Below are 72089 nucleotides of genomic sequence, written 5' to 3' on the forward strand. Positions count from 1 at the left end.
AGGCACGCGGCAGAATTCCCGGAGAGAGATTGGGGTTGGAGAAGAAGAGATTGATGAGGGAGAGAGAGTAGCTTGTACTAGAATCTCACTCAACAATATCCAAATCAACAACCAGGATGCCTTGATTACAGAGGGATGGTAACCCTAGGGAGACTAAGCTCAAAGGTAGGTTTGAGTTCAAAACAAGTCTGAGGGGTAAAGGAGGGGTCCAGGCTACTTATATAGGCATACATAGCCAGCAAGGGCGAAAAGGTACGCGAATGGATAACTTAGGCAGTTTGGTGGAGCGTTCCCGTCAAATCCGGTTTGGAATCCGGTCAGACCGGGCCTATGACCGGGTGATCCGGTCCTGGGTCCTGTCGACCGGGCGCCAACCGGGAACTTGCGAGGTTTTCCGGTTTCCTTCCGGTACGATGCAGGGAATCCGGTTGGGCGCCCGGTTGACCGGGCCTGGGACCGGATGGCCCGGTTGTGGGGCCGGTCTGACTGGGTCCTGGGCCGGCCAGCTCCCTTCTCTTCCTTTGAGCGCTTCGAGTGACGTCGAGTTCAGCTTCGTGATCATCTCCATGTCCTGCTGCTTCTCTCCTTCCCTTGACCTTGGCGTGTCCTCCTCTCCGAGGTCTTGATGCGCCTTGTACCTAATGACACATAGCACATTGGCATGAGGTAGCATTCCGTCCAAAGGGGTACCAAGATCAAGGGTGGTGAGGAGCGAGTTCACCTCATCATGTAGAGCTTTAACTCGAGCTCGCGTCATTGGTCCACTTGGGGGACTTGTTGGTCTTGGTGTAGCGTCGTCGGTGAGCGGGGCTACATCAGTAGGTCTGCATTTTTTTATAGTTTTTTGAGATTGCATATCGTTTTAACCATAGGGTTTTCATGTGAGTTGCAAATGTGTTTAACCTAAGTCGCAATTGTGTTGTAACTGGGTTTAAAATATCAGTTTCATGTGTGTCGCAACCAGGGTTTAAAACCCTCAGTTGCATCTAGGTCGCAAGTTGGATCATTTCCATGTCAGCCGCAAATGGTTTTTAACATCGGTTGCAAGTGGCCTGCAACTGGGGTTATACCTCGGTTTGTTTGCAGGTGGGTTTTTGCAAACTGTGTTTTTTTTAATTGCGTTAGTGCGGTAGCTCTGCATTTTTTTTTTAGTTTTTTGAGATTGCATATCGTTTTAACCATAGGGTTTTCATGTGAGTTGCAAATGTGTTTAACCTAAGTCGCAATTGTGTTGTAACTGGGTTTAAAATATCAGTTTCATGTGTGTCGCAACAAGGGTTTAAAACCCTCAGTTGCATCTAGGTCGCAAGTTGGATCATTTCCTTGTCAGCCGCAAATGGGTTTTAACATCGGTTGCAAGTGGCCTGCAACTAGGGTTATACCTTGGTTTTTTTGCAAGTGGGTTTTTGCAAATTGTGTTTTTTTAAATTGCATTAGTGGTGTAGGTCTGCATTTTTTATAGTTTTTTGAGATTGCATATCGTTTTAACCATAGGGTTTTCATGTGAGTTGCAAATGTGTTTAACCTAAGTCGCAATTGTGTTGTAACTGGGTTTAAAATATCAGTTTCATGTGTGTCGCTACTAGGGTTTAAAACCCTCAGTTGCATCTAGGTCGCAAGTTGGATCATTTCAATGTCAGCCGCAAATGGTTTTTAACATCGGTTGCAAGTGGCCTGCAACTGGGGTTATACCTCGGTTTTTTTGCAAGTGGGTTTTTTGCAAACTGTGTTTTTTCAATTGCATTAGTGGGGTAGGTCTGCATTTTTTTATAGTTTTTTGAGATTGCATATCGTTTTAACCATAGGGTTTTCATGTGAGTTGCAAATGTGTTTAAGCTAAGTCGCAATTGTGTTGTAACTGGGTTTAAAATATCAGTTTCATGTGTGTCGCAACTGGGGTTTTAAAACCCTCAGTTGCATCTAGGTCGCAAGTTGGATCATATCAATGTCAGCCGCAACTGGTTTTTAACATCGGTTGCAAGTGGCCTGCAACTGGGGTTATACCTCGTTTTTTTGTAGGTGGGTTTTTTGCAAACTGTGTTTTTGCAATTTCATTAGTGGGGTAGGTCTGCATTTTTTTTAGTTTTTTGAGATTGCATATCGTTTTAACCATAGGGTTTTCATGTGAGTTGCAAATGTGTTTAACCTAAGTCGCAATTGTGTTGTAACTGGGTTTAAAATATCAGTTTCATGTGTGTCGCAACTGGGGTTTTAAAACCCTCAGTTGCATCTAGGTCGCAAGTTGGGTTAAACCTTAGTTGCAAGTTTGGCTCCAAATGTGTTTGTTTTGGTTGCATTGCATATGAGTCATAAGTTGGGTAGCTCTCCATTTTTTTATTTTATCAGTGGTTTGCGTTTTTTGATTTTTGCGATTGCATTTTAATCTTCAGTTGCATGTAAGTCACAAGTGGGGTAGGTTATTTTTTTAAGTGTGAAATAATGTGCAGTTTGCATGAATCGCGAGTGCCCGTGCTATCGTGCACGAGATGTGTTGGGCTCATTCTTTGCATTGTAAGAATTGGTAACATCGTTTATTTTGACAAGAAAGTACATCTTTTTCCGGACAAACACTTGGCCTTTTTGACCTTCCTCCATTTTAGTTGTGATGGGAGGATGAGCGGGAAGGACTGACAAGTTATGGCCAAGTGTGAAGATGAGGAAAATAGAAAAATGGGTAAAATCACATCAACCTTACAAACCTCCAATTTGAAACTTTTAGTGATTTCAAATTGCATGTTTTTCAAATTTTATTTATTTTGCACATTGCATATTTTTTCAAAAAAATCTTAGGTTCCACATGAATTGAAACAAAAATGTATGATTTTATTTAATGACTTTACATTTTTTGTTATAAACAATAAAGATCTCATTAATCAAATATAGGTGTACTCATTTTTCTATTTTCAGCATTTGTGGGCCCAGCATGTCATTGTGGTTTATTATGAAAATCCAAACCAGGGGGGAGCGGTAGCCGTAGCAATTTATCACAAAGACCAGTAGTCTTCAGGGGAGCGGTTCACCGAGGGAGACACCTGTCACTGGAGGCGATTCGTCGCCGCAGAGGCGGCGACCAGGGCGACGACAGCTGCTGCCGTCTCCTCCACCCGTCGGCAAGCTCCGCCGCCAACAACCGCAAGCCTCCCCCGCGCACTCTCGCGCGCGCCTCTCCCGCAGACTCGCCGGCCGCTTCGTCGACAACTTGGGTGCGGATCTGACGCCGGCACGCGCGCCTGCCTCGCCGATTCGCACACGCCTCCGCCGCCCACACGCGCGGCCCTCTGCCGTTGACTCGCGCGTGCCTTCATCCCCATGTGAGATCCTCTATTTGTTCCCCCATTTTTTACCCGAGATTTCCTCTCTGTTATGAAGCACCTAGAGAATCATGCATGTCGATCTAGGGTTTCCGTTTGAGTTGTTCTTCGTGGATGCGATTGAGTCAACATGTAGCCAGATTCGTCTAGATTTTCTAGGGTTCAAGTTGAGATATGCATCTACTATCCTTTTGCCTGTACAGCTATTTTCATTCTGGACGGCAATAGTCATTACAGATTCATTGGTTTTGTCTGACATACATTTTATTCCATTTTTCCGTATGTAATGTTGTGTTATTGTTCTTTCACTTCTCTGAAGTTGATTTGTAGTTCAAGTTAGATTCTGAAAACTTGTCGAAATTGACATGTTTCCTGCATCATACTGATTTAGTGTCCCACAGTTGCTTGCCGACAGTCCTATAATCAAGTCAATTCTACCTATTTTGTGGGCAACAGACCCCATATGTTAAATTTAGCTGGTGCTCACTATAATCTCAATTCATTTCCTAATTTTTTGTGATTCATTGTTCCATGCTTGATTTGTAGTTCAAGTTAGATGAATACGAAGTGCTTGATTTGTTGTTTCTTATAGACCTCTGTTAGGTACTTGTCTACACATTTTTCCATGCTTTTTTACATCACCTTGTTTTGCTACTACACCTGCAAGGCTCTTAGTGTACTAGAATTTTTATAATTCCTTATCCAATAATGAACATATATGATGTTTTTTCTTGAGTTAAGTGTGGATTATTAAATCTGAACTTACACTAGATTTGAACTTACACTAGATTTGTTCACTAGATTTGCTAAAGCTGCAATGTTCTTAGTGTACTTGGACAGTACAATCTTACAATGGATTTGTTTTTGTTTGGACTCATATTTGAGATAGGACATGTAACTCTGCTTAGTATTTCACTGTCTTACTACTAAGCAGTTAGTACTAAGTTCTTTTAGTTGTATGTATACTTCTATTCCACTTGTTCACTATATAGCTGAAAGGCTCTAAGTATACTGCAATTTTCCCCATATGGGTGATTATGCCTTATGTTTAAGCTTAAGACAGTAAGAAACACTTTTTATAATGATTTCTTTTCGAGGTAATAATGCATTCATGATATATAGGGAAAAGAGATAAGATCATATGTAGCTCTGTTGCTATTCAAAACTGGATTCCTTTTTTGCTGTTGCTAACCTTTTTGAACACATTTCATGAAGATTGTCCTTATTTTGTTTTCCAGACTGTTCTCTAGCTTTTTTGAAAATGAGGATACATAACAATGTGTCAGATGACGGAAACTATGAATCCGATGTTGAGCATGAGCTAACGGAAACAGAAAGAGTTAGTCGAAGATATAAAGTTACTTGTAAGTAATTATTCACACAAACAACTAATTTCTTTTCCTGAATTTTAACATTCGTAGTTTATGTAATCATTTCTATTTTGTCTTTTTCAGGTCGAGAGAAGTGTAGATAAAATTGTGAAGAGAAGAACAATACAGAAAAGGAAAAGGAAGGTACATATTTTTTTTCTCACATGTTTTAATATAGTTATCTGCTCTTCAAGCTTCCTTTTTGTATTTCAAGCTACTTGAACTTCATATTCTTATGCCATTTGTAATTTATTTTTTCATAGACAAATAAGATTTGTGGTCAAGGACATCCTGATAGTGGTGATGATGCTAAAGCATATAGCAGATGCAGTGTGCCATACCTTATAACAGTTTTGAAGAGCATCTTGTCTTCTGAGCATAGGAAAAATCTTGTCAAGGGTTTGGGTTTCTCACATTTTCTTGGACTGGATGATTGCAATGTACCCAGGCTTTTTGCACAATGGATAGCAGACAATACAAATACTGCTACTCAAGAAATCCAGATTGGTCTGAAAGCAATTCCCATAGATCCCAAATCGTTTCAAGATGTTCTTGGCATTCCTGCAGGTCTATTACCAGTTGAGACAGATGAAGAGTCAGGAAAGTTAGCATTTCTTGCATTGTATGGATTGTCTGAGGTTCCTACAATTAGATACTTTGGTGATAGAATCATCAAGAATGATGATCTATCAGATGATGATTTCTGTAGATGCTTCATGTCTGTATTGCTTGGAGTATTCATATGTCCAAACTCATCAGCTAGACCAAGCACAAAGTATATGGGTTCTTTAATTGATGTTGACAAGATTAAGGAACGCACCTGGTGTAAGTTTGCACATGATTGGTTGATGCTGTATATCAAGAAGTATCAGAAAGAAAGAGCTAAACATACCAAGTTGTCACTAACACTAGGAGGCTGCATTTATCAACTAACGGTAATTTCTATTTCCTTGGACTACAGTTACTGATTTGTTGTTATATTATCCACAATGAAATTACTTTTCATCATTTTTTGTTCCAATCTAATAACTAATTTTCTTTGTTCGTAAAAAGGTGCGGTATCTTGACTTCCTAGATTTTGGAGGAATCCAGTTACCTTCAACATTACCAAGGATTTCTATTTGGAAAGGGAAGCTAATAAAACATTTCAGTGAGCTAGATAAGGGAACAAACGGAATCTATGGTGTTACTTCTGTAAGTTTTCCTAACACTTTTTCTCATTTCTCTTATGAACAACATTATTATATTTGTTTATATCATATTTTTTGGATACCCATTCGTTTTTTTAAGTGTGTGTTCATGTAATGTATTATGATAGTTCAAATTTTTACCAAATGGTTGCAGATAAAAGATTGGACGCAGACATGTTATGCAGAGTCTACTAAATCCAGCATAGATTATGCAAGTGATCTTCAATGCTTCAAAAATGAGATTGAAAAATTAACTGCGGATTCTATGACCTATGACGTATGAATCTTTTTCTAATTTTCTGTTTAGTAAATTTGACTCATTCTTCATGCATTATCTGATTTTTCAGATGTGCTTTTTTGTCTCATTATTTTTTGTGTCTTCTATTTTTTTTAATAACTAATTCATGTTTCTACTTTCTCCGTAGATGAGAAATGAAATTTACCATTCCTTCCAGAGTCACATGATAGATGCAGACAGACAAACATTTGTCAGGGCCCAAACTCTTGTGCTAGATTGTTTGAAAATTATAACTGGAGAAACAAGCAAAACAGTACCATCACAAACTACTGTAGTTTGGAAACTGAAGCTAGTAACATTGAAGAAGATGAGAATGCAGGTATAATTCTTTGTTTTTAGTTAAACTTATTGTTTCCCTCGTAGGCGACAAACTTTGGTTGTTACCAGTTAATTTTTTTCCTCACATTTTTATGTGATATCAGATCTTATTCATCGAAAGAGAAGAAACATTTCAAAATAACATAATGACCAACAATGTTATAATCGCAATGAGTCTCATATGAATATTTCCCCTACTGGATCTGAGGTAACAATTATTAATCCTGTACTGTTTCTTTTAAATACGCACTTTAATTGTTCTATTTTCCTGTTATTTTTTTGTAATAACATATGATTTTTAATTGCAATGTTACCATAGACTCGAAATAATCTTGCAAACAAAAATGTGAGGGACTCATCGATTTTGAGCTTAAATCACACACCAGAAAGAAGTTTAAGCTTGAACCATGCACCATCTGATGATGATGGTATCAATTCATCTTCACTCAAACCAATGGAACAAGGGAATGAAAGTCAACTTCATCACAATGAAGGTAAATCATGAAGAATGTTTTGCACCTCTTTTCTAATAACATAATGAAACCTGGGAATTAATTTTTTTGACACTATAGTTGTGCATGTTGCTGATTTTTTCCTTTCTTTTTTACAGAGTTATCTAAATGTGCATCAGCTCATGTGGTTACGCATACCACTGTAATAGAGAATGAAGCAATAGGATCAAAACCAGATACTCCGGTTAGCAGGGAAGAATATCTCAAAGAAGCAAGTAAGAAGTATTTCTTCTTGGATCCTTCAATTCCTTCATTCAGATTGGTTGACTGGCATGACAACAATGGCAAATTCATTGATGAAGTAGAACTACGGAGGCCAGTAGATTGCAACTTGATAAGAAGTCAGCATAAGGTTTTTCTCTAATTTTTTCTTCTTTGTTTCTGTGTTGTCTTAGTGTGAAACTGATTGTAAATAACGGATCTCTAATTTTTTGCCTCTGTGTTTCTATCTTTACCTTTTCTGGTTAAGCAGAATGAAGGTCAAAATGAAGGTCAACCAAACGAGGTTTTCAACTGAACATACCTGTCTATTCTTAGGTAGTACCCACATATTTTCTTTTGTTAATTTTGTCATTTTTCTCTCATGTAGGCAAACTTCAGCTATGTTTGTTCCCCTCACAAAAATGAATCGACAACTTACAAGGTTTTTTTAGTTTACTCTAATGTGATAAAGCTTGTTCTCTCAATTTCTATGCTCCTAAATTCATTTCTTTTTTCCGATAATGTGATAATGTTTGTTCTCTTAATTTGTGGCAGCACAATGCAGACACTGAGTTTGAATTTAGTTCTATACAATGTGGTCAACGACAGAAAAGCTACTCACATTTAAATGAGAATTGCAGCAATATACAAGTAGAAGAACATGAGTTCATTGATTTAGATGTGAGAATTTTTATCGTTTTTAAGCACATTTTTTTATCATAGGAATAAATAAGATAACTAATTTTTAATACCATTTTTTTGCTCATTTCCTGTAGCCATCTCAACCTTCTCAGCCTTCCCAACCTATGGCAAAAAATGAAAAGAATGCAAGATTTAATATTGCAGGAAGAAGATTGTTCCAAGACAACTTTGATGAAAGTCCTGTAAATATTGCTTCAAAGATGAAACAACCTGTAAGTTTACTGTCTTTCTTTTCTCATATTTTTTTAATGCCATGTGTTCCATACTGTAGCACACAAGTAGTTCTTTTTTGACAACATATGTGTACTCATGTACTGTGATTTTTCAACCTTAGTGCACATGAATCCTCATTTGCAAAGTAGTTCTGTACTTTTATTCAGTCAATGGTCGGTTGAAACCAGGTTGAAACTTTTATTTCACTCAATGGTCGGTTGAAACCAGGTTGAAACTTGGTTCTTTATGCATAGTCTCAATTAGGTTTTGTGAAACAGGGTATGATTTCTTGTTTTTTTGAATTGCAGTTGCCATGTTTTATTTTATCATATGGAAACTTTTTTAGTTTTGATATACTTCTGCTTTTTTGTGTGTCTCTTGTTATTAATTGTTAATTTTATTTTTTTCATAGATGAAACCTGAAGTAGAATTCGTGTACGAAAAACGTTGCTATGACGAAACAACTCCACCAAACTCTCCAGAAGTGCAGTTCATGGGTGTCAGGATATGTAAACCTGTCATAACATCGCCGGAAGTACAGTTTTTGGGTGAAAGATCAAGTAATCCTTCTGGACAAATATCACAAGTACAGTTACTAGGTGAAAGAAACATCAACAAAAATGGCAATGACATGTCTGTGTTGAGTGATAACCTATACAATGCTGGTTTGAGCCTCGGGAATTCAAGTTTGTCAAGAGGAAAGGAAAATAAGCCTCCAAAGCGAGTTGTTAACCGCAGTTCGTTTCTTTGTTCACCTTTTGAAATTAATAGCACAATATCAAGCAAGTATGGACCTCATGAGATGAAGCTGTATGAAACCATAACAACATTATGTGATGATCCAGAATACCAAGAGTACGTACAACCTTTTTTACAAGCTTACATGTTGTTCTTTTTTGTATTTTCATTACGTGTAACAACTATTATTCTTTTTTACATGTTTTTACTAATTGTTATCTGTTTTGTTTTTATGTAGTAGATGGATTGTAAACATGAACAACTGTAGAGTGTCACTAAAACAGCTTGGTTGTTCTATGAAACAAGAAGGATGGGTCGAAGCATGGGTCATTAACTGCTACTGTAGAAAGCTTTTCAAGGATAACCATCCAAGGAAATCGCAGAAACATTTCTTTTTCCATACAACAGCGGTATGCAATGTTACATAAATTTTTTCATTGTCTCTTATTATGTAATGCATGACTCCCTGTTCATAATTGTAATGCAATTTTTTTATTGTTCATTATCAGGAATATTTCCTTGAAAAATGGCCTAATGAATATATGAAGAAAATTTGGCACAAAAATGTTATCAATGGATTCCAGGGTGCGGACTCAGCTAGGAAATTGCACCTGTCAGAACGGGTATGCAAGTTATATGTATCTTGATTACTCATACTGTTTGTAAACCAAGTATTACATTTGCTATTTTTTAGTGCTATGATGTTATTTTCATAATAAATATGTCCTATTCTAATTTTTTTTGCTTGTTGTTATTCCAATCAGATTCACTTCCCTTCATTGTATCATGGTCATTGGTTTCTATTTGTTGTTGACATGACAATACGAAAATTCTTGTTCATGGATTCACTTTGCGGAGAAACAAGTGACTTGCACAAAGAAGTAGATGATATGATGGTATGCTATATAGAAACCATGAGCTAATATCTTACATTGTAATAAATGATGTTATTCACTAATATTGTTAGTTATTTGTTTGATTAATCTTGCATGCATTTTTCCTTTTTCATGCTTCTCAGATTGGAAACTTCAAGAAAACATGGGCTGAGTGCAATCTAAAGGATATGCATTTCGAAACATTTGGCAAAGCATACCCAAATTTGCCAAAACAGAAAACACCGTAAAATTCTATTCACCTATATTTTTTGAACCTTTTTGTTGCTCTGTGATTTTTCTCGCTGTATGACATGTTCTTGCTAATATTTTTTAAACTATTAAATTAGCAATGATTGTGGAGTTTTCCTCATCAAGTACATGGAACGATATTGCACAAGGAACCCAAAATCATGCTCTTTTCCAGCCAGTGATATTCCAGACTTCCGTGTACAAATTGCAATCGACACTCTTTTCAATGATTATAATTCTGAAGTAGAAGAAATGGATTTCATAAGTACATTTGACTTGGAGGTAACATTTTCACCTCTACATATGAATCAATTTTACTTGTTTCTTTTCTCTTACTTTTGTGTTAATGTTTGTATTCATATAGTCATACAAGAAGCGCACTCTTCACAAGCAATGATGTTGCAACACCTCAGTTACCCAGGGTAAGAAATTAGCGTGTATTTGTAGGAATCACATTTTTATAGAAGATCGATTTGCTTTTGTCTTAAATATTAACCAACTTCTAGGATTAATAGCAGATCAGTATTTTCCAGTTCAATCTATGATGGTCATGGCTTTTCACTGAACACAAGCTGAAGTGATCAAAATCAAGGATGGAGAAGCAGATGTTTCTTTATCATGAACTTTTTTCTGTTTGGTCTATCTGTACTTTTTTAGTGCTTAACTATTTCTACCCTGCTGAAACTTGTATGAAGTGTCGCCATGTTTGTAAAATGTGCACTGCTGTATATTCTATCACTAAAATGTTTTGCACTCTGCTAGACATTCTGTTAGAAAAATGTTTTTGAATTATATTCTGTTTGAAAATACTTTTGAGTTGCTGTTGTAGTTGTTTTATTCTCATGCGTTTTTGCATCTGTTCTTGTTGTCACTTCAATTTTTCAAATATTAACAATTTTTTTGTACAAAAGTGGGAAATTTCGTTTATCTTTTTTTCATGGAACAAAATATGTTTCTTTCTTAATTGTTGTTATTCTTTTTCGAAGACTTATTTGCTGGGGATTCTTTTAAATTTTTTCATTGTTTGGGGTGGGGAGCTCCGCCTATGTCATTACTAAAATGCATAGCCGGTTCCAAGCCCGGGAAAAGGAGGGGGAACCACTATATGATTTTTTTCTTACATGTTATAGGGGAAAATTATGTGTTAATCCATGTTTTTAGGATAATTTTGTTTTTGTGCTTCTTTTTTGAATATCCTAATGGAACCTGTGAATTGAATATGACACTCTATGATGCATGTATCATGTCCATGGCATTTTCACCATGCGTGTTGTGTTTCCACTTGAACTTTTAAATGCGTAATGAAATTTCTTTCTAGGTTCAGCACTGATTTTTCGCTGGCGAGGTGCAGCATTGGCAATGTTTTCTACAGGAGAGAGTGTGACTATCTAGGGGGATAAGCCAAAGACATGTATTTGTTGTTTCCTCTGTACTATGCGTCTTTAGTAGGAATAGATTCTTTCTTGTGCTCAGCTTAGTTTTTTCTATGTCTATGTACTTGCTTTTTGCTACATGATGACCCAGTCTCACTCTATATCCATCCCTTTTTGAAAAATCTCTGCTATAACAATACATAATTTGCTATAGAGTTGTACTGTGACTATTATTCTTTTGCTAATAATTGTGTGTAGCACCATGCTACAATATTCTTCTAGTTTTATTTTTATGTTTTGAGTTGTCAGTAACTAATTGAAACTTAAATACTACTTGCCAGAACCTTAAGAGAGCCAGTTATGGAATGAATTACTCATTTCCAAACAAATAAAATAATTCTTTTGTCTCATGTTTATGCTCCAGCTTAGCGGGACCTCTATCTATTGCTAGTCTTGGTCCTATCTGTATATCACCTTTTGTAAATCAGTTTGAATTTTTTCAGGAATGTATGTAGATGCTGTGAATGAAAGCTACGAGAAGCTAACGATGACTCTGTAAGCTCCCAGGTAAACATAAGCAGAACACATTACGCCTTCTTATTTCCAAATGTGTTTGTGTTCGTATGGAACTGCTATTGCTTCTCCTTTTTTTAGCAAAACATAACCCTATTTTGTTAGTCACTAGATGCAGTAAAATATCATAAATTACAACATTCTGCTTTATGCTATAAATTACAACTTTCTTAAATTACAAATACGGATAGGTTCCTTCCTAGATAAATGGTTTATGCACCAAAATTTTGAAATTCTAACTACATGCTTCACTTCAACAAGCCGTCACAGCACAAGGGGACTCTCTTGCATCTTTGATTTGCCAGTATTCTGTCGCTTCTTAGATGAATTAGGAGCTGCAAAAGATTAATACTGAAATTTAGACACAGTAATATATATTTTTCAGTATATTAAAATTGAATCATTGTACTTCTCTCTCATTTATTTATGACATAGAAAATAAGTGCTAAACCTGAAGTTTTCTTGCTTGTTGTCTTCTTCGGAAAACATGACTTGTCTATGTGTTTCATGTCGCAACCTGCAATATTATGCGCATGTGATCCACAATGGCTACAAGTTATTCTCTGCTTTGAACGGAATTCCTCAACTAAAGTTTTCTGCCGCCCTGTTACTGTAGGTCTTCCTCTTGGTTTAGCTACATCAGGATTCTCAAAGGTTGCACCGAAACCATCATCTACAACATCAGGACGTACGTTCTCTGTCTGATTCCCATTATTCTTTTGTTTGTCTGCTTCTTCCTGAGCTGCACTTATTGCATCTAACTTTGCCTCTATCTGAATAGCTTCTTTTACTACCAAGAGATAACGTTCGTTATCACGCGAACCTTCAGATGCAATATCAACCAGCCTTTTTGTCAACAGAGTAAACATGAGGTGCCGGTTCTTCTCTGTGAGCTCCAAAGGTACATTGTACTGCTTGTCTCTCACTACCTTCCTGTCTTGTGGCTTCCACCTTTCAATGAAGTACTTTGCTGGTAGTTCTGAAATGTTGAGATTTACAAGTACACGAAGTATGTGGCTACAAAGTATACCATCCTTCTGAAATTTGCAGCAAATGCAAGAGAAGTCTTCAGTTGGTAGATTAACCAGTACAACAAACCTCCGAGACCTGAAGTCCTTTTCTGCAAGCATTCTTGTCTTGTAGACTTCATATCTTTCATTTTTAATAATTTCATCAACATGTAGTTTAGCTATAAAACCTAGCTGTCTCTGAAACTTGTAAAATATTTGCCAGTTGTACATTCTGCCAGCCTGATATTCAATTTCACTCTTCACCCAGTAATCAGGTGTAGTAGTTCTTGTGATTGAGTCCTGCTCTCTTTCCTTCTCCTCAATTTCTTTAGTGATCCTCTCGTACTCACCCAAGAAACTTATAACACTGTATGTTGAACCAACGTTGTCCTTGAAAACTGAATTAGTACCCTCACTTCTAGCTGTAGAGTGAAGAAAAGGAAAGAAATCCTTCTTGAAGTATACAGGGACAAATTTCGCTCTGTTTTTCCACATTGCATTGAAGTATTTTGTGTGTCCAACATCATATTTCTGAACCATATCTTGCCAAAGATACTCAAATTCTTCAATGGTTAGCGAATTGCATAAAATATATGACACTTCTGCATGTAAGTTAGCTTTTGTAGCAAATGATCTACCACACTTTTCATCACACTTTTTCCTTATGTGGAAGAAGCAATTTCTGTGAACTGTCTTAGGAAACACTTGAGGAATCGATGTAGCCATAGATACGCACTGCTCTGTTATGATTGTTTTTGGAGATTTGTTACCCATGCAATGAAGGAACTCTTGAAATAACCAAGTGAAACATTCTGCTGTCTCATTCTGTATAATTGCACAAGCAAATAGGCAAGTGTGACCATGTCCGGTTACACCTACGAATGAAGCAAACGGTAGGTTGTATCTGTTGGTCTTGTATGTTGTGTCAAAGCTGACGCAATCTCCATACAACTCATACATCCTCCGTGAGTTTCCATCAGACCAGAAGAGACTTAGAACTTTGTTGCCTTCACCAAGTTTAAAATTGTAGTAGAACCTAGGATCATCTTCTTTTCTTTTACGGAAATAATCAAGGACCTGCGTCATGTCATTTAGCTTGCACTCATTTCTTATTGCTGTTTGCACATTGCTAACATGCTTCTTTGTGTAAGGTATATCACCACCTCTCAGGTAAGAGAGGATTGACATAATTTTCCTTGGTGGAAGCTTCACAGAGGCAAATGCGCGGATGAACAACTGCCCATCTTCGGTCATGCTCTTATGGGATCTCAGGAATTTTGTCTCCTGCGGTGGACTCAGTTCATGGTTATGTTCAAGGTGCAGTGAAATCACCAACCATTTTGCATTCTTTAATGAAACAACCATTTTAACTAGGCAACATGTGTGTTCTATCTTATTCCTCCTTGCTCTTCTTTCTGCGGGAACAACCCCTGTCCTCTCTTGTTTCCTTAATTGTTTTTGTTTCCTTCTTTTTTCTAGAGTTTCTTCATCCACAGGCTTCCCTGCACGGTTGCACACAAATGTCACACGGGTGTGCCCTGTATTTCCACCTTTCCTTCCATGGTAATTTCCTGCCTTGGCAATAGAAAAGCCACATATTGAAGCATACTCATTGAAGAACTTATAAGCTGCATCATCAGAAGGAAATTGCATATCAAGGTGAGGAGCATGATGATCCCAAACTTCTTGACTACTTGATTTAGCTTCTTCATTCTCTAGGAAAGTAACAATATCTTCTTCTGTTAGTTCACCCTATGTTGTTTTTCCTTCATCATTACTGCTGCCAAGATTTTCGCGACTTTCACTTCTTGCATTAGGTAGATCCTCACCAAATATGTCATAATGTGGTGCTGCTTCTTCAATGTCGTCATCTGAATCATGAAGTTCTGGAGCCATGTTGTTTGGTTTTTCTTTTGAATGCTTGTCACAGCTTGTCTGAGAGGAAACATGAACATTATATTCTTGAACAATTGGATCTTCGGGATAAAACCTATCTTGATTCCCACTATCCGATGTGATACTCTGAAAGTTCCAACCACTAGAATTTTCCATACTTTTGTCATGTATGATTGATCGGTTTTCTTCAGACATGCCATTGTTGCTATCTGAATATCTACCAGTGATCATGAATAATTTGTTCTGCATTTTTTTAAAAACATAACATTGCAATGAGATGAACGGAATACAATGAAATTGTTCATACACAACCTCACAAAAACATTTTATATACCTCAGCACCCATTGGACCTTGTATAAAATCATTGTAATAATCTGGTGTCCTTTCATGTCCTAGCAACATTTGAGTGTATGACATGCTTTCATCTTGCGAGAAATTCATCTACACAAGAAGTTACTCAAAGTCAGGTTGTAATAATTTTTTAGATGTTGTTCTTTGCAAAGTTCTTTTTGAGAAGTTACTCACAGTGTATGGTTCTTCATGACTGTTGCAGGAACCTTTCGCGGATTGTTCGCGCACACTAGCATCTGATATTTGCTGCACAAAATAACAATTTTGTCAACGCTAATTCAAAGTATGAATTAATGCTTTTTAAAGGTAATTTTTACCTTCATTGGCAAACAGAGATTCTGCTGATTATTTGAACAAGCTTCACTGATATAAAACTGTTTCATTGCTGTTTGAGTTACATTTCTTCCATGCATAATGAAATTATCAGGTAGAACTTGCTGCATTTATGTCGACACAACAAAAAGAAGAATATTGTTAGGTGGTAAGAGATATCCATTGTTGGGACAGGGATTTTATTTTTCCATGCAGTTTTTTAACAAATGCACTTGTTTGTCGTTTCTCGACCAAATTTTAACATTGGTCATGCAAGAGGAGTAACTTGAGCATTTTCCATGCATAACCCAAATTTCTTTTTCCAGTGTTTGTTATGTGGTTGCAATTCTTTCATGTTCCTACAGTAAGAATCAATGACTTGAATTATCTATGCATCGAAACTAAGGTAACTAAACCTTCTGTACAACTGCTATTGTTTTGTGTCGAGATAATTCTCCTACATCTTTTCCTCCTCCGCTTGACTCTGCCAAATACAACCAACTAAACAACTGATTTCTCTATGTTTACACAAATACTTCATTTGTCTTTCATTATGACCAGTGTGACAAAACATAAAATCTTAGGATAACTAAGCCTGAATTTGTCTCTGTATTTTTTCAATTGCCAACTGTGAGATGCATGCCAAATCCCAGAATGCACTGTATTAGAACATTTGTGCATGACAAATCACAGAATGCACTGTATTAGAACATTACCTGTCCTCTATGTGTTCCTGCTCCTATCAAGTAGTTACCATAGTTCTGCATTATAGCTGAAATAGTTCAGACATTTCCATTTTGTCAGGCTACACATATATATTGCAAGGAAATACGTTTTCAAATAATTAGACTGAAAACAACAGAATCTGAATGTGCTGTTAAAGTTCTGAAGATGTCATACTCTGGTAGGTGCTGTTATGTTCTGCATCTGTTTGTACCGCTGGGAAATCAGTGTAATAATAAGTTCTTTCACTAATCTGGCATGAAGTATTGTTTGATGCATCAAATTGAACTAAGGCAAACATAAGAAGAATATATTCATGTTTTCATTCACCATTTTCGTGCAGGATCAAAGAAGAGAAGACAGCAGAATCGTTTTTGAAGAGTACAAGGATTGCCTGACCTGGGTAAGAACTTGATCCTTCTTCTTGTGTGCTACTCAGATCTGTTAGTTTCGGCCAGAAGCAATTCTGGGGATTGATACGCGTACAGCACGCGTCCGTTGGGAACCCCAAGAGGAAGGTGTGATGCGTACAGCGGCAAATTTTCCCTCAGTAAGAAACCAAGGTTTATCGAACAAGTAGGAGCCAAGAAGCACATTGAAGGTTGATGGCGGCAAGATGTAGTGCGGCACAACACCAGGGATTCCGGCGCCAACGTGGAACCTGCACAACACAACCAAAGTACTTTGCCCCAATGAAACAGTGAGGTTGTCAATCTCACCGGCTTGCTGTAACAAAGGATTAGATGTATAGTGTGGATGATGATTGTTTGCAGAGAACAGTAGAACAAATATTGCAGTAGATTGTATTCGATGTAAAAGAATGGACCGGGGTCCACAGTTCACTAGTGGTGTCTCTCCCATAAGATAAATAGCATGTTGGGTGAACAAATTACAGTTGGGCAATTGACAAATAAAGAGGGCATGACAATGCACATACATGATATGATGAGTATTGTGAGATTTAATTGGGCATTACGACAAAGTACATAGACCGCTATCCAGCATGCATCTATGCCTAAAAAGTCCACCTTCAGGTTATCATCCGAACCCCTTCCAGTATTAAGTTGCAAACAACAGACAATTGCATTAAGTATGGTGCGTAATGTAATCAATAACTACATCCTCGGACATAGCATCAATGTTTTATCCCTAGTGGCAACAGCACATCCACAACCTTAGAACTTTCTGTCACTGTCCCAGATTTAATGGAGGCATGAACCCACTATCGAGCATAAATACTCCCTCTTGGAGTTAAGAGTAAAAACTTGGCCAGAGCCTCTACTAATAACGGAGAGCATGCAAGATCATAAACAACACATAGATAGATTGATAATCAACATAACATAGTATTCTCTATCCATCGGATCCCAATAAACACAACATATAGCATTACAGATAGATGATCTTGATCATGTTAGGCAGCTCACAAGATCCGACAAGAAGCATAATGAGGAGAAGACAACCATCTAGCTACTGCTATGGACCCATAGTCCAGGGGTGAGCTACTCACTCATCACTCCGGAGGCGACCATGGCGGTGAAGAGTCCTCCGGGAGATGATTCCCCTCTCCGGCAGGGTGCCGGAGGCGATCTCCTGAATCCCCCGAGATGGGATTGGCGGCGGCGGCGTCTCTGGAAGGTTTTCCGTATCGTGGCTCTCGGTACTGGGGGTTTCGCGACAAAGACTATATGTAGGCGGAAGGGCAGGTCAGGGGGGCACACGGGGGCCCCACACGCTAGGCCGGCGCGGGCCCCCTGATACGTCTCCGACGTATCGATAATTTCTTATGTTCCATGCCACATTATTGATGATATCTACATGTTTTATGCACACTTTATGTCGTATTCGTGCATTTTCTGGAACTAACCTATTGACGAGATGCCGAAAGGCCAGTTGTTGTTTTCTGCTGTTTTTGGTTCCAGAAAGGTTGTTCGGGCAATATTCTCGGAATTGGACGAAATCAACGCCAAACCTCCTATTTTTCCCGGAAGGCTCCAGAACACCGAAGGAGAGTCGGAGGAGAGCCAGGGGGCCCCACACCATAGGGCCGCGCGGGCCAGACCCAGGCCGCGCCGGCCTAGGGTGAGGCCACCCTGTCAGCCCTCCTGCGCCGCCTCTTCGCCTATAAAACCCCTTTCGACCTAAAAACACAGTACCAATTGACGAAACTCCAGAAAGACTCCAGGGGCGCCGCCACCATCGCGAAACTCCAATTCGGGGGACAGAACTCTCTGTTCCGGCACGCCGCCGGGACGGGGAATTGCCCCCGGAGCCATCTCCACCGCCATCTTCACCGCCATCTTCACCGCCATCGCTGCCTCCATGATGAGGAGGGAGTAATCCACCCCCGAGGCTGAGGGCTCCGCTGTAGCTATGTGGTTCATCTCTCTCCCATGTACCTCAATACAATAATCTCATGAGCTGCTTTACATGATTGAGATTCATATGAGTTTTGTATCACTATTCATCTATGTGCTACTCTAGTGATGTTATTAAAGTAGTTTTATTCCTCCTGCACGGTGTAATGGTGACAGTGTGTGCATCTGTGTTAGTACTTGGCGTATGCTATGATTATGATCTCTTGTAGATTATGAAGTTAACTATTGCTATGATGGTATTGATGTGATCTATTCCTCCTACATAGTGTGAAGGTGACAGTGTGCATGCTATGTTAGTACTTGGTTTAGTCGTGTTGATCTTTCATGCACTCTAAGGTTATTTAAATATGAACATTGAATTGTGGAGCTTGTTAACTCCGGCATTGAGGGTTCGTGTAATCCTACGCAATGGTGTTCATCATCCAACAAGAGTGTAGAGTATGCATTTATCTATTCTGTTATGTGATCAATGTTGAGAGTGTCCACTAGTGAAAGTCTAATCCCTAGGCCTTGTTCCTAAATACTGCTATCGCTGCTTGTTTACTGTTTTACTGCGTTACTACTGCTGCGTTACTACTGCTTGTTTACTGTCCTGGGCAAAGCACTTTTCTGGTGCCGTTGCTACTACTTATTTATACCACCTGTATTTCACTATCTCTTCGCCGAACTAGTGCACCTATTAGGTGTGTTGGGGACACAAGAGACTTCTTGCTTTGTGGTTGCAGGGTTGCATGAGAGGGATATCTTTGACCTCTTCCTCCCTGAGTTCGATAAACCTTGGGTGATTCACTTAAGGGAAACTTGCTGCTGTTCTACAAACCTCTGCTCTTGGAGGCCCAACACTGTCTACAGGAAAAGGAGGGGGCGTAGACATCAAGCTATTTTCTGGCGCCGTTGCCGGGGAGGAAAGGTAAAAGGCACTCATACTTCGGTTCCAGGTAACAGTACTTTTCTGGCGCCATTGTGTTTGTGCTCGAAGCTATTTCCTTTAGATCCTGCAATTGCAACTTTTTGTTTCTTGTTTACACTAGTTAGGCATAATGGAAAACAACAAAAATATGAGAGATCTTTATGAACTTTATCTAGAATTAGGACATGATGTGTTTGAAGAGAGAATTAAAAAACCCATGGAACTTTATATGCATGCTAATGGGAATGTTATTAGTATGAATGCTTTGAACACTATTGTTGCTAATACTATGGAAAATTCTAAGCTTGGGGAAGCTGGTTTTGATGAGCATGATATTTTTAGTCCACCAAGCATTGAGGAGGAAATTTACTTTGATGATACTTTACCTCCTATTTATGATGATTATAATGATAGTAGCCTTTTGGTTCCGCCTGTTATGGAGGATAAATTTGATTATGATTACAATATGCCTCCTATATTTGATGATAGCTACTTTGTTGAATTTGCTCCCGCTATTACTATTAAAATTGATTATGCTTATGTGGAGAGTAATAATTTTATGCATGAGACTCATGATAAGAATGCTTTATGTGATAGTTATATTGTTGAGTTTGCTCATGATGCTACTGAAAGTTATTATGAGAGAGGAAAATATGGTTGTAGAAATTTTCATGTTACTAAAACACCTCTCTGTGTGCTAATTTTTTTGAAGCTACACTTGTTTTATCTTCCTATGCTTGTCACTTTGTTCTTCATGAATTCATTTGTGTACAAGATTCCTTTTCATAGGAAGCATGTTAGGCTTAAATTTGTTTTCAATTTGCCTCTTGATGCTCTCTTTTGCTTCAAATACTATTTTTGCGAGTGCATCATTAAAACTGCTGAGCCCATCTTAATGGCTATAAAGAAAGAACTTCTTGGGAGATAACCCATGTGTTTATTTTGCTACAGTAACTTTATTTTATATTTGTGTCTTGAAAGTTGTTACTACTATAGCAACCTCTCCTTATCTTAGTTTTGTGTTTTGTTGTGCCAAGTAAAGTCGTTGATAGTAAGGTTCATACTAGATTTGGATTACTGCGCAGAAACAGATTTCTTTTCTGTCACGAATCTGGGCAAAATTCTCTGTAGGTAACTCAGAAAATTATGCCAATTTACGTGAGTGATCCTCAGATATGTACGCAACTTTCATTCAATTTGAGAATTTTCATTTGAGCAAGTCTGGTGCCTCAATAAAATTCGTCAATACAAACTGTTCTGTTTTGACAGATTCTGCCTTTTATTTCGCATTGCCAGTTTTGCTATGTTTGATGGATATTTCGATTCCATTGACTTTCAGTAGCTTTGAGCAATGTCCAGAAGTGTTAAGAATGATTGTGTCACCTCTGAACATGTGAATTTTTGATTATGCACTAACCCTCTAATGAGTTTGCTTTGAGTTTGGTGTGGAGGAAGTTTTCAAGGGTCAAGAGAGGAGGATGATACAATATGATCAAGAAGAGTGAAAGCTCTAAGCTTGGGGATGCCCCGGTGGTTCATCCCTGCATATTTCAAGAAGACTCAAGCATCTAAGCTTGGGGATGCCCAAGGCATCCCCTTCTTCATCGACAAATTATCAGGTTCCTCCCTTGAAACTATATTTTTATTCGGCCACATCTTATGTACTTTACTTGGAGCGTCTGTTTGTTTTTGTTTTTGTTTTTGTTTGAATAAATGCTTGTGTGGGAGAGAGACACGCTCCGCTGGTTCGTATGAACACATGTGTTCTTAGCTTTTAACGTTCATGGCGAAGGTTGAAACTGCTTCGTTAATTGTTATATGGTTGGAAACGGAAAATGCTACATGTAGTAATTGGTAGAATGTCTTGGATAATTTGATACTTGGCAATTGTTGTGCTCATGTTTAAGCTCTTGCATCATATACTTTGCACCTATTAATGAAGAAATACATAGAGCATGCTAAAATTTGGTTTGCATATTTGGTCTCTCTAAGGTCTAGATAATTTCTAGTATTGAGTTTGAACAACAAGGAAGACGGTGTAGAGTCTTATAATATTTACAATATGTCTTTTATGTGAGTTTTGCTGCACCGCTTCATCCTTGTGTTTGTTTCAAATAACCTTGCTAGCCTAAACCTTGTATCGAGAGGGAATACTTCTCATGCATCCAAAATCCTTGAGCCAACCACTATGCCATTTGTGTCCACCATACCTACCAACTACATGGTATTTCTCCGCCATTCCAAAGTAAATTGCTTGAGTGCTACCTTTAAACAATTCAAAATTTATCACCTCTGATTTGTGTCAATGTTTTATAGCTCATGAGGAAGTATGTGGTGTTTATCTTTCAATCTTGTTGGGCAACTTTCACCAATGGACTAGTGGCTTCATCCGCTTATCCAATAATTTTACAAAAAGAGCTGGCAATGGGATTCCCAGTCCCAAATTAATTAATAAAAATAGACACTCCTCCGTGGTATGTGATTGATGGACGGCACCCGAAGGATTCGGTTAGCCATGGCTTGAGAAAGCAAAGGTGGGGAGGAGTGTCATCATAATAAAACTAAAATAAAAAGGCACTCCTTCATGGTATGAGATTGTTGGCAGGCACCCGAAGGATTCGGTTAGCCATGGTTTGTGAAAGAAAGGCTGGAAGGAGTGCCACACAAAAATAAAATAAAATGGGAGCCGCTCTTTGAAGGTTTGTCTGGCAAGGGGGTTAGAGTGCCCACTACCATTCGTTGACAACAACAAACACCTCTCAAAATTTTACTTTTATGCTCTCTACATGTTTTCAAAATCAAAGCTCTAGCACAAATATAGCAATCGATGCTTTCCTCTTTGAAGGACCATTCTTTTACTTTTATTGTTGAGTCAGTTCACCTATCTCTCTCCACCTCAAGAAGCAAACACTTGTGTGAACTGTGCATTGATTTCTACATACTTGCATATTGCACTTATTATATTACTTTACATTGACAATATCCATGAGATATACATGTTACAAGTTGAAAGCAACCGCTGAAACTTAATCTTCCTTTGTGTTGCTTCAATACCTTTACTTTGAATTATTGCTTTATGAGTTAACTCTTATGCAAGACTTATTGATGCTTGTCTTGAAGTACTATTCATGAAAAGTCTTTGCTATATGATTCAGTTGTTTACTCATGTCATATACATTGTTTTGATCGCTGCATTCACTACATATGCTTACAAATAGTATGATCAAGGTTATGATGGCATGTCACTCCAGAAATTATCTTTGTTTATCGTTTACCTGCTCGGGACGAGCAGGAACTAAGCTTGGGGATGCTGATACGTCTCCGACGTATCGATAATTTCTTATGTTCCATGCCACATTATTGATGATATCTACATGTTTTATGCACACTTTATGTCATATTCGTGCATTTTCTGGAACTAACCTATTGACGAGATGCCGAAAGGCCAGTTGTTGTTTTCTGCTGTTTTTGGTTCCAGAAAGGCTGTTCGGGCAATATTCTCGGAATTGGACGAAATCAACGCCAAACCTCCTATTTTTCCCGGAAGGCTCCAGAACACAGAAGGAGAGTCGGAGGAGAGCCAGGGGGCCCCACACCATAGGGCCGCGCGGGCCAGACCCTGGCCGCGCCGGCCTAGGGTGAGGCCACCATGTCAACCCTCCTGCGCCGCCTCTTCGCCTATAAAACCCCTTTCGACCTAAAAACGCAGTACCAATTGACGAAACTCCAGAAAGACTCCAGGGGCGCCGCCACCGTCGCGAAACTCCAATTCGGGGGACAGAACTCTCTGTTCCGGCACGCCGCCGGGACGGGGAATTGCCCCCGGAGCCATCTCCACCGCCATCTTCACCGCCATCTTCACCGCCATCGCTGCCTCCATGATGAGGAGGGAGTAATCCACCCCCGAGGCTGAGGGCTCCGCTGTAGCTATGTGGTTCATCTCTCTCCCATGTACCTCAATAGAATAATCTCATGAGCTGCTTTACATGATTGAGATTCATATGAGTTTTGTATCACTATTCATCTATGTGCTACTCTAGTGATGTTATTAAAGTAGTTTTATTCCTCCTGCACGGTGTAATGGTGACAGTGTGTGCATCCGTGTTAGTACTTGGCGTATGCTATGATTATGATCTCTTGTAGATTATGAAGTTAACTATTGCTATGATGGTATTGATGTGATCTATTCCTCCTACATAGTGTGAAGGTGATAGTGTGCATGCTATGTTAGTACTTGGTTTAGTCGTGTTGATCTTTCATGCACTCTAAGGTTATTTAAATATGAACATTGAATTGTGGAGCTTGTTAACTCCGGCATTAAGGGTTCGTGTAATCCTACGCAATGGTGTTCATCATCCAACAAGAGTGTAGAGTATGCATTTATCTATTCTGTTATGTGATCAATGTTGAGAGTGTCCACTAGTGAAAGTCTAATCCCTAGGCCTTGTTCCTAAATACTGCTATCGCTGCTTGTTTACTGTTTTACTGCGTTACTACTGTTGCGTTACTACTGCTTGTTTACTGTCCTGGGCAAAGCACTTTTCTGGTGCCGTTGCTACTAGTTATTTATACCACCTGTATTTCACTATCTCTTCGCCGAACTAGTGCACCTATTAGGTGTGTTGGGGACACAAGAGACTTCTTGCTTTGTGGTTGCAGGGTTGCATGAGAGGGATATCTTTGACCTCTTCCTCCCTGAGTTCGATAAACCTTGGGTGATTCACTTAAGGGAAACTTCCTGCTGTTCTACAAACCTCTGCTCTTGGAGGCCCAACACTGTCTACAGGAAAAGGAGGGGGCGTAGACATCACCCCCCTTGGGCCGCGCCGCCCTAGTGTGGCGGCGCCCCGTGGCCCCACTTCGTCTTCCCTTCGGTCTTCTGGAAGCTTCGTGTGAAAATAGGCCCCTGGGCATTGATTTCGTCCAATTCCGAGAATATTTGCTTACTAGGATTTCTGAAACCAAAAACAGCAGAAAACAGCAACTGGCTCTTCGGCATCTCGTTAATAGGTTAGTGCCGGAAAATGCATAAATATGACATAAAGTATGCATAAAACATGTAAATATCATCAATAATGTGGCATGGAACATAAGAAATTATCGATACGTCGGAGACGTATCAGCATCCCCAAGCTTAGTTTCTGCTCGTCCCGAGCAGGTAAACGATAACAAAGATAATTTCTGGAGTGACATGCCATCATAACCTTGATCATACTATTGTAAGCATATGTAATGAATGCAGCGATCCAAACAATGTAAATGACATGAGTAAACAATTGAATCATAAAGCAAAGACTTTTCATGAATAGTACTTCAAGACAAGCATCAATAAGTCTTGCATAAGAGTTAACTCATAAAGCAATAATTCATAGTAGAGGTATTGAAGCAACACAAAGGAAGATTAAGTTTCAGCGGTTGCTTTCAACTTGTAACATGTGTATCTCATGGATATTGTCAACATAGAGTAATATAACAAGTACAATATGCAAGTATGTAGGAATCAATGCACAGTTCACACAAGTGTTTGCTTCTTGAGATGGAGAGAGATAGGTGAACTGACTCAACAATAAAAGTAAAAGAAAGGTCCTTCAAAGAGAAAAGCATCGATTGCTATATTTGTGCTAGAGCTTTGGTTTTGAAAACAAGAAACAATTTTGTCAACGGTAGTAATAAAACATATGTGTATGTAAATTATATCCTACAAGTTGCAAGCCTCATGCATAGTATACTAATAGTGCCCGCACCTTGTCCTAATTAGCTCGGATTACCTGGATTATCATCGCAATGCACATGTTTTAACCAAGTGTCACAAAGGGGTACCTCTATGCCGCCTGTACAAAGGTCTAAGGAGAAAGCTCGCATCGGATTTCTCGCTATTGATTATTCTCAACTTAGACATCCATACCGGGACAACATAGACAACAGATAATGGACTCCTCTTTTATGCATAAGCATGTAGCAACAATTAATTTTCTCATATGAGATTGAGGATATTTGTCCAAAACTGAAACTTCCACCATGGATCATGGCTTTAGTTAGCGGCCCAATGTTCTTCTCTAACATTATGCATGCTCTAACCATTTTAGTGGTAAATCTCCCTTACTTCAGACAAGACGGACATGCATAGCAACTCACATGATATTCAACAAAGAGTAGTTGATGGCGTCCCCAGGAACATGGTTATCGCACAACAAGCAACTTAATAAGAGATAAAGTGCATAAATACATATTCAATACCACAATAGTTTTTAGGCTATTTGTCCCATGAGCTATATATTGTAAAGGTGAAGAATGGAAATTTTAAAGGTAGCACTCAAGCAATTTACTTTGGAATGGCGGAGAAATACCATGTAGTAGGTAGGTATGGTGGACACAAATGGCATAGTGGTTGGCTCAAGGATTTGGATGCATGAGAAGTATTCCCTCTCGATACAAGGTTTAGGCTAGCAAGGCTATTTGAAACAAACACAAGGATGAACCGGTGCAGCAAAACTCACATAAAATACATATTGTAAACATTATAAGACTCTACACCGTCTTCCTTGTTGTTCAAACTCAATACTAGAAATTATCTAGACCTTAGAGAGACCAATTATGCAAACCAAATTTTAGCAAGCTCTATGTATTTCTTCATTAATGGGTGCAAAGTATATGATGCAAGAGCTTAAACATGAGCACAACAATTGCCAAGTATCACATTATCCAAGACATTATAGCAATTACTACATGTATCATTTTCCAATTCCAACCATATAACAATTTAACGAAGAAGATTCAACCTTCGCCATGAATACTATGAGTAAAGCCTAAGGACATACTTGTCCATATGCAACAGCGGAGCATGTCTCTCTCCCACACAATGAATGCTAGGATCCATTTTATTCAAACAAAACAAAAACAAAAACAAACAGACGCTCCAAGCAAAGCACATAAGATGTGATGGAATAAAAATATAGTTTCACTAGAGGAACCTGATAATGTTGTCGATGAAGAAGGGGATGCCTTGGGCATCACCAAGCTTAGATGCTTGAGTCTTCTTGATATATGCAGGGGTAAACCACCGGGGCATCCCCAAGCTTAGAGCTTTCACTCTCCTTGATCATATTGTATCATCTCCCTCTCTTGATCCTTGAAAACTTCCTCCACACCAAACTCAAAACAACTCATTAGAGGGTTAGTGCACAATTAAAATTTACATGTTCAGAGGTGACACAATCATTCTTAAGACTTCTGGACATTGCACAAAGCTACTGAAAGTCAATGGAATCGAAAAATCCATCAAGCATAGCAAAACAGGCAATGCGAAATAAAAAGCAGAATCTGTCAAAACAGAACAGTTCGTAAAGACGAATTTTATTGAGGCACCATACTTGCTCAAATGAAAATGCTCAAATTGAATGAAAGTTGCGTACATATCTGAGGATCACTCACGTAAATTGGCATAATTTTCTGAGTTACCTGCAGAGAATTAGGCCCAGATTCGTGACAGCAAAGAAATCTGTTTCTGCGCAGTAATCCAAATCTAGTATGAACCTTACTATCAACGACTTTACTTGGCACAACAATGCACAAAACTAAGATAAGGAGAGGTTGCTACAGTAGTAACAACTTCCAAGACTCAAATATAAAATAAAAGTACTGTAGTAAAAACATGGGTTGTCTCCCATAAGCGCTTTTCTTTAACGCCTTTCAGCTAGGCGCAGAAAGTGTATATCAAGTATTATCGAAAGATGGAGCATCTACAGCGGGGTATGGAGTTTTCTCAACTATGCATTGTATCTTATCTATGTAAGTTTCAGAGGCTCCCTTTTCATTACCCTTAGGCTTGCTACTCTCATCAAACAAATCTTCAGGAACAATCCAATTAAAATTCTTTTCTAGTGCCTCGCACATTCCCAAGAGCTTGCAAGGTATTGATGTTTTAATATCCCCCTCATAATTAACTTTATTAGTGTACTTTTGTCTATCTTTTTCCATCTTTTCAAGGGTGCTAGCAAAGTTTGTATAAGAGCCAAGCATATTATATTTAGTAAAGACCTTTCTAGCTTCTCTTGCTACATCACCAAATTATTTAAGAAGGGTTTCTAGGACAAAATCTTTCTCCTCTCCTTCTTCCATATCACTTAGTGTAAGGAACATATGCTGCATTACGGGGTTGAGGTTAACAAATCTAGATTCTAACATGTGTACTAAAGAAGCAACAGCAATTTCATAAGTTGGAGCAAGTTCTACCATGTGTCTATCTTCAAAATCTTCAACCGTACTAATATGAGTGAAAAAATCTTCTATATTATTTTTCCCGAGGATAGACCCTCGGCCTACCGGTACATCCTTAAGAATAAACTTAGGAGGAAACATGATGAAGCAAGTAAAGTAAATGCAAGTAACTAATTTTTTTGTGTTTTTAATATAGCAAACAAAATAACAAATAAAGTAAAACTAGCAACTAATTTTTTTGTATTTTGATTTAGTGCAGCAAACAAAGTAGTAAATAAAATAAAGCAAGACAAAAACAAAGTAAAGAGATTGGGATGTGGAGACTCCCCTTGCAGCGTGTCTTGATCTCCCCGGCAACGCCGCCAGAAAAAAGAGCTTGATACGCGTACATCACACGTCCGTTGGGAACCCCAAGAGGAAGGTGTGATGCGTACAGCGGCAAGTTTTCCCTCAGTAAGAAACCAAGGTTTATCGAACCAGTAGGAGCCAAGAAGCACGTTGAAGGTTGATGGCGGCGAGATGTAGTGCGGCGCAACACCAGAGATTCCGGCGCCAACGTGAAACCTGCACAACACAACCAAAGTACTTTGCCCCAACGAAACAGTGAGGTTGTCAATCTCACCGGCTTGCTGTAACAAAGGATTAGATGTATAGTGTGGATGATGATTGTTTGCAGAGAACAGTAGAACAAGTATTGCGATGATTGTATTCGATGTAAAAGAATGGACCGGGGTCCACAGTTCACTAGTGGTGTCTCTCCCATAAGATAAATAGCATGTTGGGTGAACAAATTACAGTTGGGCAATTGACAAATAGAGAGGGCATGACAATGCACATACATGATATGATGAGTATTGTGAGATTTAATTGGGCATTACGACAAAGTACATAGACCGCTATCCAGCATGCATCTATGCCTAAAAAGTCCACCTTCAGGTTATCATCCGAACCCCTTCCAGTATTAAGTTGCAAACAACAGACAATTGCATTAAGTATGGTGCGTAATGTAATCAATAACTACATCCTCGGACATAGCATCAATGTTTTATCCCTAGTGGCAAAAACACATCCACAACCTTAGAACTTTCTGTCACTGTCCCAGATTTAATGGAGGCATGAACCCACTATCGAGCATAAATACTCCCTCTTGGAGTTAAGAGTAAAAACTTGGCCAGAGCCTCTACTAATAACGGAGAGCATGCAAGATCATAAACAACACATAGATAGATTGATAATCAACATAACATAGTATTCTCTATCCATCGGATCCCAACAAACACAACATATAGCATTACAGATAGATGATCTTGATCATGTTAGGCAGCTCACAAGATCCGACAATGAAGCATAATGAGGAGAAGACAACCATCTAGCTACTGCTATGGACCCATAGTCCAGGGGTGAACTACTCACTCATCACTCCGGAGGCGACCATGGCGGTGAAGAGTCCTCCGGGAGATGATTCCCCTCGCCGGCAGGGTGCCGGAGGCGATCTCCTGAATCCCCCGAGATGGGATTGGCGGCGGCGTCTCTGGAAGGTTTTCCGTATCGTGGCTCTCGGTACTGGGGGTTTCGCGACGAAGACTATATGTAGGTGGAAGGGCAGGTCAGGGGGCCACACGGGGGCCCCACACGCTAGGCCGGCGCAGGCCCCCCTTGGGCCGCGCCGCCCTAGTGTGGCGGCACCCCGTGGCCCCACTTCGTCTTCCCTTCGGTCTTCTGGAAGCTTCGTGTGAAAATAGGCCCCTGGGCGTTGATTTCGTCCAATTCCGAGAATATTTCCTTACTAGGATTTCTGAAACCAAAAACAGCAGAAAACAACAACTGGCTCTTCGGCATCTCGTTAATAGGTTAGTGCCGGAAAATGCATAAATATGACATAAAGTATGCATAAAACATGTAGATATCATCAATAATGTGGCATGGAACATAAGAAATTATCAATACGTCGGAGGCGTATCAGGGATCATCTTTGCTATTCATGTTTCCGTCAGATCTGAGGTGTTCTTTCTTCTCATCAGGTTTTTCACAAAGTAAATGCACTGCTTTGTCGTCAGAGGGAGGAGGATGGATCGGAGTGGTTGAGGGGTAAACTTGGCATACTAGCTCGTTCTCGACATGTACTTTTCTTCAGCGTCAAGAAAGAATCACAGGTAGAAAGCCCAATAGTAGTACAGGCCCAAAGAAACAGCTTCAAGAAAAAGAGACAGGTCAATACAGGCCCAAATGTAGATGAAATTATTTTGTACAGGCCCATCTCGGGCTGGATGTGCAAGTCAATTTTTGACCCAGAATATGTGATGACGTCAGTCGACTGAGATTTAATAAGTCTCAGTCGACTGAGCTCTAGGTGCGCCCAACTACGGTGACCACGAGACGTCAACCGATCCGGCCAGAGCACGTACACCACCTTGCAAGCTGCAAGTCATGGCGGCCGCTCCTTTCACGTCTGTGCCACGCGTGAAATTGGGTTCCCATGGGATGGAGGTCTCGGCGCAGGGCCTCGGCTGCATGGGCTACGGCGAGCGCAAGCCCGACCAGGACATGATCGCGCTACTTCACCACGCGGTCGCCGCCGGCGTCACCTTGCTCGACACCTCGGATGTCTACAGGCCTCACACCAACGAGATCCTCCTGGGCAAGGTCGCTTCTAGACTTCAAACTTCAAACTTCAAACTAGTCCCGTCTTGATTGTGTGTTCGATTCAATGGTTGTGCGCTGATGGTGTTCGATCTAATGCTCGTACGTGACAGGCGTTGCAAGGCGGTGTGAGGGAGAAGGTGGAGCTGGCCACCAAGTTCGGCATCGCGTTATCCGGCTTCAAGTGGGAGGTCCGCGGGGACCCAACGTACGTGCGAGCGGCATGCGAGGGCAGCCTCGCCCGGCTTGGCATCGATTGCATTGATCTCTACTACCAGCACCGCGTAGATACCAGGGTGTCTATCGAGGTCACGGTGAGTCTCATGTTTATAACTGGTTCTCTTCGTGTATTTTGGAGTGGTTTTATGTTTGTTCTGCTAATGGTTATGTACACATAAAAGTGGGGGCTGCAATGACTCAGAGAGAGGGATGGGGGATTGGGGATTGGTGTCTTGTACTCCGAGACTGCTGCCAGGCTCGGCCTTTGTATTCTCGCCCTTGTCCTTCTAAGCTGTTACGGGTGTAAGCCATGCCCAGGGGCGGACCCAGGATGAATTTTTACGGACTGCTGCCAGGGGCGTACCAAATCTTTATAGAAGATAGCAAAGAGTCATATACAAGAAACTAGCCCCATCCGCTAACGGATGTGCCAGAACCCACTCACACACCACTTAAGCCTACTCTCGCGACATCAACTCACTCCCTCCTAGCCGCGCTAGCCTCCAAAGCTTGAACTCATCCTTGATCCTCACCACCAGCTGATGGGCTGTAAGCTGCAGTGCTTGGTTGTTGAATGCCCTTGCGTTCTTTTGCTTCCACAAGAACCAAGCAATGAGGAGAACGAGCGTATCGAAACCCCGCCTATCCTTCGTGGCCACCAACTCCCTTGCGGCACTCCACCAGTCCTCCAGATTACTAACAGGCGTTGGCTCCAAGATGTTGATACCTGCGGCAACCAAACATTCGAACCAAGTCTGCCTCGCATATGGGCATTGCACAAGAATGTGCTCCACCGTATCCTCTGCCTGCAAGCACGTAAAGCATGTCGAAGTTTGATCTTGCAACCCGTGCCGTTGCCTCCGATCTGATGTCCATAGACGATGCTTTAGAGCAAGCCAACCAAAAATCTTGCATTTGAGTGGTGCATACGATCTCCAAATCGGCTTGTACATCGCAAACTCTTGTGTCCCTTGCCAAAGCATCTTGTAGGTACTCTTAGCCGTGTACTGCCCATTGCTCGCGCCCGTCCAACAGAACTTGTCCGGCTCCGAGTGCTCCCGGTCCACTTCCTCGATGGCCTCCCAAAGCTGTATGCATTGCACGGTCCCCTCGATTGTGAGATCCGTGGCCACGTCTGCCAGCCAAGCGTTGTTGAGCAACGCCTCCTGGACCGAACGACGGTTCCTCGTCCTCATCTTTACCAATGCGGTGACCGCCGGCGCCACCTCCTCTGCTGTCCGACCGCTAAGCCATCTATCCTTTCAGAACATCGTGTCTCTGCCGTCCCCCACTTGGACCGTGGTTAAGCTGCTGAAGACCTCGCCTGCTTGGCGATCCCTAGCCATCCGTAGACCCTTCCAAGGCCTTGACGAGTCCGTCCTTTGCAGCCAATCCCAGCATACTCTCAGGGCAAGGCCCTGCATCCTCAAGTTCTTGATCCCCAAGCCTCCGAGATGGAGTGGTTTGCATACGCTGTCCCACGCCACCAGGCACTGCCCGCCGTTGACCTCCTTCTTCCCCGCCCAGAAGAACGCGCGCATGCAATTGGCAGCTTCCTCCAACAGCCATCCCGGAGCTGCCTCCACCAACATGTGATGTACCGGTCTAGCCGTGGTGACCGTCTTGATCAAGACCAATCGACTGGCCCGCGCGATCATGCTTCTCTGCCAGGCCGGGATGATGTGGGCAATGCCGTCGAGGGTCGGCATCCACTGCGCCCTTGTGAGCGGTCTAAGCGCCAATTGTAAGCCCAAATACTTGATCGGGAACTCTGCAAGCTGACACCCAAGAATCTGTTGTACCCTGGCCTTCTCCGCAACGCTCCCCCTAATGACTGTTGCTGTGGTCTTACGGAAGTTCGGCCGCAGCCCAGACGACTCCCCAAACAGGCTCAGAATCTCCTTGATTGCCATGATTTCCTTCCGTACTGGCTTGAAGAACAGGACGACATCATCGGCATAGATCGAAAGACGCTGCAGCGGCAAAATATTAGCCAGACTCTCCAAGATGCCACTGTCCACGGCCTTCGCCACAATCGCCGTAAGAACTTCCATAGCCGCAACGAATAGCATAGGCGATGTGGGATCCCCTTGCCTCAGCCCACGCACATGACGTATCCTATCCCCAGGGACTCCGTTGACCGCCACCCGTGTGTTGGCAGTATATAACAGCAAGGCAATCCATTTGAGGAACAGCACTCCGAAACCTCTGCGTCTGAGCACCTCAAAAAGGAACACCCACGACATCGAGTCAAATGCTCGTGAGAGATCAAGCTTCAGAAGCACTCCTGGAACCTTTCTTTGATTGATCTTTCTGGCAACCTGTCTGAGAAGTACAAAATTGTCGTGAAGGCATCTCCCTTGGACGAACGCCGACTGGTTTGCACTCACAATGTCTCCCAACCTCCTCCGCAAACGATTTGCCACCAATTTCGAGAACAATTTTGAGAAGCTGTGCACCAAACTGATTGGCCTATAGTCCCCGATCTCCTGCGCGCCTTGCTTTTTTGGGATGAGTGTGATGATCGCGCGGTTGAGCCTCGCAAAGCCCCTGCCATCGCCTGTTCCAAGTTTGATCAGACCCGTCATGATATCGGCTTTGAGCATGGGCCAGGCACGCTGATAGAACGCATTGATGAATCCATCCGGCCCCGGCGCTCTATCTGAGGGCATCTCCTTGATGGTATCCCAGACTTCCTCCTCGGAGAACAGGGTTTCCAGCTCCTGTAGGTCGACGGCTGGCAGGTCTAGACTGTCCAAGTTTATGGCATGCTCCCTGTTCTGCATAGTTCCCAGTAGCTGCCTGTAAGCGTCCGTGAAGACCTCCACCTTCCTCTCCTGGCATGTCACCAGCTCCTCACCCACTCTCACCACAGGGATGAAATTCTTGATCCGTCTCCCATTAGCAACAGCATGGAATAGGCGGGTGTTGGCATCTCCTTCCCTCAACCATCTAATCCGGGATCTTTGTCGTGCAATGGTTCTTTCGAAAGAGGCAAGCCCAAGCACTGCATGTTTCAATGTGTTCCGCAGCCATCTCTCCTCGGGCGATAGAGCCCTGCTCTCCTGTGCCACCTCCAACCGAAAAATCACCATGTTGGGGATGGCGATTTTTAGCTTGACGTTCCCAATTTTCCTCTGTCCCCAGGACTGCAGCGTTGCGGAAAAGGGCGTCAAGCCTCCTGAACGGCTCCGTGATCCGGTCATCGCACTTCCAAGCCTCCTTGATTGCCTCATCGATCCCCTCCAAATTCAACCAGAAAAGCTCAAACTTGAACCGTTGTTTTGGCCTAAAAGCAGCACTGAGCGACAGATGCAAAGGCGCATGATCGGATATCGAGGACGACATCGCCTGAAGAAGCGCATCCGGGTTCTGCAGGTCCCAATCAACTGACACCAAGGCACGATCAATCCTAGTCATCGTGGGAATCTCGCGCTCATTACTCCACGTATACACCCTACCATGCATGTACAAGTCCTTGAGCTCCCGTTCCTGCACAAACCTTCTGAATCTTGCCATCATCCTTCTATCAAGATTTTCGTTGTTCTTTTCGGACGCGTACAAGATCATATTGAAGTCTCCTATGATCATCCATGGGCCCGGACATAAGGCCCTCCGCTCCGATATCTCCCTAAGGAAATTGATCTTATCCGCCGTGTCTTGAGGCCCATAAACCGTCGAGATCCACCAACGGTTGTTGTCTCTCGTCTTAACTTCTGCCGTGATGGCGTACGTGTCGAAACTAAAATTCTCCAACTCAATCACCGATGTATCCCATGCTAGGAGGATTCCACCCCTCGTTTGCACCGCGGGGAGATACATATATTCGTCAAAGGACGGTCCCAAGGATTGTAAAACAGTGAAATCATCAATTACATCAAGCTTAGTTTCCTGGAAACAAACTATGTTGACATGCAATGTCGAAACAAACTCCCTAATGGCACTCCTTTTCGCCGGATCATTCGCTCCCCGAATGTTCCAGTTTAGAACTTGAGGGTTTATATCCATAGACAGGACATAAAAACTCCCCTCTGTGCCGCTCCCTACTGCACCAGCATCGCTGCCTTGTCCACCAGCGTTTGATAGCTCGCTGGCATAGACTTACCAAAGATGGCCGCAACCACCCGTAGGTGCTTCTCTCTCAGAGGCACATTAAACATCCTCTTGAACCTCTGCAAATCCCCCTCAGAAACGGACAGATCCGCAGGTGTAATGCCCAGGGCTTTGAGCAAAACAGTTTCCGCCGCAGAGGCCTTCTTAGCCTGCTTGGTCGCTACCCCCACCGAAGTCGCGGCCGATCTCCTAGTGACTCGCTTTGGTGTGAACGGTTCCGCGTCCGCACGCAAAGTGCTCATAGATTCAACTTCCCTTAGCAGCGGTGGCACCAGCATCTTGATGATCGAAGCGCAGAACGCCTTCATGCACGCAAGATCCTCCACATCTGTGACCTGATGTGTATCCTGGACCGCAGCAGGCTCAGGCACAGACAATCCTCCAGTGTTGCGGCCCACCAGATCCTCCTCGATGGGAGAGGCTAGGCTCAGATTGGGCGGGGCCTGCAGCCCAGAATCCCTGTTTGGAATCACTGTCTCCTGCTCCTCTGATCCCGAGGAAGGATGGTACTGTGGTGCATGCACAGATGGCGCAGACTCTCCCTCCAGCTGCGAATCAAAGCTACTCTCTGAGCTGTCCTTTCCCGTGTCCCCCGACAAGGAAACTGCAAAGTAGTCCTCGCTATCACACCTCCCCACCTCGGGATCTCCGCCTTCGAATAAAGAATCCGTTGCGTCCACCCATCTGATCGCTGCGTCCCTATCCTCGACCATGGAGACCGAGACTTCCTTGTCGACCAACAACTCTGCTGCCAGCGTGGACTCAGGGAGCGCATCCGTCTACCCGTTGGGAGGTGCCCCTGTAGGGATTCGTTGCATAGAAAACAAAAATTTCCCTACCGCAAACACACAATCCAAGCCAAGATGCAATCTAGAAGACGGTAGCAACGAGGGGATTATCGAGTCTCACCCTTGAAGAGATTCCAAAGCCTACAAGATGAGGCTCTTGTTGCTGCGGTAGACGTTCACTTGCCGCTTGCAAAAGCGCGTAGAAGATCTTGATCACGGCGCCACGAATGGGCAGCACCTCCGTACTCGGTCACACGTTCGGTTGTTGATGAAGACGACGTCCACCTCCCCGTTCCAGCGGGCAGCGGAAGTAGTAGCTCCTCTTGAATCCGGCAGCACGACGGCGTGGTGTCGGTGGTGGTGGAGAAACCCGGCGGAGCTTCGTTAAGCGTGCGGGAAGTGGAGGAGCGGGGCGGCTAGGGTTTGGGGAGAGGGGGGCGCCGGCCACTTGAGGTGGTGCGGCCACCTTGTGCTTGTTGGGGTGTCCGGCCCCCTCCCCTTGGCCCTCATTATATAGGTGGAAGCCCCAAGTGTTGGACTACAAGTCTCCGAATAAGACCCGGACCCAAAACCTTCCATGTGATAGGGAAACCTACCCAAGGTGGGAATCCCACTTGGGGTGGGATTCCCCCCTTCCATGTGGGGGGGGGGTGGCCGGCCCCCTTAGGGGAGTCCACTTGGGACTCCTCCCCCTCTAGGGTTGGCCGGCCATGGAGGTGGAGTCCCTTTGGGACTCCGCCTTCCATAGTGGTTTCTTCCGGACTTTTCTAGAACCTTCTAGAACCTTCCATAGAACCTTCCGGATCATTTTAAATCTCATAAAATGACTTCCTATATATGAATCTTATTCTCCGGACCATTCCGGAACTCCTCGTGATGTCCGGGATCTCATCCGGGACTCCGAACAAATATTCGAACTCCATTCCATATTCAAGTTCTACCATTTCATCATCCAACTTTAAGTGTGTCACCCTACGGTTCGCGAACTATGCGGACATGGTTGAGTACTCACTCCGACCAATAACCAATAGCGGGATCTGGAGATCCATAATGGCTCCCACATATTCAACGATGACTTTAGTGATCGAATGAACCATTCACATACGATACCAATTCCCTTTGTCACGCGATATTTTACTTGTCCGAGGTTTGATCATCGGTATCACTCTATACCTTGTTCAACCTCGTCTCCTGATAAGTACTCTTTACTCGTACCGTGGTATGTGGTCTCGTATGAACTCATTCATATGCTTGCAAGACATTAGACGACATTCCACCGAGAGGTCCCAGAGTATATCTATCCATCATCAGGATGGACAAATCCCACTGTTGATCCATATGCCTCAACTCATACTTTTCGGATACTTAATCCCACCTTTATAACCACCCATTTACGCAGTGGTGTTTGATGTAATCAAAGTACCTTTCCGGTATAAGTGATTTACATGATCTCATGGTCATAAGGACTAGGTAACTATGTATCGAAAGCTTATAGCAAATAACTTAATGACGTGATCTTATGCTACGCTTAATTGGGTGTGTCCATTACATCATTCATACAATGATATAACCTTGTTATTAATAACATCCAATGCTCATGATTATGAAACTAATCATCCATTAATCAACAAGCTAGTTAAGAGGCATACTAGGGACTCTTTGTTGTTTACATATCACACATGTATCAATGTTTCGGTTAATACAATTATAGCATGGTATATAAACATTTATCATAAACATAAAGATATATAATAACCACTTTTATTATTGCCTCTTGGGCATATCTCCTTCAGTCTCCCACTTGCACTAGAGTCAATAATCTAGATTACATTGTAAGGTACCTAACACCCATGGCATTCTGGTGTTGGTCATGCTTTGCCCTAGAGAGAGCTTTAGTCAACGGATCTGCTACATTCAGATCAGTGTGTACTTTGCAAATCTTTACTTCTCCATCTTCGATGTACTCGCGAATCGAGTGGTAACGCAGCTTGATATGCTTCAGCCTCTTGTGTGACCTTGGTTCTTGTGCATTGGCGATGGCACCCATGTTGTCACAGTATATGACTAGTGGGTCCAATGCACTAGGAACCACACCGAGCTCTACAATGAACCTCTTCATCCATACCGCTTCTGATGAAGCCTCTGAAGCCGCTATGTACTCTGATTCTGTTGAAGACTTTGCCACCGTGCACTGCTTCGAGCTTGCCCAGCTTACTGCAGCACCATTCAATATAAACACGTACCCAGACTGTGACTTAGAGTCATCAGGATCAGTGTTCCAACTTGCATCGGTGTAACCACTTACAACGAGCTCTTGGTCACCTCCATAACAAAGAAACATATCCTTAGTTCTTTTCAAGTACTTCAGGATATTCTTGACCGCTGTCCAGTGTTCTATTCCTGGATCACTTTGATATCTGCTAGTCAAACTAACAGCATGTGCTATATCCGGTCTAGTACATAGCATGGCATACATGATAGATCCTACTGCCGAGGCATAGGGGATATTACTCATCCTTTCTCTTTCTTCTGCCGTAGCCGGTCCTTGAGTCTTACTCAAAACCTTGCCTGGTAACATAGGTAAGAAACCTTTCTTACTTTCGTCCATTCTAAACTTCTTTAGAATCTTGTCCAGGTATGTACTCTGTGATAGCCCTATTAGGCATCTTGATCTATCTCTATAAATCTTGATGCCTAATATATATGATGCTTCACCAAGGTCTTTCATTGAAAAACTATTATTCAAATAACCTTTTACACTGCTTAATAGTTCTATATCATTCCCAATTAATAATATGTCATCTACATATAATATCAGGAATGCTACAGAGCTCCCACTCACTTTCTTGTAAATACAGGCCTCTCCATGACACTGTATAAACCCGAAGTCTTTGATCACCTTATCAAAGCGTCGGTTCCAACTTCTTGATGCTTGCTTCAGTCCATAGATTGAACGCTGAAGTTTGCATACTTTGTCAGCATTTTTAGGATCGACAAAACCTTTGGGTTGTACCATATACAACTCTTCCTCAATGTCTCCATTAAGGAACGCCGTTTTGACATCCATCTGCCAAATCTCATAATCCAAAAATGCAGCTATTGCTAACAAAATCCTCACAGATTTTAGCTTCGCTACAGGTTAGAAAGTCTCATCGTAGTCAACTCCTTGAATTTGTCGGAAACCCTTTGCGACAAGTCGAGCTTTATAGACAATAATATTACCATCAGCATCTGTTTTTCTCTTGAAGATCCATTTATTCTCGACAGCCTTGCGACTATCAGGTAAGTCTACCAAAGTCCACACTTTGTTATCATACATGGATCCCATTTCGGATTTCATGGCTTCTTGCCATTTGTTGGAATCTGGGCTCATCATCGCTTCTTCATACGTCGCAGGGTCCTCATCATTGTTATCCGCAATCATGACATTTAGACAAGGATCATACCAATCAGGAGTGGCACGTTCCCTTGTCGATCTGCGAGGTTCAGTAGTTTCCTCGTTCGGAGTTTCATGATCATTATCATTAGCTTCCTCTGTTGCCGGTGTAGGCGGTACAGGTACAACTTCCGGTACTACGCTACTCTGATCAACGAGTATAGATTCATTAATCTCATCGAGTTCTACTTTTCTTCCAGTCACTTCTTTAGTGAGAAATTCTTTCTCAAGAAAGGTTCCGTTCTTAGCAACAAAGATTTTGCCTTCGGATTTGTGATAGAAAGTGTACCCTATAGTTTCCTTAGGGTATCCTATGAAGACGCATTTCTCCGCTTTGGGTTCTAGCTTGTCCGGTTGTAACTTCTTTACATAGGCTTCGCAACCCCAAACTTTAAGGAACGACAGCTTAGGTTTCTTATTAAACCATAATTCATACGGTGACGTTTCTACGGATTTTGATGGTGCTCTATTTAAAGTGAATGCGGCTGTCTCTAATGCATAACTCCAAAATGATAACGGCAAATCAGTAAGAGACATCATAGAACGAACCATATCTAAGAGAGTTCGATTACGACGTTCGGACACACCGTTTCGTTGTGGTGTTCCCGGCGGTGTCAATTGTGAAAGTATTCCGCATTTCTTTAAATGCATGCCAAACTCATCACTCAGATATTCACCTCCACGATCAGATCGTAGAAATTTAATCTTCTTGTTACGTTGATTTTCTACTTCACTTTGGAATTCCTTAAACTTCTCGAAAGTTTCGGATTTATGTTTCATGAAATAGATATACCCATATCTACTCAGATCATCTGTGAAGGTTAGAACATAACGATAACCACCGCGCGATGCTACACTCATTGGTCCGCACACATCGATATGTATGATTTCCAATAAGTCAGTAGCTCGCTCCATCATACCAGAAAATGGAGTCTTAGTCATTTTTCCCATTAGACATGCTTCGCATCTATCAAGTGACTCAAAGTCAAGTGATTCAAGTAATCCATCGGTATGGAGTTTCTTCATGCGTTTCACTCCAATATGACCAAGACGACAGTGCCACATATAAGTAGAATTATCATTCAATTTAATTCGCTTAGCATCAATGTTATGTATATGCGTATCACTACTATCGAGATCTAACAGAAATAAGCCATTCTTTTCAGGTGCTCGACCATAAAAGATATTATTCATAAAAATAGAACAACCATTATTCTCAGACTTGAATGAATAACCGTCTTGCATTAAACAAGATCCAGATATAATGTTCATGCTCAACGCGGGTACAAAATAACAATTATTTAGGCTTAAAACTAATCCCGAAGGTAGATGTAGAGGAAGTGTGCCGACAGCGATCACATCGACTTTGGATCCGTTTCCAACGCGCATCGTCACTTCATCTTTCAGTAGTCTTCGTTTATTCTTTAGTTCCTGTTTCGAGTTACAAATATGAGCAACCGAACCAGCATCAAATACCCAGGTACTAGAACGAGAACCAGTGAGATAAACATCTATAACATGTATATCAGATATACCTTCTTTCTTCTTCTTGACAAGGCCGCTCTTCAGATCAGCCAGATACTTGGAGCAATTACGCTTCCAGTGTCCCTTCTCCTTGCAGTAATAGCTCTCAGCATCAGGCTTAGGGCCGTTCTTAGGTTTCATAGGAGGCGTGGCAGCTTTCTTGCCACCCTTCTTGAATTTTCCCTTAGACTTGCCCTGTTTCTTGAAACTGGTGGTCTTGTTGACCATCAACACTTGGTGCTCTTTCTTGATCTGAATCTCAGCAGCTTTTAGCATGCCAAAGAGTTCAGGTAACTTCTTGTTCATGTTCTGCATATTGTAGTTCATCACAAAGTTCTTGTAACTTGGTGGCAGTGATTGAAGGACACGATTAATCCCCAGTCTATTAGGAATCACTATTCCCAAGTCACTGAGTTTCTTCGCATGCCCGGTCATGGCGAGCATGTGCTCACTAACGGAGTTGCCTTCTTCCATCATACAGCTGAAGAAATGTTTCGATGCTTCATAGCATTCCACGGCCGCATGAGTCTCAAATATAGCTTTCAGCTCATTCATCAACTCATGAGGATCGTGGTGCTCAAAACGTTTTTGAAGATCGGATTCCAGACTGCATAGGATGGCACACTGAACTTGAGAGTACCGAGTTTTCCGAGTCGCGTAAACAACTTTTACTTCGTCGGTTTCAGTTTCTACAGGAGGGTCACCTAGCGGTGCATCAAGCACAAATTGCAGATTTCCGCCAGAGAGGAAGATCCTCACATGACGGAACCAGTCGGTGAAGTTGCTACCGTTGCTCTTAAGTTTTTCTTTCTCTAGGAACTGGTTAAAATTGATTGGGGACGCCATCTCTACAACATATATTTGCAAAAGTTTAGACTAAGTTTATGACAAATTGAGTTCAAATTTTAATTCAACATAATTAAAAATCTAGGTGAACTCCCACTCAAAACAATATCCCTCGCATTGTCTTAGTGATCACACGAACCAAATCCACCGCACCTAAGTCCGATCATCACGAGACAAGGTGTGATTTCAATGGCGAACACTCAAAGTGTTCATCATATCAACCATATGATTCATGCTCTACCTTTCGGTATCACGTGTTCCGAGACCATGTCTGTACATGCTAGGCTCATCAAGGCCACCTTAGTATCCGCATGTGCAAAACTGTCTTGCACCCGTTGTATGCACTTGTTGATTCTATCACACCCGATCATCACGAGATGCTTCGAAACGACAAGTCTTGGCAACGGTGGTACTAAGGATGAACACTTTATTATCTTAAGATTTTAGTGAGGGATCATCTTATAATGCTACCGTCGCGATCTAAGCAAAATAAGATGCATAAAAGGATTAACATCACATGCAGTTCATATGTGATATGATATGGCCCTTTTGTCTTTGCGCCTTTGATCTTCATCTCCAAAGCATGGACATGATCTCCATCATCTTCGGGCATGATCTCCATCATCGTCGGCGTAGCGTCAAGGTCAATGGCGCCGTCTTCATGATTGTCCTCCATGTAGCAACTATTACAACTACTTTGAAATACTACTCAACATGAAATTTAAAGACAACCATAAGGCTCGTGCCGGTTGCCACAATACAATAATGATCATCTCATACATATTCATCATCACATTATGGCCATATCACATCACCAAACCCTGCAAAAACAAGTTAGACGTCTCTAATTTGGTTTGCATATTTTACGTGGTTTAGGGTTTTCGAGAGAGATCTAATCTACCTACGAACATGAACCACAACGTTGATACTAATGTTGTCAATAAAAGAGTAAATTGAATCTTCACTATAGTAGGAGAGACAGACACCCGCAAAGCCTCTTATGCAATACAAGTTGCATGTCGAACGAGGAACAAGTCTCATGAACGTGGTCATGTAAAGTTAGTCCGAGCCGCTTCATCCCACTATGCCACAAATATGCAAAGTACTCAAACTAAAGATAACAAGAGCATCAACGCCCACAAAACCATTGTGTTCTACTCGTGCAACCATCTATGCATAGACACGGCTCTGATACCACTGTAGGGATTCGTTGCATAGAAAACAAAAAATTTCCTACCGCAAACACACAATCCAAGCCAAGATGCAATCTAGAAGACGGTAGCAACGATGGGATTATCGAGTCTCACCCTTGAAGAGATTCCAAAGCCTACAAGATGAGGCTCTTGTTGCTCCAGTAGACGTTCACTTGCCGCTTGCAAAAGCGCGTAGAAGATCTTGATCACGGCGCCACGAACGGGCAGCACCTCCGTACTCGGTCACACGTTCGGTTGTTGATGAAGACGACGTCCACCTCCCCGTTCCAACGGGCAGCGGAAGTAGTAGCTCCTCTTGAATCCGGCAGCACGACGGCGTGGTGTCGGTGGTGGTGGAGAAACCCGGCGGAGCTTTGTTAAGCGTGCGGGAAGTGGAGGAGCGGGGCGGCTAGGGTTTGGGGAGAGGGGGGCGCCGGCCACTTGAGGTGGTGCGGCCACCTTGTGCTTGTTGGCGTGGCCGGCCCCCTCCCCTTGGCCCTCATTATATAGGTGGAAGCCCCAAGTGTTGGACTACAAGTCTCCGAATAAGACCCGAACCCAAAACCTTCCATGTGATAGGGAAACCTACCCAAGGTGGGAATCCCACTTGGGGTGGGATTCCCCCCTTCCATGTGGGGGGGTGGCCGGCCCCCTTAGGGGAGTCCACTTGGGACTCCTCCCTCTCTAGGGTTGGCCGGCCATGGAGGTGGAGTCCCTTTGGGACTCCGCCTTCCATAGTGGTTTCTTTCGGACTTTTCTAGAACCTTCTAGAACCTTCCATAGAACCTTCTGGATCATTTTAAATCTCATAAAATGACTTCCTATATATGAATCTTATTCTCCGGACCATTCCGGAACTCCTCGTGATGTCCGGGATCTCATCCGGGACTCCGAACAAATATTCGAACTCCATTCTATATTCAAGTTCTACCATTTCATCATCCAACTTTAAGTGTGTCACCCTACGGTTCGCGAACTATGCGGACATGGTTGAGTACTCACTCCGACCAATAACCAATAGCGGGATCTGGAGATCCATAATGGCTCCCACATATTCAACGATGACTTTAGTGATCGAATGAACCATTCACATACGATACCAATTCCCTTTGTCACGCGATATTTTACTTGTCCGAGGTTTGATCATCGGTATCACTCTATACCTTGTTCAACCTCGTCTCCTGACAAGTACTCTTTACTCGTACCGTGGTATGTGGTCTCTTATGAACTCATTCATATGCTTGCAAGACATTAGACGACATTCCACCGAGAGGGCCCAGAGTATATCTATCCGTCATCGGGATGGACAAATCCCACTGTTGATCCATATGCCTCAACTCATACTTTCCGGATACTTAATCCCACCTTTATAACCACCCATTTACGCAGTGGCGTTTGATGTAATCAAAGTACCTTTCCGGTATAAGTGATTTACATGATCTCATGGTCATAAGGACTAGGTAACTATGTATCGAAAGCTTATAGCAAATAACTTAATGACGTGATCTTATGCTACGCTTAATTGGGTGTGTCCATTACATCATTCATACAATGATATAACCTTGTTATTAATAACATCCAATGTTTATGATTATGAAACTAATCATCCATTAATCAACAAGCTAGTTAAGAGGCATACTAGGGACTCTTTGTTGTTTACATATCACACATGTATCAATGTTTCGGTTAATACAATTATAGCATGGTATATAAACATTTATCATAAACATAAAGATATATAATAACCACTTTTATTATTGCCTCTTGGGCATATCTCCTTCAGCTCCACCAATCCCAACGCCCGCAGACCTAAGTTTGTCCTGCTCCTCCTCTACCAGTGTGACCAATGGCTGGAAGCCACTTTTTGTTGCCGCCCGCTCCTTTTGACTGCGCAGAGTGTACGTGATTTGGCATGTACCCATAGGTGGGTCCGTCTTCTCTGAAAAGCACCTTCCCCTTCCAGGCTCTCTGTGGGCGCTGTCGGCCATGTCCTCTTGACCAGTCAACAGGTCATTCAAACTGGTACGCTCCACCGTCTTGTCGTGACTCTCCTGCTCCGGCGTGACGTGTCCCGCCGGCCGTTCCTCCATCGCCAGAATTCTCCAGTCCAGGGACGCCGTAGCCACTTCTTTGTAAGAGCGACGCCCCGCACCACTGCCAGTGCCAGCATCATCACCGCCATGCTCACGACGGTCAGGAACACCCCTTTTCCAGTGAACTCTGCGGCGCGTCCTCCCGCCGTCGCCCAGCCTCTCTTGCGGCAGCGAACCGTCGTGGCCTCCGCCAGACGGGTTCGTCCCCGACCTAGAGGCACGCGGGTCCCAGTCCTCCTCGACACTGTCGACGTGGATGAGCATACGGTAGCGCAGGGTGGCCACCTCCTCCCTCAGGCGTAGCGCCAAAGCCGACGAGCTCTCGTCGACCTCCTCTGGTTCCGGCACCACCAGCGTGCGCACGGACGGGATGACCTCCAAGTTGTCCACCCAAGCGGATAGCCTGAACAACGACATATCAGCACGCGACCTTGTTGCCGGCGATAGCTCCTCCACCGTGCACGACGTTCCCAACAGCTCTTCCGCTGTCTCACGCTCCCAGGCATGCGGCGGCACACCTTCCATGACTATCTGGACCCTTCTTCTCTGATTCACCTTGGTAGCCTGTGCAAGCCGATTCCATGGCCTGACGATCAGCGAAAACCCTCCATGCACAAGCGGCGACCTTGCCAGAACACGCCCACGCAGCTCCGCCGAAGCCAGCACAATGATGAAATCCTCCGGGTGAAAAGGATGTACCGAGCAGCTCTCCACCGTTATCCCCAGCTTCGCCTCCAGCGCCTCGCCGACTTGCGCACACGTCACCGCCGGCCGGTCTCCGCCGACACAGGCAGTCACCGCATGCCGCAACCGGCGCTCCAGGTCATTCATGTTCCTTGAACGGCGAAGCACACACAAGGGCGGCACCGGGGACTCCTCCACCGAGCCGTCCAGTGCGGCAAGCCGCCGCCTTTGGGACCTTGGCTCCTCCGGGCTGTCCGGCCGGAGAAGATTCGGCCAGATTGGCCCCATGCCTGGAGGGGGCGGTGGTGGTGGTGGCGGATCCCGCGCGCCAGGTTGGGAAGGATGAGGGCGAGCCCCTGCCTAGCGCCGCGGATGGCGAGGATCCTGGATCCCGCGCGGAGCCTGCTTTGCGAAGCTTGCCAGCGCCGCCCGCCGGAGCTCATCCTCGGAGGGAGGGCTCCGCGGACGCTTGCAGTCCCGCGCCTCATGACCGTCGATGCCGCACCGAAAGCACAGCGGCTCATTGGAGCACTCCTTTTTGTGATGCCCTGAGCGGAAGCACCGGAAATAGAGGCCGTCCATCTCCGGCGCCACCTTGCGCTTCATGGAAGGCCCCGCGGCGGCGGCGTTGCGCTCCACCCGCCCACGCCAGCGGGTTTTCCTTGAAGGTTTCGGCCGCTCCCACTGCGGCTCCCTCCGCGGCGCCTCCTCCAGCGCGCCACCTCTTGCCGCCGCGGACTCCACTCTTGGGCTCCCCGCATCAGAGGAAGAAGAGGAGAGCCCCATGCCTGAGATCTCCAGGCGCTCGCCACTCCGACGTTGACCGGAGGCCTGGGACTCGGGGCTGGTTGAGATGCGTCTCCAGATCGAAACTGGCTCCTTGCCGCGAGGACCGCCCGCCGCAGGGGACGACGGCCCTGCCATGGTTGCTGAGTGAGAACGGGGAAGGAAAGAAGAGGACCCTTGCCCTGGCCCGGGCGGCGCCGGCGACGGGAGCACCTACCTACCTGGGCGATGGGAGCACCTACCAAATACCGCAAATATTATTTCTAAGTGGGGGTAAATCAGTATTTAGTTTAGCATATTACAAGGTATCTTAAAATTGAGTGGGGGCAGCTGCCCCCCCACCCCCCCCGACTATAGGTTGGTTCCGCCCATGGCCATGCCTTTGTTTTCATATCGTAAACTATAGTTACGTTCCATCTTATTAGATTGGAGAGCTCAAGAACCTAGTGGAAGAAGGAAAGATAAAATACATCGAAGCTTCTGCATCAACAATCAGAAGGGCTCATGCCGTTCATCCTATCACCGCAGTTCAGATGGAGTGATCACTATGGTCTAGAGACGTGGAAGAAAACATAATTCCAACTTGTAGGTATTGTGCAAAAACCACACCATGTTGTTTGTTGAAAAATCTAGAGACTTTATCTCTACAGTGTATTTTTTCTTGACAATTTCAGAGAACTTGGAATTGGGACTGTAGCATACAGCCCACTTGGCAGAGGGTTCTTCTCTGAAGGATCTAAATTGGTCGAGTCGCTATCAGATCAGGACTTCCGTAAGGTGATTTTTCATATCATTGCTATTATTCTGGTAGCTACGAAATTCTTTATTGTTCATTGGTTTCTGGACCTGCCATCATCTAGCTTATTAGGCTTTATATTTTGAGGAAATGTTCATCTTTCTACTGTACAGAAACCTTTTAAATCTATACATAAACGCCACATCAGTTTCTTCATAGAAAACAGAACTGGAATTTCGATGATCAGTTGGATCTTTCACTAAGAGCGTTCTACTATGCAGCATATTCCTAGATTCCAACCAGAGAATCTTGAGAAGAATGCCCTGATATTTGAGCGTGTTAATGCAATGGCAATAAGAAAAGGGTGCACACCATCACAACTTGCATTGGCCTGGCTTCATCATCAGGGGAGCGATGTTTGCCCCATACCTGGCACAACAAAAATCGAGAATTTCAACCAGAATGTGGGAGCGCTATCTGTGAATCTTTTTTTTTTGAGAGAATATGGCACTTTATTGATCAAATAACATCATTACATAGTTCCTCCCGGATGTAATCCGGGATCACACCTACTGAAATATTACACACCAGGGCCTCAGCAGATCGAGCCAGTTTATGTGCCACTACATTCAGTTCACGACGAGCGAATTTAAACATACAAGATTCAAAATCCGACGCTAAAGATTTGATATCAGCTATTACTGTACCAAGAGAAGACCGATCAGGCTGTCTTGAGGCAATACCCTGAATCAGAGAGAGGCAGTCCGAGATGAGAACCGCCCTGGAGACACCTTGTTCCTTGGAGATGGTGAGCGCCCGCCGTACCGCCAGCGCCTCGGCCATCTCCGGCTGGGGCATGCCTTCCAAACCCTCACTAACAGAGAGAATGAAGGTCCCATTGTGATCCCTGAGCACCACACCACAGCCCATTCGACGCTCACCCGGGAATAGAGTAGCGTCGACATTGATGCAGATGACACCCTCAGGCGGAGCAGCCCACCGTGCGCGACTGTGAATCTCACGCCAGGGGAGATGGCCGAACTGGAGTCCTACGTGTCTGCAGGTGATGTCCAAGGTAGGGTTGAAAATGAAAGGGAAACTTTCCGCCTGTTTCCGAAGAAAAATGAAATGGAGGGCCAAATACGGAAAAGGAAGTGACATTTGGAGGAAAAGAAACGGAAAAATCATAAACGGAAACGGAAAAGAAAATGAGGGAGCCCTTTCCGACGAAAAGGGAAACGGCAGAGGAAATTCCGGAAAAATAAATACGGAAAGTTTCCGGAAATATAACCTAGAGAGGCTCATGCATTTAGTAGGCCTACATTTACACATGAAACTGGGCTTAGCCACGTATCAAGTCCACTAATTACTCTAACCGTAATCACTTTGTATAATTGTGTGTGCATGCAGCTGTTAAACTATGCAACTATATATTAAACTATGTGTATTAATTTATGTTGAATTTTCGCTTGTCGAAGTTAAGTGATATATCTTGTCTTATTGTCTTTTTATTTATGTGTGTCGTTTGGTCTACTAATCAAGGTATTATGCCGCATTGTGTTGTGGCAAATATCCGTTTTCATAACGTATCCGCTGTGTATTCGTTCTGTATTCATATTCGATGATTTCCATTTTCATATTCGTTTCCGGGGTTTCTGATTCCATTTTTTATTCCGACAAGATAGAGGAAAACAAAAACGATAAAGCATGTTTCCGTCTGTTTTCGTTTCATTTTCAACCCTAGTCCAAGGTGACCGGTGTCCTCCAATAATGAGTACTTGGGAGGATTCTGAGACCCCACCATTGACATCCTGAAAGTCTGAGTAGCCATTTTCATTTCTTCAATGGGACTACGGGACTACATGAGTCCACGAACCAAAAAGTTCAATGAAAAATGTAACCGTATTGGTGTTTTGTGTGTGCGAATCAAAGTTGGGCATATGCATTCCTGCGCATGCCGGTATGTGAACTGAACTGAGCTGTGATTTATGTATGGTATGCTTTGTTATTGGTGTATGTTCAATTAGTACGTTGAATAAGCTTGTGAGCTGTACTGCTCCATAATAAGCTTTTTTAAACATATTCACTGGGTTCAATCTTAGGTTCAATTTATTAAAATAAAGAAGTAGCAATTGTTCCTCGAAATAGCCATTCGCTCCGCTTTATTAATAAAGTCGCAACGGCCGAACCGATACAAGGTGGAGATGAGAACCTCTTAAAATGCAGTTAAAGGATAAAAAAACACGGAAAACCAAAACTAGCGGCTACATTGAAACGGACCGAGTTGAGTCGGGGCTCCACATCGACGCCTCCAAGAGGATAACGATGCATTACGATGCCTCCATCGAGACCACAAGGTATAGGGTTTTTACCCGGAGCGTACTGCGGGCAGGATACCTTTGTCAAAAAGTCTGCCGAAGCCAGATACGAACTAATTAAATACGACACAAAAGGTGTTCTATTTGATTAGCTGCGTTGGAGATGGCATAATGTCTTTTACTTTTTTTTCAAGGATACGTCATGGATAGACGAATCGGTTTCATAGAAGGAGTGGCCAAGAAGCCAAAGTACAACACACCTCTGGCACAAATGCCACGGGTGCACCCACACTAACCCCAAAGGCTAGCACACACAACTAAACAACTACTCGCGACATCTCCACTTCTCTACCGGTACAAGCGTGCCTCTAAACAACCTAGCCGCTCGCCAAAGCTCCGCCTCCTCTGAGATCTTGCGGATCACCACGGCCCTGGAAGGGGCCATACCTTTCGAAAACTACATCATTGCGGTGACGCCAGAGAATCCAGCACACAAGCACCATCGCTGTCCAGAGGTCCCTGTCGCCTCCCGGGCCCCCCTTCTTATCCTGCAACCAGTGGACAAGGGTGCAGTCTGGCTGTGGCATCCAATGGAGCTTGCCCCAAAGGCGTAGAAACACAACCCAGACCTCGCGCCCTAGGACGCAACCCATGAGAAGGTGGTCCAGGGTCTCGTCCCCCTGATCGCAGAAAGGGCAGGACGCCGGGTGTGGAAGTCCACACCGACTAAGCCTGTCAGCCGTCCAACACCTGTTGCGCGCTGCAAGCCACATGAACACTCTGCAGTTTGGTGGTGCGCGCGATTTCCAAATCTGCAGAGCACCGGCCATGTCCACCCTGGCACCGAACATCCCCTCATAGCAGGATCTGGCGGAGTAGGAATTGTTACTCTCCCACCTCCACCTGAAGCTGTCCTCCACGCCCTCTGCAAGGGTGATCTGTACCAACCGAAAAGCTCTGTGAGCGCAGGCGCGCCTAGGTCCGGGGATAGGTCGGCAAGCCAGCCTCCTGCCAGTCCCTCTAGGACCCGCCGTTGTTTGGCCGCATGCTTCGGCACAGTGGCAAACAAGTTTGGGGCAATGTCGCTGATCCGTCCATCAGGCAACCAGTTGTCTAGCCAGAAAAAGGTGGACGCACCGTCCCCTACCACTGAGTACGTGGCGCCTTCGAAGAGGTGTCTCGCTAGCTTAGGAACTTGTATATTCAGTTACTTCCACGGCTTCCTGTCGTCAACCCATTGAAGCCAGAGCCATCTAGTCCTCAATGCTACATTCATCATCCTCAAGTTCGGAATATCGAGACCGCCCCAAGCCTTGGGGGTGCAAACCTTGTCCCACAGCACCAGACAGTGGCCACCCTTCACATCCTTCCGTCCTTTCCAGAGGAAACCCCTGATTATCTTCTCAATTGCAAGGATGGTCTTGACCAGAATGTCGAGGGACATCATGGAGAAAATAGGCATCGCCGATAGTGTGGATCGGACAAGTTCCAAACGGCCCCCTTTGTCGAGAATCGACGCCTTCCACCCTGGGAGCTTATTCGCTACATTGTCCACGGGGTATTGAAGCTGGGCCGCAGAGGGCTTCCTCAAAGACAGCGGCAGCCCCATGTACTTTTGCGGAAAGGGTTCCACAGGGCTCCGCAGTTCCTGTTCCACTAAGGCCACGTGAGTGTCTGTACATCGGATGAGGTTGACCGAGCATTTGGCGATGTTGGTACGCAGCCCCAAAGCTGCCCCGAAATCCTCAATCACCGCCATGAAGGTCCTAAAATCCAGCACGGAGGGCCGCAGGAAGGTCACAACATCATCCGCATAGATGGATGTGCGATGACACAGTCCTGTTGGTGCTAGCGGGCTCAACAATCTCTCTTCCGTGGCCTTCTGGATCATCAGGTGCAGAACCTCCATTAGAAAAATGAAGAGCTGCGGGGATAGAGGGTCGGCCTGTCTGAGTCCACGCCTATTGGCAATACGCGAGCCCGGTGTGCTGTTGAGCAAGACACGTGTCGAGGCCGTGGAAAGGAGCGCACAGAAGCATGTGATTAGCCTCTCTCCAAAGCCCAGCTTCCGGAGAACATCCACGAGGAAAGACCAATCCATAGTGTCAAAGGCATTGACGATGTCCAACTTCATGAGTACAGCCGGGATGGAACTACTATGGAGCTTGCAAGCAGTCCCCTGGACCATCATGAAGTTGTCATGCAGACACCGTCCACGTACAAAAACGCTCTGATGGGCGCCAACCATCTGCGGGAGGACCGGGGCAATCCGATTTGCCAGAACTTTCGCCACCCACTTGGCGACACCGTGAATAAGGCTGATAGGCCTAAAGTCTCGCACCTCCTCCGCCCCTGGCTTCTTAGGGAGAAGGGTTATCAGGGCTCCATTGACAGCACCGAATCCACGACAATCAAGTCTCGACAAGGAATTGAAGGCGTCCATGATATCCTCTTTGATGATGTCCCAGCAAACCACAAAAAAGCGCGCCGAGAACCCGCCAGGCCCTGGGCACTTGTCCAAAGGCATATCTTTGATGACTTTCCACACTTCCGTCTCAGAGAACTTAAACCTTTGTCAAAAAAATAAAATAAAAAACAGTGCATGAGTGAAGAAATTTCTGCTGGTCGGTGTGACACTGCGTATGCGGTGACGCTCTGCCCCAGTTTATGCGCGCGAAATGCAGCCTAGCCGGGTGACCTACTCCATGACGCAACCACCGCAGTACAAATATCAGTACGGCCTTGTACTGACAGCTCCCGATCTACTACTCCATCAGTCATCACACACACACCCGCACACGCGCACGCAAGGACGCGCCATGGCTGCTGCTGCTCCGCCGGTTGTGCCGCGCATGAAGCTGGGCTCGCAAGGGCTGGAGGTCTCAGCGCAGGGCCTCGGCTGCATGGGCATGTCTGCGGCCTACGGTGACCGCAAGCCCGAGCCGGACATGGTCGCGCTCCTCCGCCACGCGGTGGGCGCCGGCGTCACCTTGCTCGACACCTCCGACATCTACGGGCCTCACACCAATGAGATCCTCCTCGGCAAGGTCGGCTCTGGACTTTGAAGCTGTCCCATCCCATGCATCGTGAATTCTTGATTGACGTTTCGATTTATAGCTGTGCGCTGATGGTGTTCGTTGTAATGGTCGTACGTGACAGGCGGTGCAAGGCGGCGTGAGAGATAAGGTGGAGCTGGCCACCAAGTTCGGCATCACGTTAGACGACGGCAAGTGGGAGGTCCGCGGGGACCCTGCATATGTTCGAGCGGCATGCGAGGGCAGCCTTGCCCGGCTTGGCGTCGACTGCATCGACCTCTACTATCAGCACCGTATTGACAAGAGTGTTCCCATCGAGATCACGGTAAGTACGCATTTTTTCATTCCATTCAAAGTTTGAAACTTAGTTGCTTGATATTGACGAGCTTGCTTTCTTGACTTTGCTGTCAGATGGGTGAAATCAAGAAACTAGTTACGGAAGGAAAGATAAAATACGTCGGATTGTCTGAAGCCTCGGCATCGACAATCAGAAGGGCACATGCAGTTCATCCGATTACTGCCGTCCAGCTCGAATGGTCTTTGTGGTCAAGAGATGTTGAAGAAGATATAATCCCTACCTGCAGGTATTTGAGAAAACATCTGCAATCTACTTTTGTCCATAATTTATTTGCACGATAATTTGATGATACCAATGAACCGTCCTCTGTGAAATCCAACAAAGAACTTACAATATAGTTATCTGTTTCAGAGAACTTGGCATTGGGATTGTGGCATACAGTCCATTAGGTAGAGGTTTTCTATCCAGTGGACCTAAATTGCTGGACACATTTCCAGACGACGATTTCCGCAAGGTGAATGAAATGAAATACCTATACTACTAAGGCTAGCTAGCATTTTCTAACCAGCATCCCAATGCATTCGCAGAATCTCCCAAGATTTCAACCCAAGAACATGGAGAAGAACGCAGCCATATTCGAGCGTGTGAGCGAGATGGCTGCCAGGAAAGGATGCACGTCGTCGCAGCTCGCGCTGGCCTGGGTTCACCACCAGGGCAGCGATGTGTGCCCCATACCTGGCACGACAAAAATTCAGAATTTCAATCAGAATGTGAGAGCCTTGTCTGTGAAGCTCACGCCCGAGGAGATGGCTGAGCTCGAGTCCTATGCCGCCATGGATCTTGTACAAGGTGATCGGTACAACAGCACTTTCCTCAACACCTGGAAGGACTCCGACACCCCTCACCTGTCATCATGGAAAACCACTTAGACATTTCTCAATGGGGTTCGCTATGCTGATGGATCGAAATAGTTGCAGACGATTAGAATGATTAAATAAACAGTCTGTCAGTGATGTAATAGAAAGTTGAGCGAATGGTAGTGAATTTAAGTGGGAGACAATATACTTGATGTAATGAGCATGAAGTTCTTTCTTTTAAAAAGGTGGTTGAAACCCCGGCATGTGCATCAAAGTGAAGCACACAACCGTTTTTATTGGACTTGATGCAAGGCATAGATGCCAATGCCAGTAATAAACAGAGCATTTTATCAGAAAAAAAAACAGAGTGCTTCCTCTGTTGAAAAAATTATGCTCAACCTTTTCTAGATACAAATGTATTTACGCACTAAAAATATGTCTAGATACAACCGAATCTAAACAAAATTAAGTAGCTTATTTTGGGATAGAGGGAGTAATTGACATGAATATGCTACCTATGAGTAGATAAGGTTTCAATTTTCTCCATTTTGGATGGACCACTATACCGTGGTATGGCTATCTGCTTTAGCTAGAACGTCATTAGACCATACTCTCCTTACTTAAAACTGAATCACAGTCAAAATGGGAGGGGATGCCTTTAAGTTTTTATATTTGAGCTTGAGGTTCGCGATTCCCAAATCGGTAGGCTCGATCAAGATCATAGTGTCATATTGTCATATGCATATTGCCCCACGAAGTTGGCTTGGGTCAGCATAGCTGAAAGCCATCAACCATGAAGTCAAAAAAGGATTGGAGAGACTAGGTCGCCCTGACGTTACGGAAGACAGTCCGATCTTCCCATTAACATTGATCACAGTCTGATACCCCTTGACCAATTGCATCAGATAGTGAACAACCATGGTCAAGAAACCCTTGCGCTCCAGGATCTCACGGAGAAAGTCCTAGTTCACCATGTCATACACATTCTCAAAGTTTAGCTTGAGAAGTATGCCCCCAAGCTTCTTCACTCGGAGCTCATGAACTCATGAAGTGCGGGAGCTCCTTCGTGGAGACACCTTCCCTTTATGAACGCCATCTGAGTACGATCGATGGTCTTATTCGTTGCATTTTGGATAGGGTTTTTATGTCGATTGCTGGGAACACAGTTACCGATGTGCTCTCTAACGGCAGTCACTGGGATTGGGTCGGATCACAACCCCCCTTCTCGCGTGCAGTGGTTAGGGTACCATTTTCACGTAATCAAGGTTCTTCTTCCAAATTTGGTGGTTCAAGGTGAACGACTTTGGGGAGTTGGTCAAAGGAAAGCCCACCAACTTCCTACACAAACTAGGACCACACAGGTGCAACATTATTAGTGCCAATGCATCACCCGCAACACCTGATATTTCTTAAAAGGTTTGGTGGTCCAATTTACCTACGGACAAGCGGGCCTTCAAGGAAGACCTCCTAGCTCGGGTTGTGTACCTTGACATGGTGGCAGATGAGGATGGCCCAGATGAAGAGGGTTGGGTGATCCGCTATCATCTTGAGATTAACTCATCGCTCTTGACAAGGTGGAAGAAGAGTACTAGAGGCAATGGAGTTAGTGGTGGAGGCAGGATTCACAAATTTTTTATGTTAAGGGGGCCGATTAGAGGAAAATTTTCAAATTCTTTATTGTTCACATAAATTTAGCAGCAAATCAACCGTGTGTGGGGGGGGGGGGGGGGGGAGGGGGTAGGCCCCTGCTGGTCCCCTGTCTCTTCCACTGAGCGGAGTGGGATGCAATGGACATGTGGTACATATTTCCAGGTCGGTATTTACTAGTTGAGTTGGGACCGGGCGAGGTTCTTTCTCCGGAAGAGCATGCATGACAGGGAAGGAAATCCTAAACGACCCAGGGTCCTACGCCTCCCATGGCTAGACCAAATCGTGCGTTTGACACTTGGCATAAACAAATCTCAAAGCAAAATGGCTACTTATTTACCAATTCTAGTTTAATCCCAATCCCCTGTTCAATTTTGCAGCATTCTTCTGGAGTCCGCGCGATCAAAATTTGGATCTACCCGCAACCCAGCGACCTAACAAAGCTGTCCGAGGCACATTCCATGCTCAAATTTGTGTCGCGAATTCGGTGCAGATGCGGGGCGGTCAACACGTATCCGCGTCACTTTCCTCGGACCCGCCTAGCAGCGACCTTCCTCGCTTCGTCTTCTGCGCGTTGGTGCAGGCGAGTCTGCGCCGCGTTAATGGCGCTGGATCGCCTCCGTGCACCAGTTTTGGCGAACGCGACGCGCCATGCATTCAAGACGAGGCCACCTTCACTACGTGTCGGCTGACGTCGTCAGGCATGGCCTGATGAGAGCCTGCCTTCCAGATGGTTGCTCAACTCATGCCGCTTGCCGGTGCCACCGGTGCCACGGGAGGGCCGCCAGTGCTGCCGGTTCATCTTGCCACCAGATCTACAGGACGATCTAGCTTTCGACATCCACTCCGAGAACTGGCTCACGTTCGGAGCCTGGAAGTTCGACGGTGATGCTGCAGACATGGCGGTGAACCCGAAGATCCAGCCGCAAGACCTCACGGAGGAGGAGGCCTTTGAGCTAGCTCCAGAGTGACAACGAGGAGCTCGGTCGGTGAAATGGCCTGACTTTCTAGTTGCGCGAGTCCGTCCTGGCTCAGGGTGTGTCGGTGACTCCTCCGGTCACGCTACCGATGCAGCCTGCGGCAATGCCTCCACCACTGGCCCAACATGACACTCTCTATTGGCCTGCGCGCGGATGGACTCTACTGCCTGTGATATTATGTTCGGTGGACTTCGCTTGAGCGCCGCAGTAGAAAGGGAATATTTTATTGTTTGCCCTACTTTTCTTCGAAGTGTCTATTATTTGCCACATGACCACCACATGTCAGTGAGACATAAAATGGCAAATGATAGAAGCGCAAAGAAAAGTGTGGAGAAAAATGTGGCAAATCATAAAATATCTCGATTTCCTTCCGCATGAGCGAAGAAAGTTCTTCCGTCGGCGTGTGACATGCGTTATGCGTACGCGGTGACGCTCTGCCCGAGCTTATGCGACCAGCTGTCGAGCCATGTGTTCTGCCTCCGCCGCACTACAAATACTGGAAGCTCCCGATCCACGTACTCATCAACAAAACACTTCTGACTTCTCTCCCTCCCCCCGCCCTCTCTCTCTCTCAAAAGAACGTACGTACGCCACCAGCGCGACGCCACGTACGTACGCCATGGCTGCTGCTCCGGTTGTGCCGCGCATGAAGCTGGGCTCGCAGGGGCTGGAGGTCTCGGCGCAGGGCCTCGGATGCATGGGCTACGGCGAGGGCACGCCCGAGGCGGACATGGTCGCGCTCCTTCACCACGCGGTGGCTGCCGGCGTCACCATGCTCGACACCTCCGACATCTACGGGCCGCACACCAACGAGATCCTCATTGGCAAGGTCTGTTCTGGACTCTGAACTAGTCCCGTGCATCTTAATTAGTCTTTCGATGTATGGCTGGGCAATGAAGGTGTTCGATGCAATGCTCGTTGTGATCACAGGCGCTGCAAGGCGGCGTGAGAGAGAAGGTGGACCTGGCCACCAAGTTCGGCATCTCGTTCGCCGACGGCAAGTGGGAGATCCGCGGGGACCCGGCGTACGTGCGGTCGGCATGCGAGGGCAGCCTCGCCCGGCTTGGCGTCGACTGCATCGACCTCTACTATCAGCACCGCATGGACACCAATACCCCCGTCGAGATCACGGTCAGTAGGCAGAAACACGATGTTGAACATTGAGAACTTAGTTGCAGATGTTGACGAGATTTGCTTTTCTTGACCGCCATCGGCAGATGGGTGAGATCAAGAAGCTAGTGGAAGAAGGAAAGGTGAAATACGTCGGATTATCCGAAGCCTCGGCGTCGACAATCAGAAGGGCGCACGCAGTTCATCCGATCACTGCCGTCCAACTGGAGTGGTCTCTGTGGTCAAGGGACGTTGAAGAAGATATAATCCCCACTTGCAGGTATTTGCATTTTGCAAACACCATCAGCCTAGTTTTTTTTTTTTTTGACAGGAAAGCGGCACTTTATTGATCAACACACATCAATACAAAGAGTCTTCCGGATGCATTCCGGGACAGAAATCGAAATAAAATCTAGTGAAGCTAAATTACATGTTTTAGCCTAGTTTGGTCCACAATTTCATTCCGAAAATTAAGTTTGTAATGCTTATAAACCGTCCTCCAATATGTTCTCCCACAGAGAGCTTACAAAATGTTTTCTGTTTCAGAGAATTAGGAATTGGAATCGTGGCATACAGTCCATTAGGTAAAGGTTTTCTATCTCGTGGAGCTAAAATGGTGGACACACTACCAGATGACGATTTCCGCAAGGTGGATGAAATTAAGTACCGTTGGTCCTACATACGGCTATTTCACTGCTAGCGTTTTCTAAAAACATATCCTAATGCATCCCCAGAGTCTTCCAAGATTTCAACCCGAGAACATGGAGAAGAACGCTGCGATATTCGAGCGAGTGAGTGAGATGGCTGCGAGGAAAGGATGCACGGCGTCGCAACTCGCGCTGGCCTGGGTTCACCACAAGGGAAGCGATGTGTGCCCCATACCTGGAACGACAAAAATTCAGAATTTGAACCAGAACGTGGGAGCTTTGTCTGTGAAGCTCACGCCCGACGAGATGGCTGAGCTTGAGTCCTGTGCCGCCATGGACGCTGTGCAAGGTGATCGGTGCAACAACAATTTCCTCAACACGTGGAAGGACTCCGAAACCCCACCGCTCTCATCATGGAAAGCTACTTAGATATTTCTCATGGTTCGTGTCACTGGTTCCAAATAGTTGCACATGATTAATAATTGAATAAGCAGTGTGATAAGGGCTAAGCTCAAGGATGTGTCCGATCTTCACGGATTTGGGTGGAATTCGTGGGGGAGGTGGGTGAACGCGATGAACACGAAGAACACGTAGGGGAATCGTGGGGACACAACACACACACACGCACACAAATCGGTTTTCCCTCGTTGGCCCGAACCACCAACTCGATAGAGGTTGCGAGAAAAGACCTTCCGGTAGAAGTCCCGCAAAGAGATCGAAAAATCGAAGCTCGCAAGATCTAGAAGGGTGAAAAGACCGGAAGGTTGATAGAAGTGCAAGCAAAAGACCAAATAGGTAGAAGTGCAAGCAAAAGATCAAACAAACGGTAGAAGTCACCAAAGAGATCTTCACGAGTCGATAAGGAGCCCGGGTGGGTACAAGATCAAAGATCTAGGTAGGGTTCCCACAAGGGTGTGCTAAGCTCAGGTTTAATTTCACATCAAGTCTAATCTCAGATCTGAGCCAAAAAGGCTATTTATAGGTGGGGGCGAAGGGGTAAGTTACACACTGAAAAGTGATGTCTCGCTGAAGTTCGCTGGGGCGGAAGTTCCGGTCATCTTGGGCGGAAGTTCCGGTCTGGCGGGCCGGAAGTTCCGGTCGGGGCGGAAGTTCCGGCCAAGTTCCGGCCTTGTTCCGGAATTCCGCCATTGTCCCGCAGTAACATCCAGTATGGTTTTCGCAGACTTTCGGAACTTGGGCGGAAGTTCCGGCGGGGGGAAGTTCCGGTCCTCTGGGGCGGAAGTTCCGGCTGGATCCTTTTTCCTGGGCGCTGGAAGGCATCTTGAGGGCATCTGGCCGGAAGTTTCGGTCCTGGGGGGCGGAAGTTCCGGCCTGGGCGCTGTAGCTCCATCTTCATCATTTCCAGCTCTCTCTCCATTGGCTTGGTCTCCATGGCTCGCTTCTTGGTCGATGTACCTGATTGAACATAGGGTATTGGCATGAAGTAGCAAGCCATCCAAAGGGGTGTCAAAAGCATACGTGGAGAGGAGCGAATTCACCTCTTGGTGTAAGGCTTGGGCTCGAGCTCGTGTCATTGGACCACGAGGAGGGCTTGTCGGTCTTGATGTAGTATCGACCTTGGTAGGGCTACATCATCTCCCCCCCTCCTTGGGAAAGAGTCGTCCTCGACTCTAACGTCTCTTCATCTTCATGGTATGGCGAGAGGTCGGACACATTGAATGTGTTGCTCACCAAGTACTTGGATGTTGGTATGTCGATGACGTAGGCGTTGTCGTTGATTCGCTTGAGGACCTTGAAGGGACCATCGCCTCGGGGCTTGAGCTTGGAGTTTCTTTCTTGAGGGAAACGGTCCTTGCGAAGATGTATCCACACTAGGTCCCCTTCATTGAAGATCCGTGCCTTTTTCTTCATGTTGAGGCGTGTTGCTTGACGAAGAACTTGTTGCTCGATTGTTGCCCTTGTATCTTCATGTAGCTTCTTCATGTATTGTGCTTGCTTGTCGATGTTCATGTTTACTTTCTCATGTAGCGGTAGAGGAAGGAGGTCAATCGCCGTAGGTGGTTCAAAACCATAGACAACCATGAACGGGCTTCTCATTGTTGTAGTGTGCTTGGCGCGGTTGTAGGCAAACTCCGCATGCGGGATGCAATCTTCCCATGACTTCAAATTCTTCTTGACAAGGATGCGGAGTAGCGTGGAGAGGCTTCGATTCACCACTTCGGTTTGCCCATCGGTTTGTGGGTGTGAGGATGACGAGAACAAAAGCTTGACGTTGAACTTGGCCATTAGTGTCTTCCAAAGGTAACTCATGAACTTGACATCTCGATCCGACACAATGCTGCTTGGTACACCGTGGAGTCTCACAATTTCCCTAAAAACAAGGAGGCAATGTGTGAAGCATCATCCGTTCGGGAGCATGATATGAAATGAGCCATTTTAGAGAATCGATCAACCACTACAAAAATTGAATCATGACCATATTTGGTTCTAGGCAATCCTAGCACAAAATCCATACTTATATCGGACCAAGGAGCATGAGGAATAGGCAATGGTGTATAAAGACCATAAGTGTTGGAAGTTGACTTAGCTTGTAAGCATGTTGTACACCGTCGGCAAAGGCGCTCCACATCGCGCTTCATTCTTGGCCAATAATAGTGAGTGGAGAGCATGACATATGTCTTGTCTCGTCCAAAGTGTCCCATAATACCACCACCATGCGATTCTTGTAAGAGCAAAAGGCGAAGCGAAGACATGGGAATACAAAGTTTGTTGCCCTTGAACAAGAATCCTTGGTGCAAATAGAAATCATCGATGCCCTTGTCACTAGAACACTTTGCAAAGATTGAGCCAAAGAAAGTATCGGAAGCATATAAATCTTTGATTTCATCAAGACCCAAAACATGAATATCCAAACGAGTGAGTAAGAGGGTGAGTTTGCGGGAAAGAGCATCCGCCAAAACATTGTCCTTGCCCTTCTTGTATTTGATTACATATGGAAAGGACTCAATGAACTCAAACCACTTTGCATGACGTTTGTTCAAATTGTGTTGACTTTTCAAATATTTCAAAGACTCATGGTCGGAGTGGATAACAAACTCTTTTGGCCAAAGATAGTGTTGCCAAACTTCAAGAACACGAACCAAAGCATAAAGTTCCTTGTCATATATAGGATAGTTGAGGCGTGCGCCATCCAACTTCTCGCTATAGTATGCCACGGGTTTTCCATCTTGCATAAGAACTCCACCAATACCGAGTCCACTCGCATCACATTCAATCTCAAAAGTTTTGGAAAAGTTTGGAAGAACAAGAAGTGGTGCCTCGGTAAGTCTCTTTTTCAACTCATCAAAAGCTTTTTGTTGTGCCTTGCCCCACACAAATGGAACATTCTTTTTGGTAAGTTCATTCAAAGGGCAAGCAATGGTGCTAAAATCTTTCACAAAGCGGCGGTAGAAACCGGCAAGTCCATGAAAACTTCGAAGTTGACCAACATTGGTAGGAGTGGGCCAATTGTGGATGGCCTCAACCTTGGAAGAATCAACTTCAATACCATTGGCGGAAACCACAAAGCCAAGAAAAACCAACTTGTTTTGAGCAAATGTGCACTTGGGAAGGTTTGCATAAAGCTTCTCATGACGCAAGATGCATAAGACTTCTCTCACATGTTGCACATGGTCCTCGAGATTTTTGCTATAAATGAGAATATCATCGAAATAGACAACCACACTCTTGCCAATGAGAGATCGCAAGATGTGATTCATGAGTCGCATGAAAGTAGATGGAGCATTTGAAAGACCAAATGGCATGACAAGCCATTCATAGAAACCAAGTTTGGTCTTGAATGCCATCTTCCATTCATCACCTATTGCCATGCGAATTTGGTGGTAGCCACTACGCAAATCAATCTTAGAGAAAATCGTGGCGCCACTCAATTCATCAAGCATGTCATCTAAACGCGGAATGGGATGGCGGTATCAAACGGTAATGGCATTGATGGGGCGACAATCCATACACATTCGTTGCATCTCATCCGGTTTAGGAACAAGAATCACGGGAACCGCACAAGGGCTTAAGCTTTCACGAACATACCCTTTTTCGGGGAGGTCTTGTATTTGGCGTTGGATCTCCTTTGTGTCTTCGGGATTGGTGCGGTAGGCGGCGCGGTTTGGTAGAGGGGCGCCCGGTATGAGGTCGATGCGGTGCTCAATTCCTCTAAGCGGTGGGAGTCCATGAGGAAGCTCGTTGGGGAAGACATCTTGGAACTCCTTCAAAAGAGACAACAAAGACGAACGAATTGTTGTTAAGTTGTTAGTCTCCGAGGATGGCCCCTTGCAAATGAGCACATAGTGCAATATGGTGGACGGGTTGTGGTGCAATTCTCTCATCTCACTCTTGGTAGCTATGAGGACACTCTTCATCTCACTCATATATGGCTTGTGGCGCTCACTTTCTTTTTGGTGGGTCACTCTCTCACCACTCATCTCACTAGTGATGGTAGCTTCCCTAGCCCTCGCTAAAGCCTTTGCATTGTCCGCAATTACTTTGCTAGGAGTCATTGGGCGTAGGATGAATGTCTTGTCGCCGACCTTGAAGCTATAGGCATTTGTGTAGCCATCATGGCTTGCTCTTTTGTCATATTGCCAAGGGCGACCAAGTAGCATGTGGCACACCGTCATGGGCACTACATCACAATCAACGGTGTCTTCATAGGCGCCAATCTTGAAGGATACGGAGACGGTATGTTGTATCTTGACGTTTCCATTGTCACTTAGCCATTGCACATGGTAAGGGTGGGGGTGTTTCCGGAGTGTGAGGTTGATCTTGGAGCATAGTTCGGTGCTTGCAAGATTGTGGCAACTCCCTCCATCGATGATAACCTTTATTGACTTGCCATTGATTCCGGCTCTTGTTTGGAAGATGTTGCACCTTTGATCGTCATTGGGGAGTGCATGGGTTGTCAACACTTTGGTCACCACAAGGGACGGGCTTGCATCATGCACACATAGGACTTGCTCTTGGTCTTCCAAGTCATCATCTTCATGATTGGTTGCGGCTTGTACCAAGGCTTCATATTCACCTTCACTCAAGTACTCCACATCTCCATCATCTCGAGTTATCATAACTCTTGTGTTCTTGCATTCAAAGGATTTATGTCCTTGAGCACCACACTTGAAGCAAGTGATGTTACTAGATCCCGTGGAAGCTTTGGAGGACATAGTTGGTTGATCCAGCTTGAAGCTTGTTGTCTTGAAGGCACTCTTCATTTGCTTGGGAGGATCCTTGGAGGTAATAGCACTTATGTTCTTTATGCTTGAGGAGGTGTTTGTTGCATTTCGCGCGGCGAAGAAGGACTTTGTCTTTGCACTTGCTATGTCTTCTCGCACTTGGCGCTCGGCTCTTGTAGCTTGATGAAGCAATTCAACCATGTTGGTGTAAGGCAAGAACTCCACTATCCTCTTGACGGGAATGTTCAATCCATTCAAGAATCTTGCCATTGTTTGCTCTTCTCGCTCATCCACATTGGCACTCATCATTGTCATGTGCATCTCCTTGTAGTATTCCTCAACGGACTTGAACCTTTGCCTGAGTTGAGTAAGCTTGTTGAAGAGGTCGCGTTTATGGTGGTTGGGCACAAAGCGTTTGTGCATGACTTCTTGCATCTCTTCCCATGTATCAATGGGCTCTAGATCTTCCTTGTCACGCTTCTTGTTCACTTCTTCCCACCAAACATTTGCATATCCTTCAAACTCTAGTGATGCCATGGCCACTTTCTTTGCTTCGGAGAAGTTGTGTATGCGGAAAATCTTGTCAACCTTGAGAACCCAAGATAAGTATGCATCGGGGTCTTCTTCTCCATGGAAGTTAGGCATGGTGAACTTGAGATTCCCAAAGATTTCCTCTTCATTGCGGTCATTTCATCTAGGAGGCGGTCTTTCTTCACCAAGGTCTTGACGTTGTTGAGGTGGATGTTGTGGACCTTGAGCATCTCTATTGTTGTTGCTATGTTGTTGACGAGGAGGTGGTCTTCCATGACCTTCATCTTTATCATCATTGTTGTGGAAGCGTCGAGGCATCACACTTTCTTCACTTGATGCTTGGTGATGACTTGATTCTTCATTTCTTGCCCTGGAGGTGGTCTTCTAGCATGAGGTCGATCATCACGATGGCGGCGATTGTCTTGACCTTGGGGGCGTTGAGGATGAACAACATTAATGATTTGGCGCTCTTGGCACACTTGCCTCGCTTCTTCTTCATGAAGGCGTTGTCTTCTAGCTTGAGCTTCTTGTACTTGTCGTTGCCGCTCTTGTTCTTCAAGTGCTTGTTGTTCATTGCGGAGACGCTCTTGTTCCCTTGCTCGAACTAGCTCTTGATCATGTCGAAGGCGTTCTTGCTCTTGTTGGAATTGAGCATTGAGGTTCTCTTGGTGAAGGCGCTCTTCTTCAAGGCGTTGACGTTCTTGGACAAGTCGAAGTCGAGATTGCTCCACTTCTTGAGCTTGTTGGTGAAGCACTTGAACATCCACATTATGGTGGCGTGGGTCTTCATTGGAATCATGGTGAGACGGTGTAGGAGCTCGTGACCTTGAGCTATGAGAGCGCGAAGACCTTGAGTGGTGTCTTCTATCTTCTTGACGGTTGAGTATATGGAGGATATTGTCCAACGCCGTCTTCATTTCCCTTGTCTCTCGACCTTGTATGGCAAGTGTTTCCTTCAATTCATTGCCTTGAGTTTCAATCTTCTCATTGAGGTCTTGAAATTGATTGTTGAGGTCATTCCTTTGCACTTGAGCTCTTTCTTCATAGCGGACATTGGTATCCTTGAGCATGGCTTCAAATTGATTAAGTTTGGCGTGGACGGCTTCCAATGTTGGTGCCGCGTCATCGGTAGTTGGTTCCCTTCTCCACTAGACATGGTTACAACTAAAACAAGAACTATGTGGTGGGTGGTTAGGAAAGACTACCAAAAGGGTCAAAACTTGCAAACCAAAATCGAAAAGGTGTATCAAGGCGGGGGACAACCGATATGTATGCACACACACAAAAACAAAACTCTATATGGTGTTAGGTATGGATGTGGAAAGCCAAATGGAAGAACCAAATGAAAAGTCTATTGTCAAAAGTGGGTAAGATCCAAAAGTCACAAGTCAAAGGCGGTGATCACAAAAGGCATACACAAGGAGGAACACACGCGTGGAACAAAATGGGGTTAGCACGACTTGGAAAATGAGCAAGAACAAAATGGTCCTAACGAAGACTACTAGCTCGGTGTCACGCTAACACAAGAGAGACCGTGGCTTGGTTGCAAAATTGAGAAGCAACAAGATTTGCGCAAGACGCCTCTCTTCTCTTTTCTCTCTTTTGCTTAAAAGCTTTGGACTCTTTTGTGTATAGGTGTCACTCACACTCTTTTTCTTTTTCTTTTTGTATTTTTTCTTTCTTTTTATCACTATGTCAAGATGCTACTATCTATGTAAGTATGTCACACTTCTTTTGCTTATCTTTTCACACGAGCTTGCTTCGTAGCTTTGCTCAACACACGCACACCCTAACAGTCGGGACGCTTGCGCAATGCTTCGCAACACTAGAAAGCCACTCTCGATAGGAAAGGTACGCAAAATAGGCTAGGGCTACAAGTTAGGAGCAAGTTATACCACTTGATGATGGTGGCCGACGATCTTGAACTTGCTATGGTGGAGGTGTCAAATGAACCGCTTGGATCCTCGGGGTGCCATCGTCGTTGTCGATGTTGCAGAAGCTTTGTGGTAGCTGAAATGGCACTCAAACCGACGTCCAAACACAAGGGGGTTAGTACCAAAACGAAAAATGAAGGTTGCTGTCAAAATTTCGGCCAGGCGGAACTTCCGGTCCTGAGGGGCGGAACTTCCGGTCCCGGGCGGAACTTCCGGTCCTGCCGGGCGGAACTTCCGGTCGCAATCAGATCTGCGGGCTGTTCGTCGATTTGGGCGGAAATCCGGGCCGAAATCCTTCGAATTCGAGGAAAATTTGGCACTAGAAGCTGTGGGAAGGTGGGGGAATTGCAGATCAACACCAAAGACAAGTTTCTATTGGAGCAAAACCACAAATAACTCAACAAATCGCGAGATCGATCCAAGGCCAATTTGGGGCTATTTTTTGGGAAATTTTTTTGGAAATTTTTTGGGCGAAATTGGTGGAATTGGGGGATGTGGGGGTCAAATCCGTGGCAACCAAAGAGCTTCTGATACCATATGATAAGGGCTAAGCCCAAGGATGTGCCCGATCTTCACGGATTTGGGTGGAATTCGTGGGGGAGGTGGATGAACGCGATGAACACGAAGAACACGTAGGGGAATCGTGGGGATACAACACACACACGCACACAAATCGGTTTTCCCTCGTTGGCCCGAACCACCAACTCAATAGAGGTTGCGAGAAAAGACCTTCCGGTAGAAGTCCCGCAAAGAGATCGACAAATCGAAGCTCGCAAGATCTAGAAGGGTGAGAAGACCGGAAGGTTGATAGAAGTGCAAGCAAAAGACCAAATAGGTAGAAGTGCAAGCAAAAGATCAAACAAACGGTAGAAGTCACCAAAGAGATCTTCACGAGTCGATAAGGAGCTTGGGTGGGTACAAGATCAAATATCTAGGTAGGGTTCCCACAAGGGTGAGCTAAGCTCAGGTTTAATTTCACATCAAGTCTAATCTCAGATCTGAGCCAACAAGGCTATTTATAGGTGGGGGCGAAGGGGTAAGTTACACACTAAAAAGTGCTGTCTCGCTGAAGTTCGCTGGGGCGGAAGTTCCGGTCATCTTGGGCGGAAGTTCCGGTCATCTTGGGCGGAAGTTCCGGTCAGGGGCGGAAGTTCCGGTCTGGCGGGTCGGAAGTTCCGGTCGGGGCGGAAGTTCCGGCCAAGTTCCGGCCTTGTTCCGGAATTCCGCCATTGTCCCGCAGTAACATCCAGTATGGTTTTCGCGGACTTTCGGAACTTGGGCGGAACTTGGGCGGAAGTTCCGGCGGGCGGAAGTTCCGGTCCTCTGGGGCGGAAGTTCCGGCTGGATCCTTTTTCCTGGGCGCTGGAAGGCATCTTGAGGGCATCTGGTCGGAAGTTCCGGTCCTGGGGGGCGGAAGTTCCGGCCTGGGCGCTGTAGCTCCATCTTCATCATTTCCAGCTCTCTCTCCATTGGCTTGGTCTCCATGGCTCGCTTCTTGGTCGATGTACCTGATTGAACATAGGGTATTGGCATGAAGTAGCAAGCCATCCAAAGGGGTGTCAAAAGCATACGTGGAGAGGAGCGAATTCACCTCTTGGTGTAAGGCTTGGGCTCGAGCTCGTGTCATTGGACCACGAGGAAGGCTTGTCGGTCTTGATGTAGTATCGACCTTGGGTAGGGCTGCATCACAGTGTGTCAATGATGTAACCGAAAGCATTGTTCTTTTTTTTTCTCGGTATATTAGAAGAAAACCGTCGAGAAGACGGGAATCTCATAGGGTGGTCGCAAGGCTATGAAGAAATTCAGAGCAAAATAAATAAGGAAAGGGTTAATTGAAGTGGAAGACAAAAAAGTTGGTTTAGTTGACATAAAGATCATACTCATGTGATTATGTCAAAGGCTAGATTGGGTTTTGATTTTCTCCATCTTGGGAGGATCCACTATCCTTGATATGTGTATCTTCTCTAGGTAAAACTTTATCAGACCTTCATTGGCATGTTCTTCCCGGATCTGGCCGTGATGGAGGCGGGCGGAGAAGGGTGATGGTGATATCTGGAGTTCCTGGGGTTGTCTTTGAAACTTATATGGTGAAGTTCATTAGCAGAGGCACTTTTGGCCAAGGGATCCACTTCGCCCCGTGGAGCTCGCTGCTCCGGCGAATATTCTACCTCCGCGCTACTGCGGAGGCTCTTCTTCAACCTTAGTGCGGCACCGCACGTCGACCTCGCCCAAGTGGTCTCATCCTCGGCAGTGATCTCAGCGGCCATAGCTTCGAGGTTCATCAGCAATGGTGGAGAAGAACTCGATCGCTTTTCCATATTTCTTCTTGGGTCCTTTTTAGTAAAAGAAAGGGTCACGTTGTAATTTTATTTTCTTCTGAGGTTCTTATTGTAACTTGTACCTACTGAATGAAACGGAGCTTCTGGGTCCTTTACGACCCAACCCTGTTAAAAAGAGCAAGTCAATGAGAATTTTGAGTGTAGTGACATGGTTTTGATCTTTCACGGCAAGATGTGGAATCACTTAATCACGAATTTTGCATGTGCTTAATCACGAATTTTGCATGTTCACAACATATACTAAAATCAAGAGTGAATTCCACTTTTTACCTCCTAAGAGCATGTCTAACAGGCCCCGTATAACCCGCCTACCCCGTAAAATTCCGGCGGGATACGGGGCCGGAGCGAGTTTGGGCGTCTAGCAGGCCCCGTATCCGGGCCGCCCCGTTTCGGCGGAATACAGGGCCCAGGAAATCGGCCCCGTCGCCCCGTACATATAGTGGGCGCAGGTGCGAGTGAGGGGTTAACCCCTCACTCGCAACCCTAGCTCCGCCGTGCGCCGCCGCCTCCTCCTCCTGCTCCGGCGAGCAATTAGTCGCTCCCCCGCGCCGCATTCCACCCCAGATCCTGCATGGACTCCCGCCGCCGCAGTAGCGCCTCGCCGGCGAGCGGATCGAAGCGATCCCGCTCGCCGGACACCGTCGAGGAAGCGTGGCGGCGGCAATGCAAGAGATCCGCCGCCGGCAGCCGTCGCGCGGCCTGCAAGTACGATGGCGCCGCGTCCGTCCCGGAAAAGCTAATCGACTTCGCGCGGGGCGGGCGCTGGTTCATCGAGGATCCGCCGATGAAGCCGATGAGCGGGCTCAAGTTCGACGAGTGGCGCGCCGACTGGGAGCGCCGCCGCTGGGCGAAGGAGGCTTGGAGCAGCGGGAGCACCAGCGCTAGAAGAGCTCCGCTCGCCGGCGATGACGAGGAGGCCCCCGACTTGTTGAAGGAGCTACGGCAGTTCCTGAAGGACGACGCCAAGAGGAAGAGGGCGGAGGAGGAAGAGGTGGCGGCGGCCATCGCCGCCGCGAAGGAGGCGGAGTTGCGGGAGGCGGAGGCGGAGGCGGACTCGTACCTAGTCGACCTCCCCGAGTAGGATCGCGCATTCTGGATGTAGAATCAATGAAATCCGTAGTATGATCAATGAAATCCGTAGTATGATCAATGAAATCGAACTTCCCGGGGTTTTTATTTTTGAAAATACGGGGCGAAATACGGGTTCTGCTAGACGGAATGGCTCTTCCGTTGCCAACTTTTCGATACGGGGCGAAAAAGCAGCGAGATACGGGGCAGAAATATAAGGGGCCTGCTAGACATGCTCTAAGATCAATTTTGTGCCACTTTTCACCCAATTTAACGGAAATTCCTAAAAACTGCCCCATATCATTTTAACATATAATTTGTCGGGCTTGAAATGCAGGACGCAAGAAAATCCATGTATGAAATAATAAATGAAGCTATTGCACTGAACTAACAATTTCCATTTCAAACTTGAACAATATACATGTTAGGTGCTTACAAAAAATAATAAATTTCCATAAAACCAATGACCAAACTTATCTATAGAAGTGGGTATGCCCACTGTGCACGTGTAGGCAAAAAATTGCTTTAAGCTACTGTCATAACTAAGGATTGTGAACCATTGTTTATGCATCAGCTGAAATGTTACCAATTTACGTTACTTGAGACATAATAGGAATCATTATTACTAGTTAGCGGTGCACGTGCAATGCATGTTTTTACCAGTCATATGAACAGTCCAATTTTATTTTTCCACTAATTTCTTTACTTTTATAAGTAGTGGAGATAAATTTTAGGTATATAGACTTTAGTGAGACCTGATCACCTTGTGAGACACAGCCTAAATGAGTTTTTCTTTCATAAGATAGATTCCAAAAGAGAATCCCAGGTGCAATATATAAATGTTTAAATCCAAAATTGAAAATTAACAATGAGCCATTTCCGAGATTCAAATAAGTAGTTGCGTGTGCGTGGTGAATTCATGAACATGGCACAATTTCTTTTTTTTGAAAAATAAAATAAACAAGAAGGCCCAAACTGAATAAGCAATTGGACAATCACTTGTCAAATAAACTCAAACCATGAAATTACGGTGATAGATTTTACACAACATAACTTAATCGAGCTATAGTCTGGACTTAGTGTAATATGATGCTTCTGCAGCTAGGTACACCCCACTCGAGTAAGCTGACCAGATGGCCTGTCTGATAACCAGAAGTGGTGTGTCTCCATAACTCCATTGACCGCAAGTGAACTATATAGACTGAAAAAACAGGATGGGAAAAGGCAGGAAGTCTAACTGAATAAACGTGTTTATTCACTTGTGTGCACGCTGCAACGGCAGCGAGCCATCAACATAACTACAACCACTAATCCTAGACAGAAGGTAATTACTTTGAATCCAACAATCACCCGGTGTGCCCAAGACAATAAAATTACCACATGAATTTATAGCACAAGCCTGTCAGAAAAGAAAAGGAATTTACTTAAGAGAGCTAAGCCATATCAAAGTGGTTCATATTCGAAATTGCAGCAAGGGCCAATGCACATAATGTAAAAATCAAATAACACAATTAAATAAATGGTCACGCCATACTGATGTACAGTTCCATGGTTCTGTATATGTTTGACACTTCAAGAGTTTTGTCCCATATTACCGCACTTCAAGTAGATGACAAGAGTACTATCTTTGTTTAAGAAGAAAACACATGCACCTGAAATGTCATATGGAACTACACTTGACATTAGTCGCTTTCAAATTATTATTATAGGCTTACGGAGGAGTGAGGGCAGAGACCTTGGACATTCTAGTCTAAAATTAGTCTTGAGGTGCTAATCAAAATGATGCACATGCTAGTCTAAAATTAGATAAAGTCCTCACGTAATTCTCCAAGCATATATGAGCACCACCACTCCGTTGTCGTCGGTGTCCACAGAACATGCATGGCATTGGCATCATACAAGTTTTGCACTTCATTATTTGATTTCTCCCTTGTAACCTGCAGAATCAGTTCATCAACCTTCAGTGCACAAAGGCCTTTTCAGAATTCCATTACCAGCAGATCCCATTGCCATGACACTAAAACCACCATCCAATATAAGTATACCTGAAATTTCTAAGACTCCTTTCAAGCTATTCATGACAATTTTGGGTCCTAGGCGAACTTTCAGTTCTTCCAATTGCAGATCGAGTTCATTACGAAATTTCAGAAAAAGATCGAAGGATGCTTTTCCCATCCATCATTTTTTGCAATGTAAAGTGAGTTCAACATCCTAATATCCAAGAATATGAAGGACCATAGCCACATACCCCATATCAGGAGCAGGGAACCTCTCCTGGCTAGACGCAGTCGAGGCATCCACACCGCCATTCAGCGCCTCCAGGGCCGCATTCTCCAATCCCTCGTTGGAGCACAACTCGCGCAACTCATCGAGTGCTGAATAGAGAACCTGTAAAGATCTCCCCCAACCTGGCACGGGCACTCGCAGAGACCTTCAGCTCGCGTCCAGCGCCCCACATCACCGGGGTTCACTTCCTCCGCTGCGACCTCCGTATAGGCACGCCCTTGATGATCCCTGAAGGAGGTGTCCAGACGTGGAGACGGCGGCGGAGTGCAGCACGGGCAGGCGGCAGATCGGACATCGCGGGCGTGGAGAGGTCGCTCAAAGAGACAGGAACGATAGCAAGTGAGTGTTGCGACCGTGGGCGTCCTCAGCATTGGATCGTATGGGGGAACCAGCACCTCCCCCTATGGTAGTGGCGACGGCGAGCGAGGAGCCGAGGACGCGGATGATAGCAGATCATGCGTTGGTGCAGGGAGCACGTTGGGCCAGAGAGGCAAGGATTCTGGGCGGTCAAACGCCATGGGAAGTGCAGCGTTGTGTGGCAACTGGCAAGGAAGCACCCGCGGCGAGGAGGCGTTCATGCTGGACGTTGGAGGAAAATATGGCATGCACTTGCAGTCGTTCCCGTGATTTAAGCAGATCGCAATTAATTGAGGAAACGGGGCTGCGGAAACAGGGGATTGGGGTGGGGGAGAATGGGGCGTTTTAGTTCGTTTGATCAAGCCATATGAACGGTGTAGATCCAATTTTCCTACAAACTTCTTGCCTTTATAAGTAGTAGAGATAAGTAGTAGAGATTTGGATCCTCTTCCTTCATGACCACCGAGACGATCCTAGAACCATTTCTTACCATGTATGCACTTGATCCTAGGTAGATCAGTTGTCATGATAAGATCATGTTGTTTTCACTGTTTTTTCTCATTTATATCAATAACAAACCGGAGAAGAGTGAATAGTTGATTTTTTACAATTAAACTCGACCACCTTTGCAATAGTGATGATGCATTCATTCATCAGAAGTCCTACTCTGAATTTTCATGTAAGCAAACAAACTTGCTTCGTGGAAGTGCGAGAGAAAGC

General features: G+C 44.7%; 3 protein-coding genes and 1 pseudogene across 3 annotated transcripts; 3 read left to right on the plus strand and 1 right to left on the minus strand.

The window, feature by feature from the left end:
* Nucleotides 1-12187: 12187 nt before the first annotated feature.
* On the minus strand, nt 12188-15564 carry LOC127328998 (protein FAR1-RELATED SEQUENCE 5-like). Its single transcript, XM_051355547.1, has 9 exons — nt 15499-15564; nt 15356-15427; nt 15164-15271; nt 14739-14868; nt 14428-14561; nt 13551-14217; nt 13163-13424; nt 12441-13075; nt 12188-12258 (listed from the first exon to the last, which is right to left on the minus strand). Exons 1-9 carry the CDS (start codon nt 15562-15564, stop codon nt 12188-12190), a joined length of 2145 nt encoding a protein of 714 aa, XP_051211507.1.
* Nucleotides 15565-30148: 14584 nt separating this feature from the next.
* Nucleotides 30149-48594, plus strand: LOC127334239 (probable aldo-keto reductase 2; annotated as a pseudogene).
* Nucleotides 48595-51830: 3236 nt separating this feature from the next.
* Nucleotides 51831-53546, plus strand: LOC127334233 (probable aldo-keto reductase 2). Its single transcript, XM_051360651.2, has 5 exons — nt 51831-52144; nt 52257-52457; nt 52544-52716; nt 52842-52944; nt 53018-53546. Exons 1-5 carry the CDS (start codon nt 51917-51919, stop codon nt 53357-53359), a joined length of 1047 nt encoding a protein of 348 aa, XP_051216611.1. The 5' UTR covers nt 51831-51916; the 3' UTR covers nt 53360-53546.
* A 2909-nt stretch (nt 53547-56455) lies between these two features.
* On the plus strand, nt 56456-58170 carry LOC127334237 (probable aldo-keto reductase 2). Its single transcript, XM_051360655.2, has 5 exons — nt 56456-56743; nt 56845-57045; nt 57132-57304; nt 57571-57673; nt 57759-58170. Exons 1-5 carry the CDS (start codon nt 56534-56536, stop codon nt 58098-58100), a joined length of 1029 nt encoding a protein of 342 aa, XP_051216615.1. The 5' UTR covers nt 56456-56533; the 3' UTR covers nt 58101-58170.
* The last annotated feature ends 13919 nt before the right edge of the window (nt 58171-72089 follow it).

The sequence above is a fragment of the Lolium perenne genome, chromosome 2 (assembly GCF_019359855.2).
Source record: "Lolium perenne isolate Kyuss_39 chromosome 2, Kyuss_2.0, whole genome shotgun sequence".
NCBI classification, from domain to species: Eukaryota; Viridiplantae; Streptophyta; class Magnoliopsida; order Poales; family Poaceae; genus Lolium; species Lolium perenne.

Bases quoted from the DNA above. Each gene is read 5' to 3' on its own strand.
- LOC127328998 (XM_051355547.1), bottom strand. From the start codon at position 15,564: ATGAAACAGTTTTATATCAGTGAAGCTTGTTCAAATAATCAGCAGAAT. The intron at 14,562-14,738 runs GTGAAAGTCGCG...CTGATGATGCAG, and splicing joins GGATCTACCTAATGCAAGAA to CTTATAAGTTCTTCAATGAG. The intron at 14,218-14,427 runs GTGGATGAAGAA...AGTCCACCGCAG, and splicing joins GCAACCGTGCAGGGAAGCCT to GAGACAAAATTCCTGAGATC.
- LOC127334233 (XM_051360651.2), top strand. From the start codon at position 51,917: ATGGCTGCTGCTGCTCCGCCGGTTGTGCCGCGCATGAAGCTGGGCTCG. The intron at 52,458-52,543 runs GTAAGTACGCAT...CTTTGCTGTCAG, and splicing joins GTGTTCCCATCGAGATCACG to ATGGGTGAAATCAAGAAACT. The intron at 52,717-52,841 runs GTATTTGAGAAA...TATCTGTTTCAG, and splicing joins GATATAATCCCTACCTGCAG to AGAACTTGGCATTGGGATTG.
- LOC127334237 (XM_051360655.2), top strand. From the start codon at position 56,534: ATGGCTGCTGCTCCGGTTGTGCCGCGCATGAAGCTGGGCTCGCAGGGG. The intron at 56,744-56,844 runs GTCTGTTCTGGA...TTGTGATCACAG, and splicing joins ACGAGATCCTCATTGGCAAG to GCGCTGCAAGGCGGCGTGAG. The intron at 57,305-57,570 runs GTATTTGCATTT...TTTCTGTTTCAG, and splicing joins GATATAATCCCCACTTGCAG to AGAATTAGGAATTGGAATCG.